Source organism: Rhagoletis pomonella, unplaced genomic scaffold, assembly GCF_013731165.1.
Source record: "Rhagoletis pomonella isolate Grant_MI unplaced genomic scaffold, Rhpom_1.0 Rhpom_scaffold_00449, whole genome shotgun sequence".
Classification (NCBI taxonomy): Eukaryota; Metazoa; Arthropoda; class Insecta; order Diptera; family Tephritidae; genus Rhagoletis; species Rhagoletis pomonella.
Genome location: NW_023459003.1, coordinates 396 through 72484, shown reverse-complemented (window position 1 = coordinate 72484; position 72089 = coordinate 396). Strand labels below are relative to the sequence as shown.

At 35.4% G+C, this 72089-nt stretch overlaps 4 protein-coding genes across 7 annotated transcripts in view; 1 reads left to right on the top strand and 3 right to left on the bottom strand.

Annotated features, from left to right (window-relative positions):
• Nucleotides 1-138, top strand: part of LOC118750915 (dnaJ homolog subfamily A member 4-like) — a 3405-nt gene extending 3267 nt beyond the window's left edge. For both annotated transcript variants that reach the window (XM_036485659.1, XM_036485660.1), the window contains exon 3: nucleotides 1-138. This exon is cut by the window's left edge and continues 533 nt beyond it. The gene's annotated coding sequence lies outside the window, so the exon portion shown is untranslated.
• A 5099-nt stretch (nucleotides 139-5237) lies between these two features.
• Nucleotides 5238-8743, bottom strand: LOC118750914 (WD repeat-containing protein 36-like). 2 transcript variants are annotated; one of them, XM_036485658.1, is made up of 6 exons: nucleotides 8577-8743; nucleotides 7682-8529; nucleotides 7288-7609; nucleotides 6968-7222; nucleotides 6730-6906; nucleotides 5238-6663 (listed from the first exon to the last, which is right to left on the bottom strand). In XM_036485658.1, the coding sequence occupies exons 2-6, from the start codon at nucleotides 8510-8512 to the stop codon at nucleotides 5462-5464; spliced, it is 2787 nt and encodes a 928-aa protein (XP_036341551.1). In that variant the 5' UTR covers nucleotides 8513-8529; nucleotides 8577-8743; the 3' UTR covers nucleotides 5238-5461. The 2 variants fall into 2 exon arrangements, with proteins under 2 accessions (XP_036341551.1, XP_036341550.1); XM_036485657.1 differs by having other exon boundaries at nucleotides 7682-8743.
• Nucleotides 8744-21483: 12740 nt separating this feature from the next.
• LOC118750913 (neuropeptide CCHamide-2-like) lies at nucleotides 21484-54310 on the bottom strand. Of its 2 annotated transcripts, none has more exons than XM_036485656.1 (4): nucleotides 53927-54310; nucleotides 29665-29745; nucleotides 22550-22776; nucleotides 21484-21801 (listed from the first exon to the last, which is right to left on the bottom strand). In XM_036485656.1, the coding sequence occupies exons 2-4, from the start codon at nucleotides 29738-29740 to the stop codon at nucleotides 21712-21714; spliced, it is 393 nt and encodes a 130-aa protein (XP_036341549.1). In that variant the 5' UTR covers nucleotides 29741-29745; nucleotides 53927-54310; the 3' UTR covers nucleotides 21484-21711. The 2 variants fall into 2 exon arrangements, with proteins under 2 accessions (XP_036341549.1, XP_036341548.1); XM_036485655.1 differs by lacking the exon at nucleotides 53927-54310 and adding an exon at nucleotides 34836-35301.
• A 3918-nt stretch (nucleotides 54311-58228) lies between these two features.
• Nucleotides 58229-69478, bottom strand: LOC118750912 (GILT-like protein 1). Its single transcript, XM_036485654.1, has 5 exons — nucleotides 69115-69478; nucleotides 60187-60321; nucleotides 59433-59644; nucleotides 58645-58792; nucleotides 58229-58577 (listed from the first exon to the last, which is right to left on the bottom strand). The coding sequence occupies exons 1-5, from the start codon at nucleotides 69172-69174 to the stop codon at nucleotides 58407-58409; spliced, it is 726 nt and encodes a 241-aa protein (XP_036341547.1). The 5' UTR covers nucleotides 69175-69478; the 3' UTR covers nucleotides 58229-58406.
• Nucleotides 69479-72089: the final 2611 nt, after the last annotated feature.

Sequence of the window (72089 nt, the reverse complement as noted above, 5' to 3'; positions counted from 1 at the left end):
ATTTCGACGTAATGTACTAAGTAAAGCGCATTCATTAAGGCTATTAAATTTCACTCTATAGACTAAAAATTAGAAATTCAAAGGAAACTAATGATTTAAATGGTTACTTTAACGGCAAATATACTATAATAATACATACATTTGTAGTTTTCTTGGATATGAAGCATTAAAATGAGAGTATGAGTCTACTCCAGTAATACGCGCTATCAGAAAATATAAGGATTTTGTGTATATATTTTATGAGTTCGGGGTGGGGAACTAAAGACAAGTATTTCTAAACCGCATTAGAAAAAAAGTCGCAACATGCGCAACCTAAAACTAGCAAATTTCGCTATCCACGACCCACGACAGTCGGGTCTACGTAACCGGAACGACCCAGATTTATATCTGGCCAAGGACTGTCACTCCAGCAACACTCCCCAAAATCTCTTTGGGGAATTTGTATGCTGTTACAACAACAACAACAAAACTAGCATCTAACCGTGGTTGTTCCCATGTGGCTCTACAATCGAATGAGGTTTAGAAGTAAAAGAGACTGCTGCTTTGGGGCTATTCGGATATGCAGCAAAACAAGGCATCAGTCTTTTTGGCTGTGCGATTAATTGTTTATTCAAACTCTTAGTTAATCATAAAGTGAATAACTCAATTATTTGATTAATTGGAAGTATTGTTTACTGAAAAGTTCAATTAATCGAGTAGTGAAGACATTGATGAACTAAAAACTACCGCCCTTATTGGCACCCCTATTGCGAGTGTTGACTAGTAGTAGATAAACGACTCTTATTCGAATATCGCTTTCCCATGGTATTGTGCATGTCGATTTCTCGTTCAATAAGCGACTGTAAATCGTTTTTTATCGGTAATTTTTCTGTTTGTAGAAGGATGAGCGACTATAAACTATCCACACGCACTTATTGAACGAGAAAACGACTTTGAAAATACCACGCATAATCTATAATCGACTAACAGTCGTTTATGTACTACTAGTCGACACTCGCAATAGGGGTATACGAGTGACGACTGGTAGTAGACAAACGTCTATTATTCGATTATCGCATTTCCATGGTATTTTACGAGCAAAATTAATTTTTCTTAATAATCATATTTTAAAACTCTTAATTAGTAATTGAATAAGCGAACGACTGCTCGAAAAATCGTATAATCGCACAGCCCTAGTCTCTTATTTCTAAACCAGATACAATTTTAGGAACACCTTCTGTATACGCTCAATTCTGCTGTTTGAAAGCTGATTATAAGGTCTCCAAACAAATACGGCATATTCAAGGTTGGGAACGAACAAATGCCAGAGACGACTACACCACAACTTCACCTCGGTCAATTGTAATGTATGCTACGGGTGGAGTCACCTTAGAGTCTGCTCAGGCCTACGGACAGATCGAAAGTGGACCACATCATTTGTGGCCCGCTGCTACTCAAACAGAGCAGCCTTCATACTAACCCCAGTCCACTCGAGCAGCTCAACACAAACACAACAGCACCACAACACAACAACACAATAGACCACATCACAACCACGACAGACCACACAACAGACACAATCGCTCTAAGCACAGCCGCCGCCAAGAACTCCTGGTTCCTTCTACAATCTGCACGGTGTGTCAAGTCAAGTGCATCACCTGCCTTGGTCATGTTCAGGTCTGCGCACCACGCGAGATTGGACGACACAGCAGCGCACATAGCCAATGGCGGCACGGCCCAACAAATCCCTCACACAAACACGTCTCCCTAACCACACAAAGCTACAATTCAACTGTAACGGACTTCACAGCAAGATCGAGGAGATAACGATCTTTATGGGAAGGCATGGTATATTGATAGCTGCGGTCCAAGAGACGAAGTTGCACAGCAATTCAACATTGTTGAATTACGCCGGACACATCGTGCACCGCCGAGATCGCGGGCGAGATAATGGTGGTGGCTTAGCGTTCATCACGCACCACACCGTGCAGTATCGTCTTATCGGAGCAGACATCTACCGCAGGGATACCACCCTAGAATGTCAGGGTGTTGCTATCCGGTCAGGCGATGTAGAGCTCGAAATATTTAACGTGTATATACCCCCTGTCACTAGCTGCCCGGCAGGATATCACCCTGATATAGGTGCGCTCCTCAGAAGTGAAAACAGTATGATATTTGGTGACTTTAATGCGCAACACGATCTTTGGTATTTAAGCCTGTCAAACGATCGTAGAACATTCTTCACAATGAACTACGACACACCCACCAGGATTATGGGCAGCTGCTGCAGTTCGCCAGAATAACAATAGTCAGCGCTGGTCTGATAAACAGCATATCATGGCGACCTATGCTGATTTTGGCATCAGACCATCTGCCCATTATCATGTCGATCGATAAACCAACCGAATTTGTTTCCGTGGTACACCGGACCTGCTATCAACTTTTCTAAAGCTGATTAGAAAGGCTTCGTGGAATTTACTGAGAGCACTTTCGCTGCACTCCACACACCAATCGACGTCCACCTTGGTGAACGTAAGTTCCGCAAGGTTGTCACTGCTGCTGCAGCTCGCTTCGTACCAGAAGGATGCATTACGGATTCCCGTCCAAACTTCCCTGCTGAAGCGGCTGTTCTGGCCGAAGAGCGTGACAACCTTCAACAGGCCGATCCCAGAAATCCAGATTGAAAAAGTGGCAAGAGTATCTGAAGACTTATAACTTCGCCGCTGGTGTGAGTAAGCTTTGGTCAACCGTGAGGTCACTGCCCGATCCGACGAAGTACGACGACAGGGTCGAAATTTCTTTCGGCGACCATGCTTCGTCGGACCCGGAGCGATGCGTGAGCTATTTTAGCCGGCAATTCATATTGCAGCCTCCGGTGGACAAAGCCAAGCGTCGAGTGACTAGAAGACTGCACAAACTACCAACAACCTGTGCCTCTCTGGCTTTCATTAGCGGCGAAGTTCGGGTGGCCATGGAATATGTATATTGATGCTGAAAAATTTGGGTCCTGCGGGAGTAGCATACCTAATGGAGGTCCTCAATATGTCAATCGCCACTCATCATCCCAGACGTCCGTAAGATGGAAAGAGTGGTCCCACTGCTCAAATCGGGAAAACCAGCCACCAAAGGAGAGTCTTATCGTCCGATAACACTCATTTCCCCGGTAGCGAAGACACTAGAGGCTTTGCTACTCCCGTATTTCACGGACCACTTGACCCCAGCTAAGCATCAGCATGGTTTCCGTAAAGTGCACAGAATAATAACGGCACTTAACGCTATAAACACGCAGATAACACGTGGCCTAAACCGCAACCGTCATTGTGAGAGAACTATTCTAGTAGCTTTGGACCTGTCAATGGCGTTTGACACCGTCAGCCACTATACGCCGCTAGAACACATAGAGGCCTCCTCTCTCCCACGGAGGCTCAAGCGGTGGTCGGCGAATTATCTAAATGGTCGATACTCGTCAGTAATGTTTAGAGACGAATCGAGCAAACCTCGAAAAATAAAACAGGGGGTTCCATAGGGTTGTGTCCTTTCCCCATTACTGTTTAACTACTACATGCTGACGATTGTTCGATAATGGCGTCTGGGAATGGAATTGTTGACTTGTGTTCGAAAGTAAACGGGTTCTCTCCGAGCTTTATCGCTTCTCCACTGCTAGGTGCCTAACCCTCTCCCCTAAAAGTCCTCTGCGACCTTGGTCAACTCCTGGACGAAGGAGAAGACGTGGGAATTCACGTCGATGATACACCGATTCCGACGGTGAATAACCCCAAAATACTCGGAGTAACCTTCGACAGTATGCTCTTCTTCTCTATGCACGCAACCGCTATTGTCAACAAAGTACAGAGCCGCAACAAGGTCCTCAAGTCGCTAGCCGGCAGTACTTGGGGGGGGCAGACGACGCAAAACACTGCACTTCGGACAGCGAATGGATGTATTCTGATGTCGTCAGAACATCACCTGCATAATGAGGCGAAAATGCTGCCCATAAATGCAAGCAGTTTCTAGTCGGGAGCCACAGACGTGGTGATCCGAATAGAAAATTGCTTGCAGAAGAGTCTAGTCCCAGGCACGTCAGGAGGCATCTATACGAACTGACGGACAAAGTCCAGAGGTTCATTAAACAACCTCTGGATCCGTCAGCTTATCGCGAGAACCTGAGCGGCATTAGCAGGGAGTCAGTCTCGAGTTTACATAACTCCAGACCTGTGAATGCCGTTATAGGCACACAACCAGCGGACGTCGACGAGACGGAGCTTCATCTGCCTCGGAAGACTAGAACCACAATAGCCCAACTTCGCTCTGGCTACTGCAGTAGGTTAAACTTATACCTGAGCAGATTAGACGCAGATGTGACAAATGAGTGTCCGGCATGCGGAGAGACACCCCACGACTCGAAACATCTCTTCGTATGCCCGGTAAACCCGACAACACTAACGCCTCTGTCCCTGTGAGCCGACCCCATTGAGGCTGCTCGCTTCTTAGGGCTTCCGTTAGTGGAGCTTGACGACAACGACTGAAATATTAACCGATATGGGCCGCCACAACAACAACAACATCGACATAACGTTGCAGATTTATCTTATCAGAAGAATCTCTAATTGTGGCGAATACTTTAAGGTCGTCTGTATAATGTAGAAAATTTGCAAATGAAGAACAGCTGCTTATGTCGTTGATAAAAAGGACAAATAATAGTGATCCCTTTTGCAACCGCAGATGAAGCAACAAAAGAATCGGAAGACATTCCGTCTATGTCAACAACTCATACTCTGTTACACAAGTAGGGTTTAATCCATTCAAGAAAACAATACAGTATTCTATGAAGACAGCCAAGCTCGAGACTGTGGAGCGTCCAGAAACAAAACCATGCTGATTTAGGCAAATAAATGAATTGATAGCAAAGTACAATTTCTTCTACAACGCACTCGAAGAGCTTAGAAACGTTGAGAGCGTAGAGATGGGCCTATAGTCGCGAATATCGTTTTTCTTGCCGCTTTTTAGAATTGGAGTAATGGTAGTTATTTTCCGCCCATCAATAAATGTACCCGAGGTTAAAGACTTATTAAAAACAATTTTTAAGGATTGGACAAGAGCAGGACAATATTTAATTAGAAGCGCAGACAGCCCGTCAGCGTCAGTATGAGTAGAAGGCTTAAGAACTACTATCCCCTTGACAATGTCTTTAGAAGAGTTAAGGAACAAAAATTCCAATACGAATCAACATCATTGAAGAATTCGGGTGAGGTATCACATATTTTATAAAGTTTATCAAACAGTTTCTGCAATTCACTTCCGAGTGATTTTCGACCCCAGCCAATTTGAACACAAAGCGCATTTTATGAAATTCACTCGGCATTTAATATTTTAAAACAACTGAATATAAAGTCCGCTACATTTTTTTCGTACAATTTAACTCTGCAATATATGTATTGTACATCAATACATTTTCCTAAATATATGTATGTACGTATAATGTCTACACGAAGTTTCTTAATGCAGTCACCACGCCCAAACCAAATAGCAGCTTATCTTCCACTACCTTCCAACTATTCTCTTGTGCTTTAGAAACCCGTTCCAAGGCTTGAATAACTTCAACGGAGTCCAATAAATCGATGCCATAAACACGTAGAAAAACACTCAGATACGCTTGTGCCAACTCAAAGTTAAGGCGTGTTCCAAACATTTGTTCAATAGTACTTAAAAATGCGACCATAATACGATAGGAACCACCGCTAGTTGGGTGCAATGATTTGATTTCGAAATCAATCATGGATGGCCCAAGTTGTTTAAGATGATCAATACAATTGCTATAATTTTTACTATCCCCTGCACCGTGAAGCATTTTGCCGAAGTTTGTTAGTGTGCTGAGCCCGCCAGCACCTGGTTGCAGCAAGCGAGAACCATCAGTCTCTTCCATAGCTTCAGCTGCTTGGCTAGTATCGAATTTCACCTCTAAGCCTGCTACTGTAGGAAGGAAAAATGGCGCTTGTTTTGGTGTTTTCGGTGGAGCTTTTGGCTTATTACGTTTCTTTATAATTTCCAGGTCCAGAAGATTTTGCCAACGTGACGCGGCAACTCCGGAAAGAGTGATTAAATCACCATCAAGTTGTGAAGGCGAATCATAAGTTGCATTAATATCGGGGCCTACTTCGCTGTCACTCATATCGTCGTCAGCTTCGTTTAGTTTAGCATTTTCCATAAGATCTGCTACATCCATCTCATCACTGGCGCTGATTGGCAAACCAACGTATGGAGCTACACTATAAGGATTTTTGGAACGCAATGTGATCTGGTTGAAGAGCATCTTATTAGCCCATAAATATATTCCCAAATGATTTACGTGTGCAGTTGCCAGAAAATCACCGTTCGGGGACATGCTAAGCGATATACACGGCCTGTCTACTTTGAAGTGATCTATCATGTATGAGGATGGTATATCCCAAACTTTAATGGTGGAATCCATGCTTGCGGTAATAAGCCAGCGACTATCTGGACTGAATACCATATCGTTCAGTTTGGCGATATGTCCTTCGAATTTACGCACCACCACGCGTGTATCCACATCTATGATGTGTACAGTGAAGTTCACTAATGCAACAGCGAGCATTGCGCTTTCACGGTGTATACGCATCAGAGAAATTCCGTCTGTAAATTTAAGGCACTTGATATGGTTGGTTACTGCAAGTATAAATAAGCGACAAAAGTTTATAACTTACATAAAATGTCAAATTACATTAAATATACCTTTTTCTTTGAATGGCCAGAATTTTAGTAGACCTTCACCACATCCAGAGATAACAAACTGATTTAATATATCAGACACTACACCACGAACCGCTGTTTTATGTGCTGGCGAGCCATAACTAGCACGATGGAGCCCACTCTGAATGTTAAAACGTTCAACATCTCCGCTAGAGTATCCTATGGTAATGAATGTAAAAGTTGTAAAATGTAAATGTATAGTAGTTTTGTCTTGTCTTACCAATGATCGCAAAGTTGCAACAGTGTGTTAAGGTTACGGACGTTGTAATAGTTTCGTAGTCAACTCTTTCCTTGTTTTGGAATTTTCGTGGTATCAAGCGATGTTCTCCCATACGATTTTTGTGGAATGACCAGGTGGTAGTTTGTATAATACCATCGTGAATAGCTGCAATGTTATCCCATTCACGCTCTCTTGTCGTCTCGCTTGTAAACTCAATTATTGGAGGCATACGTAAAGCGTCTCCATCGAATCGATCTACAAAGGTCAAAAACTTGTTAATTAAAAATAGTTTGTAAAACACTAAACACTTTTTAACATACTTCGCTTTTTAGACTGCTTTCTATTATAACTAGCCTTGCCCATACTCTTATTTAATGACTCAGAAATGGTGCTGAATACACGTAGAGCACTGTCTTCTCCGGCAGAGAGTATCGAAGTGCCATTACTACCATGAAAACGGATACACAATGGCGGCCCAGTATGACCTTCCCTAATTCGAAGCAATCTTGCTCCATTGTCGGGCATGTCGAATATCCACAATTTCATTGAATTATCGGGAGAAGTGGTAAAAAGTAAAGGTTCGTTATGGAAGCATATTGCGGTGCTAACTAAATCTTCATGTGCCTGCAATTGACCTGCAATCTATGACAAAACATGGTTTAATATGTACATATAATTTTGATTTAATATAGAAGTGTTTAAAAAATATTTCACCTTACGATCCTCAAGATTCCAAAGGGCCATATGACCGTTGGAGCATGCGGTTATCATTATTGGCGGCCCGTCAGTTCTGAATGAAATTTGCGACACCTGTCCCCAATCTTGCTTAAATTTCATAAGCACTTCGTCAAATTTAAGATTAACCAACACAATGGTACCATCCTGGTGACCTACGGCCACTACATCTAGCGCCGGTGACGGCTGAATACAAGTCACTTTGCTACCAAAGCCAGCAAAAGTGTACACCAAGCGATTCTCTTTAATATTCCATATTTTAAGCATACCTTGCTTTGAGCCCAATACAATTTTGTTTAGGTAAGCAGGTGGATGAGTTATTGCAGAGATTAAAAATTCTTCGGGATTAAACTGCAGTTCTAAATAGACCTCCTCTTTGGCTATGTCCCAAACACGCAACACATTTGCCTCATCCACAGCTATCAAGTGAGCGCCGAAGGGTAGTAGTAAATGTACGTTACGTGTATGACCCCGATACACGTGTCGCTGATGTTTACCAGCGCGCCATGCGTAAATGCAACGATTGCTGGCAGTGAATGTATGCGCGCGGTCCATAGCTAGTGCTGTTATTTCATCGGGATGAACAGGTCCCACATGCAACAAGCGAAAGTGGCTGGAGGTGTACACTTGAAAGGAACGTCCAATGCAGGTGGTAATCAAAGTATCTTTACGTCGGCGGACATATCTGATGGCGGCTGGAACGCTGTTGCTAACATAACCAAGTGCTCGATTTCGGCGAAAGATAACGCTGCTATTTGCTAAAGTCTCACTTATTGTGTCTTTTGGCACCGTCTCGCTTGCGTTGGTCATTTTTTGGCCCACTGCAACTAAATTCACAAATGAAATGTTTACTATATTTCGATTGCTCTTGTACCAGCATGTGCTCCGATATATTTGTTTCAACATGTGCTCCGATAAAAAGTCGATTAAAAAGAAGAAATAGTTGTCGATAGTTTTGCAGTTGATAAAAGAACTTTGAAAGCGAATTAACACCTTGTAGCGCTAGAATTGTCCTTGGTGAATGAAACACAAACCTAATTACAAAGCTTTTATCAACTTGCAATATTTTGTAATTTTTCCCGATTTTCATTAGATACAAATTTTGGTTCCACTGAATAACGAATAAAAATCGAATGTAGAGGTGGGTAACTCAACCCAGAGTTAAGTTATTAAGTTAATCGGTAACTCAGCTCCCTGTCAAAAAAAATGTCACTCAGTAACCCAGTTGATGCGCTAGGGCTCACATGATTCAATTGAATCATAGTGGCTCATATTTGTTCGTATAACTCTCTCACTTCCCCACAGTGTTTAGCATGGCAAAGTCTTGCATTCTGTTCGAGGCGAATTTATACAAGGTGGTGGCAAGAATACAACAACAACATCCACATGTATTTTGTATTGCGGGTGTTTTGTCAAATCTCAAAAATTCTTATAATTTCGTTTTTTTTTTTAGTTTTTCACGAAATATGTATATATGTAAGATTTATAGATAATGCATATCAAATCAATTGCCTTTCCAACCATATCCACATTTTGAAATTCGGTACAATAGTTTTCGAAATATAAGCTTTTGAAAATATTGAAAATTCCACCTTTACCCTCCCCCTAGCACCGCCCCTATTTGCAAAATTTGCATTTATGCCTCAAAACGAGTTTACGATACCAATGAGTGTAATGCTTGAAATACAATACCGGCGAACGGCAAACTTCGCCGAATTGGGCGATGCTGTCGTTCACCGTTCGCCCAACTATTTCGCCTACTTAAACAGAATTAGAGCGGTAGCGAAAACAGCTGATCCCATTTGGTCGCCTTTATAATTTGGGTGACCTTATTTAGAAAAAACTGAACCATATTTAGAAATGAGGAAATGATAACAAATATAAATGTAAAACAAAGAAAGATTATTATAAATAATTTGTTTCAAGCCAGATTTAACGAATCCACAACTATATTTTTCAAACAACAAAAAAAAATCGTGTTTAGGTTGTTTTCTTTTTAAACTTTGAAAGCACAAAACAAATACGGCCACCTTTGGCACGCACAGCTGTCATCGCCCAGCAGAGCGATAGAAATAAATCTATCGCCATGAAACGCCGCCAAGCGAACTTCGCATTTCGCTTTGGCTGTGTTCAATTTCATATGCTTGCGGGTGTTCTAATTTTGACAGCGCGAATTTCGCTGTGGTGAGTTCGCCGTTCGCCGGCATTGTATTTCAGCTATAACATACAAAGAGTCAAATGAGTTAGTTGAATGAGTGAGTTGGGCTCATTGAGTCAACTCTTATAAATTTACTGAGTTACCCACCCTTAAAATAGGGTCGGTGTTATGCAGACAAACTTTTGTTTGCCAAATTAAATGGCGGCTGCTTAGTTTGCTCGGAGGTGGTTATGTCGAGTTTGGCACAGGGTTGCACGTTCTTTATGGTTTTCATGGCTATTGCCAACACGAAATGAGAATTTCAGATGTACATAACGCGCACAATTTAAAATTTTTGTATATGACAACACCGAATTTGCTGCAGTTTGACCAAACAAAATTAGTTTGCTGTGAGAGTCGCCAAACTCGCTCTCTCCGAGTTTGCTACAACAACAATTGCACGCAGTTTGCCAAACAAAATTTCTGCATAACACCAACCTAACAAACAAGTTTCATGCGGATAAGGTGGCCATGTGTATCATGTTTTATTTTTTTAAATTAGTAATGAAACACTTTGGAACCGATCGGCTGATGTGGCAGCACTGATTTTACAAGAATCTACAAATTGAAATGCACTAAAATACAACCATAATTGATAAAAAGCTGAAGTTGTAAACCCACCTTGTTGAAGGCTGATTCACATACAACTTTCTTCGCTTTGCTTGATAGTTCTTTGCTTTGACATATAAGATTGATGTAGGCATATGCATGAGTATGCTCACATAAAAAACGTTTGAAGCAAAGCAAAGCAAAACGAAGCAAAATCTTGGGCAACTCTCAACTTTTGCCCGCTTTGGCAATCAGCTGTCTACATGTATCTTTTCTCGTGCGCTTGCATTTGCATTTAATGACAAAAATAGGGCAAATAGGGATTTTTATTGCATATTATTATATTGGTATCTATTTCACAGGTAAAATATATGGAGGAAAAGGAGAACGCGAAAGCTGTCAAAGCGTTTATTGTAGCATACCTTCTGCGTTTCATGCTTTGTTGTCAAAGTATGAACTGTCAAGCAAAGCGAGGAGAGTTGTATGTGAATGGCCCTTGAATTCTATTCGTGTTGAAAATGCTAGTAGTGAGGCCAGACATTCTCTGTTAAAAATCCCATGAAAATGGGGAAAAAATCCCTCAATTACCCACATCTTAAAAACTTATTCCACAAAATTCCCACCGAATTTAAAACATATACATATTTCAGTAGAAAAGAAGTAAAATTCCTGCGATCGTGGCGTGCGCCTTGATGTTGTCACACAAAGGGGAGGGACCTACATTCGGAGGTTTGCCATTGCCTGCCGATGGGCGACCGCTGTTAAGAAAAAACATTTTTTCTACTTTTTTTTGCGATGTTGATTAAACCAGGGCTTGAGCCCAGGCCCTGCGGAGTGGAAGCGCGCACTGCTTAACACTACGCCTCACATATAATAATCTTTCGAAATTCAAATTTCGGTAGATTACTCACTAATGGCCTGTATGCAGGAAATTTGACTCAAGAAAATTTCTTAGCCATTTCTTGTACTTTGATTTATATGGAGTTTTTGCTTTTCTTGAGGGCCGGATACAGGCCTTAAGGGCCTAAAATAATTTAAAAACATTTACTACATTCATAAAGTAGCTTCAGTGTTTATTAAAACCCAAGATTTCGAAGAAACTTTTTTATATATTAAGGTAGCTAGTGCATACATACATTTGTGTTTTTTTATTGATGTATACTTACTGGCAATCCTTAAAACTGCCACTGTTACAAATTATTTGCATTGTGTAAGCGAATATAATACTTTTGTGACTTTAAAGGTAAAGCACATACATGTGGTACTTAACATTTCATCAGATACAATTGAAATGATTCTTCTTACTCAGCGCTTGAATTGGTTAACGTGAGAAAAATTTCAAAATTGTCCTTAAACTTTTTAATAATTATATATCATTTCACTCCGCATCACATCTTCAGGACTATTAATTACGTAAGAGTGTCGAATATTCTTGAATTTTGATCAATTTTGCATCGATACCTGTGTCAAAAGAAAATCCCTTTTTTAATTGAAATGTCCTTTTTTCCCCTTTTAATAATTTTTGTTGACAAATATCCCTAAAATAGGGAAATTACCCATTGTCTGGCATCACTGAATGCTAGTAGTATTCTTGTCGTAGCAGTCACAGTGAGCGGTTCTCGGATTAATATCAGCGGATTTCATCGGAGGAGTTCAGAGTGCAGCCTACTACAGCGTGCAAGCCACAGTATAGAGTGCCAGCGGTGATTTTGTTATTTTACTTATCTTTTAATTTTTAGTAGTTGTGCTATTAATATCTTATTACCAAATTATTATTGTGTCAGAAGTTTGCGGAAAGGAAAAAAATGTCTGATTTATACATTGGATTATTTTCGGTAAGTCTGGTGGCTGAAGGCTTTATCGTAGAGTAGCTTTTAATTTAAGAGCAAAAGGGCGGACGCTTCGGCGCCATTATGGCGGGTGATGGGCATATGCATATGCCCACCATGACTAGCAAGATTGGTAAAGTGAAAAAAAGAGAAATTGAAAGCTGCAAAAAATAAGGTTAGGAAAGTGAAGTGTTTGAATTGTGCGGAGAATCAGGTGGGTCAATTAGGTTTGCCATGCTTGCGAGGAGGCTCTTCCACTGCTTCCTAATACGCAGAATAAAGTACGAAATCCGCAAGTTGCTACTAATAAAGTTTTTACGAAGACGAAGTATAATGATGTGTCTAAGATCAAGGTTGTTAAAAAAACAGTGTTAATACCGTAAGGGAAAGGGATTCTAAGCGAAATAGATAAACTCTTAAGTCAGCTTATGAAAAAGTTCAGTATAAACGCTGAAGAACCAATAATAAAAGTCTTATTTAATCTTGTGAGAGTTAAGGCGGATGATCGCCTCATTTTAAAAACAATTACTGATGACCAGGGAACGGATTTTTAGGACCTAAAAACCTATAAAAAAGGCAAAATAAAATAACGAAATAGGCTGGAAAAGGCAAAATAAAATAGTGAAAAAGGCAGGAAAAGGCACTAGGTGTTGAAAAAAAGGCAAAAAAAGGCAAAACAAAATAGCGAAAAAGGCACTAAAAAAAGACAGAAAATACGAAGAACAATCAAAAAATACATTTATTTTAGAAATGTTTATATTACAAGTAAAAAGAGAAAAACTGTGAACTAGTTTTATTATATGGAAAATTTGTACTTTGAATCTTTGACTATTTTATCCTTTCTAGTTTCTAACTCATAAAACTTTAATCTGAATAGTTGTAGTAACATTGAACCACAAGATGCATTTTGAAGTTTTCTGGCATCATTTTCATTCGATTTTCGCGAAGAAAAGCCTTGAATGTACTAAATGTGCGCTCGACGTAAGTTGATAGAAGTGGAGCCCAATTTAAATATGGAACGTTTGAAACGTTCATATTATCAGGAATAAGGGCGTTTTCCTCGCCCTTTATAATTTTATCTACACCCCTTATTGTCTCCAAGCCTTCGTTAGCTAAGAAAACGGCATTGAATTTTTCCAACACCAATTTGGCAAGAGGTCTCTGCGCTTCTATAAGCCGCATGGGCAATGTGTATATTTTTTAATCTTAAAAAAAAAATTGTAAATGCTATAATCATTTTTTTAAAGGTAGAAAAGGCAAAAAAAGTCAAATATCTTAAAAAAGGCAAAAAAAGGCAACATCAAATGTGTATATATGGAATCAGAGAAAGCTAAATCATGGACATTCTTAATCGAATATGCTCTATCTCGTTAGCAGAAAAAAAGGCAATTTCCATAAAATCCGTTCCCTGCTGATGACCATACAAATTTTTCAACTGAATGTACAGAGTCTTAAGTCTAATCGTGACTATATTGATTTTTTTATAAGCAATAATAACATACACATTGTTCCCTCCAGGAAGTTTTTTCGCTTAGAGATATAAAGTTTGGACATAAAATAACTAATTTCAATTTAATAACTAAAAAAAGATCGGATGGTTACGGGGGGTGTGGTTATCGGGTGTAGGAAAGGTGTACGATTTCAGAAAATCAGATATAATTTATGCAGGGCATTTTGATTGTTAAAACTTCAAATTTAAAAAAATGTTTATAAAGTTTCGGTATATTTCCCGCCAAGTATGAACAGGTTTGTGTTTGATTATGAAATCAACAGACTTTTAAATTTTTTGGGGACAATGGAAAATATTCTCTTGTTGGAAGATTTTAACGCTAAGATGCAAGCATGGGGTGGAGTTAAAAATTGCCCAAAGGGTAAGCTCCAACATCATGACGTAACTAAAATAGGGTTTAAATGTTTAAATGATGGCAGTGCTACCTTGGTCGTTAACAGGAATACTGGGGCTGGGTTACTTCTGCAGATGTCTCTCTCTCTAACTCAGCTCGTAAAATGGTTTGGCAGGTAAATGATGGGTACGTAGGAGGGAGTCATCATAGACCGATTATTATTTCAATTGATGAGGTTGAAAAACAACCTAATCGGTTCATTCAAAAAAGAAAGCTTGAGACTGCACTTTCGGTCTGCAAAGTAAATGGCAAGTAGATGAGCTGCAAAATGCGATTCGTAGTGAAATCCAAAACGTTACTATCGACCTAAATAAGGTTCATTTTACTCTTAAAATGTGGTGGAATGACAACCTAAATAGTATAGATTTTTGTGTATTGCGAGGAAAAAAGCGAGGAGATCTTGTCGGGTTAGTGATTTTTTTAAAGTATGCGAGGAAGAGGAAAGGTGGAAAAAAGCGGTTAAAGATTCGAAAAGAGAATGCTACAAAATCAGGATTATGGAGCTGAATGAAAGCCCGAACACAACGGAAGCGTGGAGATTCATTAACAACGTTAAGGGCAGCAAAAAGTCTGAGTCAAATTGGGATAGTGAAAGTAGTGAAGCATTCTTAGCACTTATAAAGGAAAAAGATGGTAGCCAGGTCAACGGACATGCTGATTTTGAAGCTAGCCTAGGTTATAACAGTAACAGTGACAGTAACAACACTCCCTGTGTTATCAATTTCTCCCTGGAAGAGCTCAACACATGTCTGGATAGGAAAAAAGTCTGCAGGAGGCTTAGATAATATTACTTTTGATATGCTGAAGAAGTTACCTATTGAGACTAAAAGCGCAGTTAGTCAACGACGTAGTGTAAACGTAGGTTGACGTATGTAGCAGCATATCAAATTTACTGTTGATAGAGAGAGAGAAGCAACGGAAACGTCACCGCCATGCGGTGGTGAGTTTTCATTAACACGCGAATCCCATAAGGTAGATCGTGTCTGCGTCAGCCTACGTCTACGCTAAGTCGTTGAATGTTTGAGCTTTAAGAGTTTATCTGTTCAAGAACTTCAAAAATAGTTTGATGATAATATTGTACCTGATGAGTAGAGGGCAGTGAAAATAGTGCCGATCCCCAAACCGAATAAAGACATAAATAGCCTAAACAACTATAGGCGAATTTATCTATTGTCTGTTATAGCAAACAGTTTAAACATGCTGATTGAAGACAAACTAATGACTTGGGCTGAGAGTAACAAAAAATTTCCAGAAAGCTGTTTCGCCTATCGCAAAGGGAAATCAGCATCGATGTGTATTAACGAATGCTTGTACTGGCCAAGCAGGTTTAAGAAAGAGGGTTATAAGGTCGTCATGTGTTGTGCTTGATATCACAAATGCATATGACTGAGCTGGGAAACAATTGCTGTATAATGATAGATTAAGGGAAAGTCTAGCCCTTGGTAGAACTAGTAAATCAAGTTACAATTTTGTTTACGACAAGTTTAAAAATATTTTTGATAAAATCATCCCAAAAGATTCATTTAAAAAGCACTCAAATCTGAGATTTGAAATGTCGAGCCTGGTTGGGTCAAAGAGAAACTTCAATAAAGAACAACTAAAATCGATTTATGTCGAAAAGATCAATGGATTGAAAAGCGAAGGGTTTTATCTGATGGTGACTGGTGATGCCGTTGGAGCGGCGATACATGATCCTCAAAAACAAAAAGGTCGTATATGTACAAACTGAATGAGTCTTTTTCGTCCACATTCGGAAAACTTGTGGCAATAAGTAAGGCGGTGGCAATCCTTACAAGACTAAAGGTTACAAAATTTGCTGTTATCACTGACAGCATAGCGGCTATAAGACTACATTGAAAATAAAATTTCGTAAAAGGGCTACGAAAAACTTTCGTAGTCTTGGTGTTTGTACAATGTACGAAACTTTCGTTCATAATACGAACACATTTTTCATAACGAAACAAGTTTTTACGAACCATTCGTATAACGAAAGGACTTTCGTAAGGCATTTTTTCAGTGCAATTTACGAAATCTTACGTTCATTTTACGAAACACATTCGTAAATCACTTAACAAGTCTCTCTACGAATAATTTTGTATATTGGTGGAAGGCATTCGTAATATTTACGTAAGGTTTTAAATTAAGGCGATTAATTAATTTCTCAGAAACTATCACTGCTATCGAAAAGTGATATATATACAGTTTATGGAGAATTTCATTTTCTTTCATTGCCCGTATCTCGTGTTACCATTATTCAATTGGTTCGTAAGATATACGTGATAAAGTGAAACCACTATTTTTTAAAGCTGAGTAACGGTAAATTGCAAATTTCTCGAAAAGTTATCCATAAAAAAAAGATCTGGATTTTTGGAATCACCGAGGAATTCTACATGGGAATTGGATAGTGGCATCGATAGCACATATTTGCTGTAAACGAGTGTTATTTTGTGCTTGTGGCCAGGCTAGATCTATTTCTATTTTTCTGGTGACAGAAAAGATTCTTCCTCTTCTTTTATGTCAAAAAATTCATGTTGCTATATAGGCACAGTAAAAGAAAATTGACCGGAGGCACGACGATGGAGATGTTGAAATAAAAGGAGAGGTGCATGGAGAAGTAATTTAAATGTGGTTTAAATAAAGTCCCCATATAATGAAGTGAAATAAAAAACTTAAATGCTTATATCGTCGTTTAAATTACAAAACCGCGTATTACGCTGTGTTTTCTTGGACAATGATCGGGATCCGGATAAAAAATTTGCACACAAGTGTTTAACTGGATATTAGTGTTAACCGGAGATGGTGAAAACTCCCTGTTATATGTTAAGGAGTCGATGACGTCGATAACGATGTTTAACCTGCAGTAAGTGGTAACAAGACATTGAGAAACTGGCCCTAAATAATCTGAATTTAACCTTTTAAACAAATGGCAACCCTATTCAAATACCTCGAAAATGTTCTAAGGGCTGGTTGTTCAATGTCTAGTTATAACTACCTCCCGTTAAACATCGTTATCGACGTTTTCGACATGATGCACATAACATGTGATCGATAAAGCAGTCGTTGTATTTAACCGCAGCTTCTACTTTCGATTTGTGCTAACCAGACATTGAACAACCGGCCCTAAATGGTAAAACTAAAAATTTCTTACCATTCATTCCATTCATACCATTATTAATATTATGGCTGCGTTTCTTTATACATTCCGGATAATCCCATTTCACAGCCGGAATAAACAGAATGCGTTTGAAATATACGTTAACATATCACCAGGAGCGTTCTAAAGAATAAGTAAACAAAAAAGTTTATTCCAAACGTTCAGAATGAATAAAGAAATTCAGCCTATATATAGCTTGCGGATAATTTAATTGAATTTGGCCTTTCAAACAGGTGGCAACCCTCTTCAAAATATTTTCAAACTATGTAACACCTTTTGAAATCGCTTTCGTCTGACACCCAAATTAAGGCACCAATCTCAATTACTTAATTGCCTCAGTTTAAATTGAATTAAATTTTTTAAACAGGTGGAAATTCTCCTAGATGTAGTTAAAAGTGAAAGTACATAACGTGCATTGCGTCGCCGTCACCGTCACCGTCACCGTCACCGTCACCGGCAGTTGTCAAAAAAGCTGATTCGGTGTATTTGTATGAAGTAAGTTACATGAACAAGCTGACGTTGACGGTGCCGCACAAATTAGCTCAACTCTCAATTTTGCGTATGCGATTGCGTCAAATGACAACTATTCAGTGTTTTGTTTACATGTTTCAACGTAAATTTTTCCAGTTTGTGAAAGTTTTAATATTTATAGAAAAACGAAATGTAAAAAATAATGGAGGAAACCCTAATAGAAGAAGTTAAAAAAGTAAAATACAAATTTTGCAAAGAGTGTCAGCGAGTTAATGATGTGTAACTTGACGCATAAGCATAGTTGACGGTGATGGTGACGGGTGGCGGTGACGCTGTCGCAATGAATGGTAGGTACTTTCACTTTAAAAAATGTATAAAGCCTTTTTAAAAATATGACGACTGATACCTATACTTCAATAATTGATTTAAGTTATTAAATAATTTGAATTTAATTTTTTGACAAGTGGCAATTCTTTCCGAAAAAATAAAACCTTGCACGTTTATTAACCAAACCCTATAATTTGAGTCTTTATTTTTGAAAATCGAATGAATCTTAAGAAAAAATGCCTTCGCGCATTATAAGAGTATTTTTCCACATAATAATGAACAGTTATTTTAATCTTAATTTCAATCCCAATCTCGATCTTAATCTTAATCGTGATGGCGGGGGTGCCATCCTCTATATTCTTCTGTCACTTTTTCCCGTTCGTCACACAGCGATCGTTCTTTGAAATTTGGCAAACACATTTCCCAAGCTACTGATTGAATGTCTTGCCCACCACACACACAACATAGAGGTGTAAGTCCGCAGGATTCCCATAGACCCCAATGTGCTGTTAGCCTTTGGAGGTCTTTGACTAAACGTGGGACTTCCATAAAAGTTGATTATCAAGGATTACACCTAAATATTTTACTTCGGAAAACTGTGAATAGCGACTTCTTTAGGAGCGGGGGGAACAAGGCCGTCCTTACTTCCTTTTCCAGTGAAGAGCACAGCGCTAGTTGTTTGGTTACGTAATCTTCTTCTATGGTTTTGAAACTGCATGGATCCATTGATATACATAAAAACCTTCTTTCCTTGCTAATCCGTCACTTTTACAATTTCTCCCAATATCCACGTGTTTGTCTGTTTTAGGTATGCGAGCGAGAATTCATGCCGCCTCATGGATGGCAAATACTTCTTTATGACACACCCGAGAACCATTGGTATGCCTAAAATATCCAAATGGCCGGAGATTCCTTTAATCCATGAACTGGCTTCTTTGAGTATTACTTCTGCACTAACAGCCGACCAAGCGGTGGTAGATCCATGAAAGCATTTAAGGTGTGAAAAGGAGGCACTTACACAATGGTGAAACAAAGAGGTACTTTCTGGTTTTCGAACAGGCAAACTAAATTCATAGACCACTCCAACACTATTAACACGAAGTAGGCCATGATATGATTAAGCAGTTCGGGACTAGCTGGAAAGAGTTAACCACCTGCAAAATGCAAAAAAAATATGCTCGGAAACAGCGAAACTAACTATGTATACATACTCGCTTTTAGTTAAAGCTATCAAGGAAGGATTGCACACTTGCCACCGGGCCGCTTACGGGCATATTCTGCTGGCTCAAGCACGCGGCCACGGAAACCTTAGAGCATCTTGTATGCCATTGTTCTCAAATTGGCAGCGCTATGAACCTATCGGGATATGTGTGGCTCAGCGTCGGTCAGTTTCAGTCAGGAATCTGCTGAAGAGGAACAGAGTTTTCTGATCGAAAAATATTGATTTTCAAGAATTCTATTCCATTTCCACGAAAAGTACTTTTTTCCCATATAAAATACATGAAAAACTTTAAGCACTTTGGGCGACCTATAAATATTTTTTGATTTAAAAATAAAAAGTAGGGATATATTTTTTTCGGTATGGAACAATCCTAGGGTGTGAGAGCATAAAAATTCCGACTTTACTTTTTCACATGCAATTTTGGACCACCCTAATGAACATAAATTTCAGGCGATTTCATACTCGGCGCATTCAAGTATTTCAGTTCCCTATGTCGATGTCACATGCAAATTTTTTAAGCTTAAACCGTTTTACCATTTGAGGGTATTGTTTCAAAAAAATCTTTAAGACACTATTTTTATTCATAAAAACCTTGGTGAAAGATTTAAAAAATAATATATTTTATAATTCCAATGGAAACATTTTTTTCTATAGTGAGTGACGCAGTCTAATGTATATATATCCTAGGGTGGTTGATTCGGTTTTTCCAAACCGAATAACCCGTATTTTTTTATCTAACAAACCGGGTTTTTTCATTTCAAGCACATCCTGACCTCAATAAAAGTTTTGAGCTTTTCGAAGTTTTCAAGCTTTTTTCCAGTTTAAGGGAACACCTAAATACTTTTATAATTGTATCCTAGGTTATTTGGGGTTGAACATACTGTTCATATTTGGTTAAAGAAATGAATGATTGGCACTGAAACGATTTCTAAGTGTTTTGCCTCCTATTCGGGTTCTGATAATTGATGTTGTGACACAAATGGAGATCTCTACGTTTTTACTCCATTTCCGGAGAAGATTTTTTATGGCAGAAGTACACTTGGACCAGAAACTGAACCATGGGCATTCCGAGTGGCAGTAGGCAGATCTAAGCACTCGGCTATGGCGCCAAGAGCTTATGATCTAAAAAAAAAAAAAAACTTTGAACTTATTTTGTTTTGTTCTTTTTTAAATAAAAGCTATCTTACCTTTTATTGGTTTTATTGTAATTTTTGGTCATGACATCATACAAACATAGCATTTTGTAAAATAAAACCGATTTCCGATTAATCGAACACCCTAATACATACCCACATTGCTCACGTTGGGTACGATTTCATCATGTCCCTTTTGCCTGCATCATTTTTTTCACTGAATTGGCGTGATCTTACGTACATACATAACTTACGTATGTATGTACATATGTATAAATATAAAAAATTGGATTCATTGATTTATTCCCTGGCAGCTAATGTTTTTATATACCCCCCCCAATTCTTTTTATCTTGTACTTTATTTACCGATTCCACTTACCTTATAAATATTTTTCTACTTTACGAATAAAGAATTTTCTATAAATTTCAAGCTTTAAAATAATTTATTAACATTTACATGTGTACATAGTCATGGGTGGTATATAATTATATCCTATAGTCTTTGAATTTCTTTATTTTTTATTTTTGATTTTTAGAACATTTTTAGAGCTCTGCTACGATTTCACTTGCCTTATACTAAATAGAATTTTATGTCAGAATATTTTATAACTAAAATCCTTAGAATATTTCGTCAGCTGTTGTGTATGTACATATGAAATGCAAGTGTCATTTATGTATTTTAGATGGCTTTTACTGAAATTTTCCAGCCCTTGAAATTTCAGCTGTAGCTGTGAATAAGATATGTGTTTATACATACAGACATAAAGACGTCTCTATAGATTTATTAGCCGTCATCGATTCGCCAACGGTTAACGAGTGGCGAAACGAACGAACTCAATGAGGTACAACCAAACTCGCTATCGTCTATCCGTGCTAGCTAACTTTGTTGTTGCTTTCACATAGAAAATTCTTCTTTAAGCGACCGGAACTCAAACATAGCGAGCGAGAAGTGGCGAATCGAAGACGGCTATTGAAAAAAAAAGAAATCTATAAGATATTTTTTATACCTGTATTTGCTATCTTTGTTAACATTCTTACATATTTTTTAGTTACATTTTCATCCTTGATAAAATAAAAATAAATTTCCATTGTTAATTGTGAGTTAAATTTTTATTGCAGTCAAATGCAATTTGTTTTTCGTTCCCATTTGTGTGTGTCTGTGGCTAGGTAAATTAAATAGGCTATATGGTTCGCTGGGGGGTAGTTGAAATTTGTTTGGCATCTCAGTTGAAGTCGTTGCTGTTGTCCCGGCTGAATGCCTCAGCTGAAATGGGGTAGTCGATTTCGTTAGGTCGTTTCAGGTGTCCGCTCAACTGCAGTGAAAATTAAAAAAATTATAATTTTAGTGCACTTGCATACACAAATATATGCACATACATATATACTATGTACATAGGTAGTATGTGCATAGCAGCATAGGCCTACTTTGCAATAAGTGTACATTAGGGTGGTTCTTAAAAATATCAACATTATTTGAACTTAGAACTAAATTCCAAAATTAAAAAGAAAATTTGGGATCACTATCGGGGTTTAAAAAAATTTTATATATTTTTTTTTTAATTTAAAAGTTCGTGAAAATACTGACTTTGACCAGCTATGACCCAGCGAGTTAAAGAATTAATATACATAAGTTTCAAGGAAATGTCAAATTTATCAGGTTTCAAGTACAAATCAAGGCGAATTCATATAAAGTGGTATCGATTCTACAAATACAAAAATAACTTCTATTTTGTTGTCGCTTTTAGCGGATCATTGTCCAATTTCAGCTTTTCTTCCCCGAAGGAAAAAGGGCGATATAAAATACCAACACTCCTACGTTTTCATTCACTCACCAGCGAAATTCAAAGCTGATAAAACAACACCACCTAATATGAATTTACCTTGGTACAAATTTTGTAGAATTTTTGAGATTTAAAACAAAATTTAAATTTTTTGCAAATGCTGCCAGCGACTCCCATTTTTTAAGGTATAACAAAATAAAGGGATGCCTCATAAAAAATTTTGATGTTGATATATTTGAGGGACCACCCTAGTATGCATGCAACATTTTCCTCAACTTACCAATGACCTCATAATCTTGATGAGTCGATATCTGGGAAACGTTTCAATTTCCCCTTCTGGCAATAGTGCTGTCGCTTCGTTGGGCATCACCTGCAGTAACTCGTCTGGACTTAATAACTCTCTCTCGTTTCTGTACGCATTATTCACCCGCATCTCATCCTTCAATGAGCCCAGTGAACGTTTTCCATGTCCACCGTAACAAGCATGGCCATAAGCGTTGCAGCCCTCTGTAAGTAATAGAAAAGTTCATAATACATACATACATATTTGTATTACTTGATAGATAGAAAACCACATCTTTTAATAAACATACATTACATATGTATGTTAAAATTATAATTTTTTTTTTAATCGCGGTTACCATTAACTTTTTAATAAAGATAAAATTAATCACGATGAACTGTAATCGGATTGAATTTAATCGAATTAGCTAATTGATTAAAAAATCAATCGACTGGTACATATGTACATATAAATATAAATAAATAAATATAAATGGTATATAAATCGCTTAAGTCGAAAAACCTGAATTTGAGAACCTTATGGGGAAACCAAAATACACATGGAGTTTCATATACACATGGAATAGTAGTTGCAGAAAACGATAGCATATATGTATAACTCAATTCTTTCTTAAGTCGACTTAGGCGCAGGACAATAAAATGCGCACGGTTGCCATGGCAGCAAGGAAAAAATTTTCAAATGTAATTCCAACTGCAAATCCAAGACAATTTCCATAACATTCTGAATAGCCCTACTGTATTTTGGAGTTTTTCCCAACTTTGGATATTCAAATAATTCAGGCAAAGTTATTTTGCTAATCAGAACTTTGAGGGCCGTTTACACCATGTCTAGTTAACGCTAACTGTAGGTACAACCAAAGTGTCGTTATAGTGTCTGGTAAACCATTTACAGTGACGTACGAAATTTTTGAGGTCCGATATTTTCACTTTTGTTATATCGGCCAAGCTGGTGAAAGAGTGTGAACCCAAGTGATTCAGTATCTATCTGGAGAGCTGGATATTGACCAAGGAAATGGTGAATCGATTTCTTTTCCCTCTCATTCCAACAGCTTTTGCGGAACGAGTTTGTTGGTATTCACCACCCTAGGAGCATTTCTGCAATAACACAGTGTTCTGTAATGTCGCGTGCCTTGAGACCTTGAGAGTTCATTTCTTTCCTTTCGATACTCCTATGTCCAGGAACCCAACAGAAAGACCAGTTGACGTGACTTAGTAGGCCATCATCGCATTATAGCATAGTTGAAAATTGTATACGAATCTGACGTAATGTAGTCGGTGCCGGTCTCTAAAGGCAGATTCATCGTTCTAGTTCAGAATTTCTTCAATATCGTTGTTGTGAACTAGAGCTATAAATCCGTCTTGAGTCGGTCCTGATCCCGATATGTAGGCCTATGTCAAAAATTTTGATTATATTACTCTAAAGGCCTTTGCGGCTGCATCATTTACGAATGCTTGAGCACTTTCTACCAGACTAGAGCTCCATAAGTTATAAGCGGTGCGATTGTCGTGCAAAAGTATGTACTTATTCTCATATATAAAAAAATCTATATTTGTAATAAATGATCGTTTTTAGCTTTGGAAGGATCTTTGAAGGATACAAATTCAAAGGGGCATTTTTCTATTAGCTATGAATGGTTAATTGCGTTCAAAAACCTCAATTCATGGTCGTTGGGTGCTTTTTTAGTTTCCTTAAATGACGATTTCATCGTCTGTTTGGTAGACCTTGATCTTTCCGAAGGCATAATTAACTTGGTTGACACCTTTTCTCCGTATTGATCACTTTCCAGGTTTGCGTCAGTATGGGCGAGTTTTCTGCCTATGGCGTTTACCTAAGTCGGGACCTGCGCCTTTTCGTGCGGTTCGGTGTCGAGATCTAGTGGGTAGCTTTAGAGAGGTGCGTTGTAGTCCATTTATTTACCGCAGGCCTCCAAGCTAGCCAGTGGTGAGCTAAATGGCTGGTAGCATTATCAATGATGAACTATTTATTTTCCAGGATAATCAATATTCATACACATCGGCGTAGCCAGAATGAAATTTAGGGGGGGAGGTTGCTCGACCCTATTAAGCTTGCATTTCAGGGTACTATTTTATATATATATAAGGAAAATTTGAAAGTTAGGGGGGGGCTCGAGCCGCCCCCTTCCCCTACCTGCCTACGCCCATGTTCATACAGTATATATGTAAGTACATATTAAGGTACCCAATTCATTTTTCAGTTCAAATAATCAAAACATGTACTTTGAGTTAGAGGCAAAATAATTCCCAGATGATTAAATGCGTAAGTAAAAGGATACATATGCATGTATGTAGATACATACATACGTCTGTGACCTTAAGATAATAATAATAGTTTGACGCTTACACATATTATAGTTCTTGGCCGAGCTTCTCCTCCGATTTGTGGCGTGCGCTTTGATGTTGTCACACAAAGAGAAGGGACCTACAGTTTTACGCCGATTCCGAACGGCGATTGCATTTTTATGAGAAGCTATTTTTCTTGTCAGAAGTACATTCGGAGGTATGCCATTGCCTGCCTGGGGGTGACCGCTGTTAAGAAGAAATCTTTTTTTCTAATTTTTTTTGCGTTGTTGCTTTGACCAGGGCATGAACTCCGGCCCTGCGGAATGGAAGCGGCCGCCTAAAGATAAATTACTTAAAAAATTGAAATAGTCTGGGTATGGGAAGCTATAATCGAAAGCTAATTCATGCACAAGTTATCATTGGCCCTTAATTTGTTTTATACATCATTTGAAAGAGTAAACTACTTTTTATTCATATGTATATACTAGGGCATTCAATCCCGGGTTACCGGGATCCCGGACATTTTTCCATGTCTCGAAATTCTGGGAATACAGCTCCGTGATCCCGAGATTTTTACTGCTTCATTTACAGAATGAAAGAGATGTTGAAAACGAAAAAATGAATTCATTTGAACAGAACACCAAAATTTGACGTCAAAGTAAACTTGAGCCATTTGCACTTGGAGGTGAATTTCAGGACTTGACTGAATAACTGTACTTGTTCAAATATTTTGTGCAAGAACTGTGTAATAACGAAAAATCTGGTAGCAATTGAAAACACAAGAAGCTTTTACAGTGTGGCCAAGTTGTTCTTCATTTTACTTTGTTGGCGTTTGTTGGAAAAGGATTTCCGCAAATATGAGTAAATGTTTTTGACAAGTAATACAGATATTTTATTATGTACTCTTTTACTAAGGGGCATTATGCTCCTCTAAGGCCAAATGTGGTGACAATGAATATCTGTGTGGTTTGAAAAAGGTGAACCTACTGTAAAATGCAAAAATTGGTAATGAAGTCGAAATCTCGCGATCCCGGAATTGGAATTTTTGCTTCCCGTCATCCCGGGATTGTTAAAATGATTCGGGATTGAATGTATAAACATTTGTACGAGCATTAGGAAATAAATATCATTGCCTACATATGTCTTGCGTAGCTGACTCGTCATTGCCTCTGTGCATTGTTTAAATCCTTATCATGAGTTTGTACTCACTTTATAATTGAGGTGAGGGTGACTCTAATATGCTTTGATGATTTTGATTTGTTTGCGGATACATGCAAACATACATACATAAATACATGTTCACTTGACTTAAATATATAAGTCAATATTGTATGTTTGGGGGTATGTAGATGTAAACAATATACATACATATCGTCGTTTAAAGTACAAAACCCCGTATCGTCATTCTACAAAACCGCGTAACTGATATTTGCTGCCAAAAATTAGTTTTGCGCACACAAGCTCTTGGCTCAATCCTTATCCAAACGTCCTGGCCAGAAATGCGATTGTTTTAAAGAGAATCCTAAAATACCAGTGTCTAGAAAGTAATTTATACAACCTCACATACGCGGTTTTGTATTTTGTTGATACGCGGTTTTGTACTCTAAACGACGATATGCATAAACAAATCTTTTTATAACAAAAAAAAAAAAAATGTTTACTCTTCTTATCTCGTTTATGCCGCGCTGCCTAGAGGCCACATTAAATAGACCGAAAATAAAGATTTAATTAATAGATTTAATATAACATTTTTATTTTTAAAATAAACAATTTACATAACAAATTTAATTGAAATGTATGAAGTAAAGATGTTTGAAAAGAAAAAAATTATAGCCATGAGAGGTATACGCGTTTACGAGATCAAAGCTCGTTGAACTTTGTTGCGTATAAATAGAACAAATATACATATATAACATATTTATGCACAATGGCTAGAAACAATAGCATAAATAAATATGTTGCCAGTTAGTGAATAAGTATTAAGGTGGTCTAAAAATGCATGTGAAAAAGTAATGTCGGAAATTTTTAGGGTTCCTATAAAAAATAGTTAATATTAAAAAAATGGTTAAATAAACTATTGGGTATTATTATTGAAAATATCTTGAAGAGAAACAAAGTTTTCCAATCGAAAAATATTGATTTTCAAGAATCCTATACCATTTCAACGAAAAATCAGGGGCATACTAGGGGTGAGAGCATTTAAATTCTGAATTTTTTTTTATTGCACGACCCTAATGTATGTACAGTGCCCATACTACATAATATTGTTTGTATTACTTGTTGGAAAATACCTATCTCCCATCTACATACCTATGCTCAAATGAGTGCATACCACTATGTCATTTAAGTTACTACATAGTTTTTTTGGCCGAACTTAAGGGTATCATTTTTACATTTTTAGGTATATCTTCGGCATTTACAGTCGGAGGCAATTGTGTTTGTTACACAGTTCATTGGCCTCAAGTACCCCGAACTAGTATATACTTACCAGATGTCAGTTGCTACGACACGAACGTACCACCCTAATATGAGTAAATTCAATCTCGCCAAAAATTATTAAACTTTTGCTAAGAAAGTAGGGGGTCGCTTTCGGCTATTTACAGTTGGATTCTAAAGTACGATATATGGATGTTTTGTTTCTGGAACGTTTTGAAACGCAAATTTTTGTTTGGCCTATCGTCGCTCGGGCAAATTTTTTTTTTTTTTTTTAAGTTGCCTAGCAAAAATATTTTAGACTCAGGTGCAAACATCGACTTTTTTTTTGTGGTTGTTTGGAAGGTGGTGTGGTATAATGTACATAATACGTACATACATATGTACATATGCTGGATGAAAACAATACCCGTCGAAACGGTGCTGATAAACAAACAAAAGGCAACATTTTAACGCCAATATGGTATGTGTCAACTACTTCCTTTCAGCAATTGTCATATGTAAGTATTTCGAATGGTGTCACAATAATATGAATGCACTAGGAGAACTGCATACGGTTTTATTGCATTGCTTGTTATAGAAATAAGGGGATTGTCATTTTTATAATCGGGCGCACTTGCGTACAAGTTCGCGCCTTGGTGTCACCACACCTCTAAAACTCTGAATAAATTGTTGAAAATTTGTTTACATACTTTTACAAAAAACTAATAAACATTAAACAAAAAAAAGATAAATAGAAAAACTGGTCAAAATATAGCGCTCCTCTTATTTTGTGAACAAATATATAAATGCCTGCTGTTGCCCACCCCTTCTAAACTGGAGGGTAATGTTTTTTATTGAAACCAGCAAAAATTTTACCTACTAAATCGGGGATGCTCTATGTTTCAGGTGGTATTATCGACTTCCGGTTTCGACCAGAAATGAATTATACAGCCGGAAGTTAATTTTTTAAATAGGATTACATATTTTTAACACTAATTCGGATTCTGCGCATAAAAATACATACATACCTCTTGTCTGAGACTTTTTTCCGGTTTAGACCGGAAGCAATTTTTTTTTAATTATACATGTATGCTCTTACTACAGATTCGAATTCCGTGGACAAAAATACGCAACTTTTGTTTAATTTTTTTTTTTTCGGAAGTCATTATAGTTTAATAAGTCACTTACAAAAATTAGAGATCTGGTCTAACGATTCAAGCCGTTTTTGGGATCAAGCAGTCGATACTTCTGAGCACCTGCTCCCCGAATGCAATGCAGTGTCGAGAAGATGCGTTATTAAGCATTAATAGAGGTCGGACTGAAGTAGGCGTTGTGAGTAGCAAAAGGGCTCAATGGATCTCCTGGTCGCAGAGAATACCTCAAAAAATATCTATCCATTTACTCATGATAAATTGACAAACATTTATATTCATATTGAGTAACCCCTAGCAAGATATGGGAACTAGTTATTTAAAATTTTCGAAATTTGTTGTGCAGATACGTATCAGTGCCTCTCCGAAACTTTGTACACACAATTGCAAGACGTTAAAGGTTTCTGTTTTCAGACAATAGCCACGAGAGAAGACCATATACAGATGAGTTAAACTGCATAGAATTATAATATGTAGATCTCTGAGGACAAGAACTATTTTCCTATTCTGTACTCTTTAAAATGTCGCATACAATTTTGAAGGTAAGCAAGTAGTATTTTGCTCATTTCAGAAATTGTTAGCAACATTTTATCTATGGACATATATGTACACTGTCTAAGCTCTATTGCTGTATTGTTACCTACAAACATATAATATGCTTCCTTTTTATAGTTTTGTTTTCTTCTTTCGTCCTTACAAATGCATTCAATTTTACGGCAGCTGCTTATGATTACCTACTCGTTGTGCTGTATTGTTTTAGCCTTCCATACAGAACGCGCGACTTTTACGTCCACAAACCTAATGCAACAAACAGCAAGTCAGCCATTTGCGGGTTATCGCCTAAATTGCAATGTTGCAAGCAATGAACGTCTCCTCGAGATACGTACATACATATTGAGAATGAATTTCGAGTTCTTATTAGATGTGTACCACACTTATTAATTTGCCTAATTGTGACACAATACACGACTTTACGACGCTTTAGTAAGCGTGAAATGCCCAAATAAATGTATTTGTTAAAGTACAAAATTTAAATCGGACGATAGCGAAGATATTCGAATCTCAGCTAAGAGTGAAGGAAATCTTGTCGGTTCCTTTCGCTGCGTACGTTGGTTCGCTGAATTGTTAAAGGCAGTAAACTTGCTTTAATCGCAGTAAAGCAAGTTACATAAACGCAAAACAGATATAATACACTACTACTTTAAATTCCGTATTAAATACTCACTCTTTGCTTGACCTTGTTGTGCCGCTAAAACGACCGCACAGATCATCACTAAAAGGAAGGATACTGAAGAATTCATTTTCTCTGAAAGTAAATAAATTAAATAAGAAATTTTATTCACTTTGTTAATTACCATAAAAGTGGTTTATGTTTATTATTTATTTAATTTTTAGTAAGCAAATTTTTCTAAATAATATTTTTGATTTTTTTAATGTTGCTTTTTAGGTAATACTAATTATTTAAAAATTTCAAGCCTTGTAGATTCGGTTGCTAACAAAGACTGTAAAAGTAAGTAAACGTAAACATTTTAGTATTTTTTTTTTTCGAACCATTAGATTCCTTTCTGATTGCGGAATATTATTTCCTAATGACTAGAAAAATCTTCGCTTTTTAATTTTTTTAGGACAAAAATAAAATTCTAAGCTTGCATTATTTTCACGGTGACGTTTTGACTTTCCGCTATTCTTCGTGTTGTGCCTTTCGGGCTTTTAGACCAAAATTTTTGGAACTCGTCGGACGATTTCGGGATGTTTTTTTGGGATTTCTCAGGGGAATTTTCGGAGGTTCAAAAGTACAAGGTACGCCTTTTTGAAAACTAAAAATCAATAATACATTAATGTAATATGATTTTGAAGAAAAGAAAATAGTTTTACAACAAAGTTCATTCCCTGGGAATTTATTTACTAAAAACCATATTGCCAAAATTTGTCCCGTTGTTTTTCTGGCGCAATTCCTAACGGAAAGCAAGATGGCTGAATATTGGCCGGAATGAAATCTATGTGACCCTTAGCAGCGTCAGTGAGTGGAACTTTTTAGAATATTAAAGACATTTTCGGGAATCTCGGTTATTGGATGACTTAAAAAGTTAGAAAGTTGTTCCAGAAGACGCTCCGCCAATATGGATAAAAATTACATTAAAATTTATTTAAATTCATTACGGATTTTTTGCTATTCTTTGTGCTTTACTTTTCCAAAATTTTTAAGCAAGTTTCTTGGACTCCTTCGAAACGCTTCTGGATTTTTTTCGGGACCTTTCGGGATTTTTTGTAATTTACTTCTTGGAACTTTTCTGGACATTTTGATGCTTTTTTCGGCACTTTTCATATTTTACCGGGCCTATCGGAATTTTTAGGAAACTTTCATTTCCAAAAGTATGTGAATACAATGACGGTTTTGAGAAAAATTCGAACAAATATAGTTAGCTAGTAATGCCAATTGATTCGAAAATAAATGAATCAACACCTAGTTAGGAGCAGGATTTTTTGAAGCCCAAATAAAGAGCATGTGAAAGCTACTGCAAAAGTCACTAGACCTAGACCATGACAGAATTTAAGAAATTGCTGTCTTAAATTAATGCATTACGAAACTTGAATTCAATTGAACTTAAATTATGGTTGCCAGACGTACTGAATTCAATGGGGGGACCAATAAAAAATCGTTAGTATTAAAAAATTGTTAAATAAACAATTGGGTATTATAACTGAAAGTCTCTTGAAGATAACCCGAGTTTTCCGATCGAAAATAATTGATTTTCAAGAATTCTATACCATTTATACGAAAAGTTGTTTTTTCCCATATAAAAGTACATGGAAAACTTTGAGCGCTTTGAGTGACCCTAAATATGTTTTGATATCAAAATAAAAAATAGGGGTATACTTTTTACGATATAGAACAATCCTAGGGGGTGAGAGCATTACAATTCCGACTTTACTGTTTTTGGACCACCCTAATGTACATACTAATGGCTTATTCTAATAAAGAAAAGAAAAGAATCATATGACTTTAGGCATATTTCGTAATATTTGTGTTTTCGTGTAAACTCTTTAATATCCACTTATATGTGTGCGTATAGCTACATACATACATACATATATGGGTTAATCAAAATAACCTAAAATCTTTAACAACAATGTTTGGACAAACTTTTTAAGCTGTAAGACGTGCGATGAATTTGAGAGCACCGATATGTGGTATATACATATATCGTAAATACATATGTACATATGTATGTAGGTGTACAGTACATTCATATGTAAGTGCATTTATGGATGTGTTACGCATTTGCTTTAAGATTTATCACGAAGTAATATACGAAATTTGATTTAGTCAGTGGCTAATTATGGTTTATGTGTACAGTAGCCGCTGTTTACACCACGACAAGCAACTAATTTTAGGGAAGCCAATCTTACAAACGAGATATTTATTCAAGGTTAAAACTGCCGAAGTAGAATTGCTACCTAAAGCCATATTAGTGTCAAATTAGAGTCCAAAATTGGTTATCTGTTGCACCCAAATGGGATTTTCACTGGGCTGGAAAAAACTTGGACCACCCTTTAGTCCCGCAATTCGAGTTTAGCTTTTCTTACGAATAGCTTCACATTGTTCGCAAAGAGTTGAAAATTCATTGATTTTTTATCAGTAAGGTAGCTTTTTATAGCTATAAGTTATAATGGACTACTATGTATGATTGACATATTATAAAAATACACTCGCTTACCAAATTTCAGTCGGATATCTCGAAAACTGGGGCACTAAATTGCGTTGAAACAGACAGACAGATGGGCTTGGCTAAATCGACTCAGCTCGACGTTCTGATAATTTTGGCAAACATTTATGTCGGACCAAATTTATAATACCATTTCATGTTCATGAAAGGCATAAAAAATGATGGAATAATCGCATGTTCGCGATCGGTAGTTAAGCTTATAAATAAAAAATCCAGCTTATTCTCGAAGTGAAATATAAGATAATCACTCACTCGCATTAAAATTTCAATTCAGTAATGAGCTGGATTTCGAATTCATAACGAAGGGAACATACATTCGATACCGAAGGTTCCCTGTCGCTGGAGAATGGCTTAGTTTTCGAATCGAATTCTTACCTATTCCACTTTTATATCGAATGTGATACTTGAAAAAAGATTTGTGTTCCAATCATTTTCGAAGTCCGACCGATTGCCAATTTGTGGCCCATGCCGATGTCGATGCCGATTAATCGGCCGGGGGCAAAAAATGGTAGAATTTTTGTTAATGTTCTATAAAGTTTGAAATTTTGATTTACGGGGTTTTTAGATAGTAAGCTACACTTTCATGACAAAAATAAACAAAGAAAAATAGCCAAAACCTGCTGAAATGTGTCTTCCCTACTTACATTCTCGCCACCGTACATCATAGAAACGAAACATGAAAACATATTTATGACGGGAACTCAGATGCATTAATACTTTAAACTTTAAAGGAATTAAAAAAAATAAATTACACGGAATGAAGTGCAAAAAAAGTAAAAAGAAAGAATCGGATAAGAATCCGATTTGGCCGATACTAGTCGATACCGTTGCTTATATATATTTCTCTTCGAGAATAAGTTGGATTTCACTTTCTCTCTTGTTACTATGGTTTTAATTTTTTTCGAGCCCATCTCGAGTGTATTTCCAATATACTATGAACGTTGGAAAACTAAGGTTGGTTATGAGTTTGTTCTCAGTTAGATATTGGATAGCGAAGGGCATTTCCGAACGTTCGCCACAATTTTTATTTGGTATGTACGATTTTTGTGGTAAATTTACTTTTTAATTTATTTAAAGGATCCTCGTTTCTACATAGATTGCCCTAATGAAATGAGGAGCATAGCAAAGTGCGGAAAGTCGGAAGTTGTATGCTCTCACCCTCACTAGGATAGTTTTCTCCCGAAAAAAATATATCCCTATTTTTTATTTTGAAATCAAAAAATATTTACCAATTTTCCATGGTAATTTTGGAAATGCGAAAAATTCGACATGTTTCTCATCGAAGGAATTTCTAGTCAATCTACATATTTAAATTTTTAATAGGAGGGAAGGATTTCCCCTAAGGACATCGAAAAAATTAATAAATGGAAAAAGTACAGCGGCTGTGTCAGGATATATTACAAGGTTGCAAAACGATATCGCTAGCTTAAAGTGAAAAGTGTCTAAGTCCAATTTTACTATATTTACAGGAGAGGAAAAAACTACTTATACTCAATTTGTTCAAGTATTTCGCAAAACTTTGAATACAATATTTTACGTATTTAAAGCAAAGCAAAACTCCATAAGAATCAGAATGATTCGATATTTATTATAAGATTTCGTGTGATTTTGGACTCAACCAATTTTTCTTTTATTAAATATAAACGGGGAAAAAATAAAATAAGTACCTTTATCCTTTTCGGAACCATACATTTTAAATTTCTCTAGCCTTCTATATTAAAGTATTAGTTTTCATAAAAAGTGGACGTAACAACTTTTCACTCTAAGCTAGCGATATTTTTTCAAGTCGAATAATTTGTTTATGTCCTGAAAATTGGCAATTGTAGAACATTCTTTAATTGGGATGACGAACATTAAATTATCAAATTCAACTTTTATAACAAACTCTTTTCCTCCCTTAAAAAAATGCGTTTCATAATATTAAATAAAGAAAATAAAGTATTTGACATATCCTCTCGGCTTGATTAAGAAACCAATATGTAAGTGTTAATTAAAAAATTTTAAAAATATCCTTTGACATATCCTTTACATACTTACTATGAATATCATTGAAAAGTAAGGATATTTGAGAATTTTGTGGAGTCTTTCCGCGGGAATGTCTTTTAAAGGGAAGGAGTTCGACAGAATCTTGTAAAATATTCGATTGCGAGTATAAAAATGCTTTTCTCAGTATCAGATCTGACTATGACAAATTTCAATTATTTCATTCAAGTTTTGCCTAAATAGAATAGGCGATACTACATAGCAAGGTGTCATATTTTTAGTTTTTTTTTTAAATTGTGGTACATATTAAAAACCAAGCTCATTTGAAAGAGCGATCCATCCGCTACAATAGAGTTGTTTTTATTTATTTCACTTAATACTCTGTTAAGAGATATAAATATTCATATGGAAGGACCCCGAGAAAATGTCTGAAATTCAGATTTCCTTTGCAAATAAATAAACACATTTATAGGAACTTTTTTTCAATAGCAACCTACGTAAATCATGATTCATAAGACTCAATATTATTGATGTTTTTGAAAAGCGAATTAAATGCGAAGCTTGTAAACACATTTTTAAACCTGAAGGAGCTACACACAGGGTGGAACTTCAAATAAATAAATAAGTACATATGTGCACAAGAAGCAAAGTAAAATTGCAGCATTATTTTCCTTCAACTACTCACCTTTAAAGTATGTATGTATGTATGTATATTTTGTAAGCTTCGCGTTTCCGTGTGAGTTAATAACCTTCACGGTTTGAGTTGAACGTGCAATCTAAACTTATTTAATCTCTTCTAATTCTATGTAGGTATGTGTAAGTCAGTTGGCTTTATCGTTTGAAAATATGTAATTTGTTGTTTTGTTAAATAGGTACACAAAAATCACAGATATTTTTTTATTATAATAAGTTGAGAATCGCGTTTCCAGTTTTGTTTGTATAATTTTCTTCTTTTTGTTTTTAATCTTTTGCAATATTTTCCTGTTCTATTTTTTTTTTAGTAAGGTGTTAACACTTGTGGCACTATTCTCATCATTACCGCAGCAAAAATATGTACATACGATATTTCGCGTTAATTTATGATCAAGCGCTACAACTTGTGCAACTGTACGACTTACATCTTCGAAAGCTTCCGATGAAGTGTCAGCGAAATCATCTTTGAGTATAGGTTAAAATCAGGCGTTGAGCCTGCCTAACTCATTGAACATGTACACAGTTATGTATATACATATGTATGTAGTACTTTTTCGCATGCAAAATGCAAAAAGCAAAAATATGGTCTCGGCAATACTGATAACGAAGTAACACTATAGACATGTGCTAAATAAACGGAGTCTGATTCAAGTGAGTCTATGTGCTACAGACAATATTTATGTACGTTTGCCCAATTTCTTTTTCTTTAATACAAAATATCTTGCCTTAGTCAAATGAGCCAAGAAAGGACTCATTTAAACATTAATCAGAGTAGTTTATTGTTGTGTGTTGCTTACAGTATGGAAATGGCTAATATATGTACTCAACCTCCGATTGCAGACCACCCTTTTGTCTTCTAAATAAGTCCATATCTATGCAACAGTAAATATCTGAAGTTATAGCTTACAGTTCTCGGTTAAAATTACTATTAGTATTAGGGCTTGTAGCAGGGAAGGAAAATGAAAATTTCTAATTACACTTAATTTGAGGAAAACATTTTACCTAAAAAAGTTATGGCCTTATTCATAGAAAATAAAATAGATTTAAAAAGCTCTATGAAGTCCACAATTTGGCAGCCACTTTATATAAAATATGACACAATTGAGTGATTCACAACGGTGTCGTAAGTGTCGTATTTTTGTATGTCGTAAACTTTAAAATAAATGTTTAGAGAACTTGAAACGACAACCAACTATTTTTAACACTGCAACAATTCATAAAAGGACTCTGATGGTACTTTGCGAACCCCCCCCTTAATATATTTGTTAGGCTTTTAAAGTTTACGACATACAACAATACGACATCTACGATACCGTTGTGATTACCCCAATAGTGATCAAAATTTCTACCAAATTAACGACACTTTTCACTCAATATCTCGGAAAGTAAAGGAGATATATATTAATTAGTTTAATATGACTGCATCACTAACAAAATTTTTACTAAACTATCGAAAAAATTGTAGTCAATATCTCGGAAACTAAAGGAGATATCCAAAAACTGATAACACCAATCGAAAGACCTTTTTTCAAAATATATAACTGCATCTAGAACTAAAAATCGTCAAAATGGCGCTTACGAAAATCTTTTACCCAGGCGACGTATTGAAGCGATTTCAAAGATAAAAGTGGCGTCTCAAAGATAAAATTCTACACGTACCAACGGATTAATTTTTGTAAGTAACCAATCCGTCGTAGAAACAGCTGTAAATACTGGCTTATTTTGGGGTCAATTTTGAGCCTTTGAAGTGTTGTAGCAACTTATGATTTGCAGATACAACTTTTATGTATTTTCAGGATATAGGTTCTTCGGAGCAATAGAAGTATAATCGTGCACACATTTTTATATAAATTTAACAAATATTGAGCATTTTAAGACAAACAATTTTTGAAAAAACCATTATTACCAAAACGTTTGAAAACAGCTCGAATGTTTTTGTTTGTGTTTCCTTTAATCAAAAGTTCAAGCTTTTTCCTTTCGTTTGGTATATGGGAAGTATTGGTGGATATCTTCTAAATTTGATGACTTTTTTCATATATATGGGCCTAAATGTTTTCCATACAAAATCACTTCGTCATCATTTTGCAAAGTGAGAGAAGGAGACAACAAGTATGTGTGTTTGGGTACTTCGGCTTTTGAGTAGCAGGTGGCGCAATATTTAGAACCTAACCGCAGCGTATGAATGTAAATTTAGTAGTATGAATGCATAATACGTGAAACCTTTTTCGTCATATCGGATCTGTACTGTTCGTCCGATTTTACAAAATGAGGTATCGGTTTGGCCTGTGGATGTGCAATAACTTCAAATTTTTTCAAAAACAGTTGCCACCTGATAAAAAAAATAAATTAAAATTAGTTTTAGGTTAAATCAATTACATATTACACTATGAGTATCGATCGAAAAGGTTTTGAAAAGGCTTTATTCCTTAATTATTTGTGGGAGGATTGCTACCTATTTCAAAAAGAAATTTCGACTTAAATAAAGGTTGTAGTTTGAAAATATTTTGTAGAGCGTTGCCCCCTTGTTACAAACTTAGATTCAATATAAGCAATAATTTAAATAAATTACTTCCATGTGAATATAAATCAAAATTTGCTTTGAAGAAACTTTATTTCCAAGCTGCATGTAGGAGGGTTACTACCTATTTTGTAATTAAACTTAATTTGAATTAAGAGTATTAGATAATTTAAATATGTATCACAATACAAGTGTCAGACGAAAAAGGTTTATCGGGGTTTTGGTTTAAAATTAATTTGATCAGGTTTGCCATCTGTTTGAAAAGTCGAATTAAATTAAATTATATGGAATGTTAATATGCTGGCGTCAAACGAAGGAGTGTTGAGAAATATTTATTTATTTTTACATTTATAACATTAAAGAGGGTTTCCACCTGTGTAAAAGTTAAACTGAAATTATTAATTAAGTTAAAGGAATTATTAAAGTGTGGGTATGAATTGACATGGGTTAAAAATAGTTTCTTCTGAACTCTAACTAAGAGGGTTGCCATATGTTTTAGAAATTAAATTGAACTTGAACCAAGGGAATTAGATACACAATTTAAATATGTATCGCAATATGTGTGTCAGTCGAAAAAGGTTTAACAAGAATTTGGTTTTAAAATAATGTGAATAGGGTCGCCACCTGTTTTAAAATTAGAATTTAATTAAAGTGTGCATAAGTTAAATAAATATTAAAGTATGACGTGACGAAGGTGCTAAGATGTTCTTAGTTTGAATAGTTGGAATATTTAAGAGAGTTACCACGTGTTTAAAAAGGTAAACTATTTAATAGAATAAAATTAAATTAAATTATTTAATAATTTAAAGCAATTATGAAAAATATGGGTATCCAATGAAATGGGTTCAAAAAGGCTTTATTTCTGAACTGTATTTAGGAGCGTTGTCCCGTATTTAAAAAATAAAATTTAACTTAATTCATCAGGCACATGAAATATGTACATAGGTATTACAATATCAGACGCAAGAGATTTATTTATTTCTTAACTATATTTAATAATAATTTCTCCCAAACTTGGAAAATCTAAGAAATACCATATAAATAAAATTTTCCGACTTTGTACAAAAATTCCATGAACTTTTCTTCCCAATTCCAAGCGTTTTAATTTTGATTTCCAGTAAATACTACTTATGGATTTTTATAGCTTATTATATTCTAGTATAATAAAATGCAAGTTTGAAGTTGCTAAAAAATCGCGTTGATTTTTGATCATTTTTTTTTTGCTGACGGTGTTATGCTCCTTTTTCCATATAAAAAACTACTTTGTACGAAAGAAAATCGAAGCGATTTGAACTTTAAAAAAAGCAAAAGAAAAGTAGGCACAACTAATAAAAATGTTGATGTGCTATCTTTTGTTGTGGGGTAGTTTTTTCGCAACAAGCACTGAAAATTGCACGATAGTTGGCGCTGTGGTTCAGATATTCCTAAAAAATTTATACAATGGGAGAGGCATTACATATGGGCCATTCCATTTTGACTGGCGGGACATTTTACTACAGAATATTATCAATTATGTCGTCGGAACTTATACAAAAGTGAAATATATTTGTTAACCTAGAACAATAACTACTATATATAAAATTCCTTTAAAAAAAATTGCACCACAACTCACTTCAACTTGCTTTAACCTCGCCTCACCTTACTTCACTTCACCTCTCTTGTTATTGTTAAAAAAAGAAATACCGATTATGATAAGGACTGAAAAACTTCATACTCCAATCCTTTCTTGAACATTTTTTTTTTAATTTTTCACAAAGTTTGGGGCAGCAGATTCAAATCGGGAAACATCAGTGGTGAAATTGTTTTGTCATCAACTGTTTTAATTGATTTGAATTACTTTCCATCGTTTCCTAATAAAACCGGAAGCATATATGTAATACTTCTATATTGCTAGTACAATATGATCACAATGTGTTTTCAATTCGAAATCAAAGAAAGACAGCCTATGCAAATTTTTGTGATTGTAGAAGAAGTATACGTGTATATTTGTAAACTACTACATAGAATGAAGTGCCATATCATAACAGGGGCGGTTCAGAGAATTAAACAAACAAATTAAAATTTTACGGTCTCATGTTTCCTTCAAACCGCAGTTAGCTCAAACGAATTTTGTTCAAAATTAAATTTTGATGCATAAACGCTCTTAGACGGTCTTTGCACCTGTGCGGAGTTGACTTGACAACTTGAAGAACGCATGGACGGGCCATAATTCGAAATTTTTTACAGCGGATATGATGTGTATTTACTGCTATCACCGCTAAAAGTGTAAATAAATTCTCGACATACACCCTAAAGTGCAAACATACGCCACAAAAGAAAATTAAATGACCAATTTCTCATTTGCGGGGCGCTTCGGAATTGAAGCATTAAACTTTGCCCCTATTTTCTTATTCTGAATCGGCATTTCGGCGAAAATTTGCTTTAATTTTCTAAATATTTACTTTCCGTCAGATTTTTGTTCATCTAGACTCTAGGTCCTAGAGTATTTCTGCTTCAAGAAGTAAGTTTTGAAAAGAAATCCTAAATTTTTTGTGGTTAGGGCTTGATATGTCGACTTTTTTCGAAGCTCTTCGTTTTTTCGATATCCGAAAAATTTGAAAATAGGAGGTGTTTTTCCTAACTAATGGCGTTTTCTTTTCTACCGAAATATGTTGCCTTCTCAGTGCCCTCTACGCACAAATACTAAGGAGAGGGCATTGAAAAGGCAACAGTTTTTGTAGAAAAGAAATCGCCATAAGACAAAACTTGTGGCATAGTTGGCCGAATTTGTTCGTTTCTGTTCTGGGCTTATTGGCGCCAACTGATGCCAAGTCCTTTAGTAGCTGGTACCTTTGTCCTCTTCCACCGCAGCGGCTGCAGTGTTTCTCATACATATATACAAATATTGTATTTTTTGTTAATATTTCATGTGAATTATTTTTCAATAAGAATTTGTTAAACCGCTCCTGAATTTTGAAAAGTGAAAATGTCAGTTTGAGTACATTCTCTTATCGGATCTCTCTTTCTTTTTTTGAATATATCGACACTCTGATGTTGGGAATGTACTTTGAATTTACTAGCAATATAAAAGTACTACATATGTATATGACCGGAAGGCAAAATTTAAAAAGGTTTTGTAGAAATGTTGGATCTCGAAAATCTCATAGATATTTATAGGTACATCTCAACCTTCAAAGTTGGTAAATTATTCCAATAACAGTTCTAAGTCGTAGAGTATTTCTAACAAGACCATAGCTAAAGTTTTTTATTATTACTTATGGTATTACATATTTATTATTTATATTATATTATTTTCTTTATTCTGCCATCAGTTGATTGTGTAGGGCGCACAATTGAAAGCAAAGCGATTACAATAAAAAAATTACCAACTAGAATAGAGAAAGCCTCCAATAGGCTGGCCAAGCGTACATCTCGGTGTTTTTTATTGGCTGATTAATAAAAGATTGTATGCATAAATATATGTACATACACATGCGCTAATAAGCAATTTTATATGCATAAGTATATGTATATATATGTACATATATATATTATTTTTAAATAAGAACATGCAAAAGTAACACACCCGAGTGCAAATAAATCAAAATAACTACAGTATTATGTAAATAAAAATAAAAATTAACATGTTTTCAACTCGAAATTTGTACTCTTTAATTACGAGTACTATCTACACTTGTCACACGCCGCGATGGGATTGTTACTTTCCGTATGTATAAGCGGTTACTGTTCTCCATGGCACTTTTAAAATTCATTGGCCTCAAAAAGTATAAGCACGAGTCTATTTCTGGTACATGGTTGAAGACATTACTCCGTCTTGTTTACTGTCTCGCAAAGTAACGCTGTCAACCATGACTCACAGCAAAAATAAGAATTAGGCTCGTGCTTTTCCTGCTTAACTGGCTTAAGCGTTGAACTCTTTGTGGTATTTACTAAATATATGGACGATAATATTGTGAGACGTCTTAATAAAATGAATAAAAAAAGGATCATGATATACATGTAAATATGTTTGTATGCATAGGCGTCAACTGCTTATATGTATGTATGTATGTTGAGAGATCCATAAATAGCCACTCCAAGTGCTATTTTAAGCACCGCAGACTTGTTATTAAATTTACGCGCCGCTGATAAAGTGATGTATTGATGTATGTACATATGTATAAGTATATACATATGTACATATTTGCAGACTAGGTGATCCATTAATAATGTGAAAATAAATATTTATGTATAGTGATAAAAATTTGTTTATGCACTTGCTTATGAACTATGTTTGTACTTGTTTAATCTATTAAACAGTAGCTGTAATTGATTTAGTTGTTTATACTGGTTTTATCGAAGGTTCGTGGACATCGATGTAATATGTACATATACATACATATATGTATGTACGTACATATGTATGTGTATATGTAATTTAGATTGTATGTATGTAATAATCTGTGATAAACTGCTATGAAATATCCCTTGTTGTACACGCTGGCTTTTTAAAGACAGACAAATATTTATTGATGGCAAATCAAGTGCTTTATTGGACGATTTTGGTTTAGCTGAAGTGGCCAATAACAATAAACACCATAAAATGAGACTGGAAGTAACGAGCTGATATGATAGCAAAATGTTAAAATGGATCATGCTGTGCCATACATTAAATAAAAAAAAAACAAAGTAAACATTTGGCGGCTATACATTTGACAAAATGTTTGGCGGAGCTTCTGCTTCAATGTGATTAGGGTTACAACCCGGGTCCTACCGTGGAGTGCTACACCATTCCTATCATTCGGCTATGGCGGCTGCCTGCATATACATAAATGTACATACATATGTAGACACAAAGTGTGTATTTAATAATATTGTTTTATATTAATATCTTATGCTGCGTTTGTTGATGTTCACACACACACAGGCAAATAAGTAGCTCGAATTGATTTTGAAGTGATTTATATATCGTTATTATCAATGAAAAAGGCCCATTTAATATTACCTCTTTTCATTATTTTGGGTTAGATACAGTCTCATATCAACTAGAAAGCCACGTGGTCAATATTTTTTCGGGTTGGTTTCGTGATCAGGGTTGCCACTGAAAAACTTTCCTACCAAGAGGTGGTTCAAAAACCTACCACCTCTTTTACCTCTACCTCTTTTAATGAAGAAAACGGCTTTTGACAGCATTAAATACTTTTATTTTTGCTGGTTTTTATACTTAAAATAAGATTTTCAGGTAAACAAAAAGATCAGAATAATAGCTATTATATATGTATGTACATACATATAGCACACAAAAACATGGTGTGTGATTTTAAGCAGATCCACCTAACGACATTTACTTCGACCCACTGAATCCGAATCCGTTTGACTTCTGTACCACCAAAACTTCGAGTAAATTGCGAAAACCCGAAGAAAGTTCAAAAAATTCGCATAATTTATGGTTTTAATGAAGTCTTCGTAGTAAATGTGAAAAATCGTTGCTGAAAATATAATTCTGTCGTAGATTTTTTATAAATCGCTCTTTTGCATAGATATGTTATGAAGTATATATATAAGCTTAGGCTTGCCAAATGTCCTTTTAATTTTCGTTTATGTTAAAAATTAACAGATTTTGTAAAAACGTACATTTGCTATGTACTTAATATGCATTTGAATCGCTCTGCTAGTTTCACTTAAAATATTTTAACAACCTTGTCATTGTAGGAACCATTATCGATTCGCAACTGCATTTCAAAGAAAAAGATCCGATTTAACAACCTGCCTTTACATCCATTAATGCAATCACTTGATATTATCCCTTTAGATACGCATTGGATACAACTTTTTATAGCTTATAGGAGTTCAGAGAAGTGCGTAGGGTAATTGGTAAAATTCTGCCTATACCAGGAATAAAAGAGTTTTTTTTTTTTAAAGGTATTTGATATAATGGCGAACAGTTGGACCCATCTAAGATACAGAATGAGGGTAAAACTGATATTGTCCCAATTTCGCAAGCCTACTCTGTTTTATGAGCAAAGAAACCTACCAATATTTTAAGCGTCCTACCATCCTACCAACTAGTGATCGGACTCCTACCACATTGTGTAGATCTGCTACTTTTTTGAGCATCTACTACATGTACCGCACAAGGTGATGAAAAGAAAAGCTGGCAGCACTCCGCAAGGTTGCAGAAATCTTTCAAAATATGTTTGAAAAATATCTTGATATGGAAGGAGCTGCTTTACACTGTCAACGAAAAAAAAAAAAGCCAAAACTCAACGCAATTTTTAGCAACTTCAATCTTGCAATTTAGTATACTAAAATTAATTTTGCTTTAGATTCTAATTAAAATGTTTGCAATTTAGGTGAAACCTTGCAGATTTTTTTAAATTTTTGTACAAAGTTTGATACAAATCCTGAGATCTACCACATTTTTTGGAAATATACCACATTTTTTGGAAATTACCACATTTTTTGGAAATCTACCAAATTTTTTTTCCAGATTCGAACACACAAATTTTTTTCAGTCCGTTCAGTGCTACCAACGAGAAAAGGGCCTACAAATTTTGGTAGGAAAAGCCCAAAACGGCCACTCTGTTCGTGGTAACTAAATGAAAAAAAAAACAGCAAAAGCCGCAAACAAAAAAAAAAAAAAAAAAAAAAAAACTAACGCGATTTTTTAGCCGTTTAAAACATACACTCGTTTCATTAGAATTTTATAAGCCATGTAATTGTATACCCGAAATTAATTTAGAAATTCAGAATAAAAACTTCAAATTTTTTATCAAAATTTGTTGAATTTTTCTAAGCTTCTAACGTAACTTAACGTTTGTAAGAAATCGTTAATGATTACTGAACACGTCAACTTATCCAGAAGCGAAAATATTTTTTTAATTTCCTTTTCGGCTGATTGTCACTTTGCCGCTTACTAGCCACATCAAAAAATTCCTGAACAAAATTATATTGCCAAACACTAACATATGTGTAAGAGCCAATATATTATTATTGTCACCGAAAAATGAAAAAATTCGATTTTTTTTTTACAGTCAGAAAAGTCCTCGAATTTTGACTTGTATACCTCATTACAAACTAAAAAAAAAGTCAGAAAGAGCATATTTCCCTTCTTAGAGGGGCACGCCAATATTAGACCAAGTTATGAGGTATATTAGAGTCTGTAATATGACGATTTTCTAAGTCTTAAAAACAAATATTCTTTATAATTCTTATTATTGATAAACTTTTACTTTTACGTGAAATAAAAAAATAACATAATTTAATTTTATATGGAGAAAATTTAGGGGATGATGCAATTAGAAGTTTTTATAAAAAAATTGTAGGTCAAACTCCGAAATAAGCGAAATGTTGGTTCATTGTACCTACTAGAGATATTAATTTTTAAAAAACATTGATGCATTGAGTGCAAAATTTTCGATTCATCGATGCAAAACATCGATATTTTTCCGAAATCCCTAATTTAAACGATTCATATCCGACTGCCATGTGCGCACAAATAAAATGTCACTCATACGACATGTAGGCCTAAGCTACATATGTACATACTAATGCATCCAATCCCGGACCATTTTGTGAATCCCGGGATTTCGGGATATTATTGCCATTAATTAAAATATGCTAAAAAACTAGTTTTGTAGTCTTGCTTTAGTGCGAATACTAGAAATTAAAATAAATTTGTGTTTTTAAGCAAAGAAATACAAAAGTCTTGATTTTATATCAGTTTACAAAGCTAATTACAAACTGAATAAACTAAAAACTATGCAATTGAAATTCATTCATATTGCAGTCGCAGGCATTTTTCCAAAAAGTAAAAAATAAGTGATCATATTTGTGTAGTAATATTAGTATGCCACAACAAATGTACATATATGTGTATACTCATGTACATATACAAGTCGTACGGTTATCGTAAAAAAAATGACGTCATGTCTCCCTTCGCTTTTCGTTTTTTCTTCGGAGATATGATCTGTCACAGTTCGAATTTTTTCGTGATTCTGACCATTCATGTCTTCTTCAAATCGATATATCTCGGGCTCTACTCATCAACAGACTTCTACATAATTAATGCTGTGCTTTCGGTAACTGCTTACGCGCCAAGTTCATTTAACAGGTTGCTTATGTGACAATTCTCATGCAATGCCAAGTATGCATAACTGAGCCTTTGGCATGTGGTTTTCGTACGTCGGGAGAGAAATTTGCTTCCGAATGCCTACTCAGTCCAAAATATAACTTCTTGACAAGAGTGATTCTGCGTTGAATTTCGATGCTGGCGTTAATATCGGTGTTAATAGTGGTTCTCCTCTTTGTCGAAATTATAGCTGTCCACAGTGACGTGAGTGCCTGCCAAGACGCTGACACTTTGTTTGATGACAGAAGATATTTCGTCTTGTCATCGTTTCCCACCAGACCCACTTGCTTTGCTGCCTTATTCAACTGGGAAAGGCAGAACAGTCTTCGCGGCTTTTATTACCGATGATGTCGATGTCATCGGCATAAGCCAGCAATTGCACGCTCTTGTAGTAAATTGTTTGGCCGCCAAATGTATCAATACACTATTTTAAATTCAACAGAAATTCATAAGTAAAATTATGTATATGTTTTAGAATTCACATATGTATATATGTAAGTATGCCAATTAAAAATAAAAACTGTTATTAATTACAGCATCATTACCTACTCAAGCTGCATTCGCCGATAAGAAACTGGAAAATTATTATCATTTAGAATGCATCAATTAAAAAAAAAAAATAAAACATTTACGAAATACAAACAAAATTATGCATCTGGAGCGTTGTAAACAAATTAAATTTGCTATTATTTGAATTAGTGATAGAATACAAATAAAATTCCCCAACCAGTTTAAATGCACTGAAGCAGCAGCAGGCGTAAAGATTAAGTCAAAGTGATTTTGCCTGTAAACTAAAAGAGGCCGAAGTGAGATGACAATTTGACCTAATCGCATGACATCGGTGATAAATGACGGGAATAGTGATTAGTTTTGTGATTTTTTCGCATAAACAACAATACAATGGAATCTATGTATATATGCCGATAAGTGTAAATACGTACAAACGAACATACATAGGTACATATATATATGTGTGTGTATATACTTAAGAAGAATATGCCTCTATGTGTTGTTTCTAAGAGCTAAGTAAAAAATATAAAACTGTTTAAGTTGCTTCAATAAATTGTTTTCCTCATTTCACTTTAAACATATTAGCAAATTTATTTCAACATTGCAGATTTTATGTATGTACAACAAACAGTAAACTCTATTGGACATATTGATTGACGAAATAAATTTGTTTCTGAGCTTTTGCCGTATGTTGAACTTTGCGGCTGCGCTTAGATCGTTTAAAAATCCGTTGCTCAAAAATGTTTGCCGTCGACATAACTAGTGCAGGCAATTCGCACAGTAATGGCCTGATAGTCTCAGGTTATTCTTCATCACAGCAGCTTCTGCAGAAGTCGTTGTGGGGCACTCACTCCTAACCAGGCCTGCCAACTATACTTAGCTATGAAGTGCCATAATGAGGATAAAACAGTGCCAAAATGTGTCAAATAGAAAAATAAAAGTGCCAAAATGCTGCCATTCTCAGTGTTGCCGTTGTGCGACTAAAGGGGAATTTTGACCCTTTTTAAGCGCCAATACCCTTTGACCCGACTTTTTGAAAATTTTGAGTTTTTGACCATTTTCAAAAATTATGTGCGACTTTTGTCCCTTTTCAGAGATTTTTTTTTGGAAATATTAACAGAACCTATTAAAACAGCAGCTATTAAAAAATATTTCTTCCTGTAAGTACGAAAAAAATGCATCACTTTAAACTTTTAAGGCAAATGTAATTCTTCTCGATTTATGTGTATGTTTGCAACCCTGATTTGTGAAAAGCTTGTCCCGCTATTTTCTTTTTAAATTCTACAGATTTATTCTTTTACTAGTGAAGAAAAGCAAAAATAATATGGTGAACCTGGTTTTCGTCAATGATCCCTTTTTTGCGACTTTCTTCCCATTTAGCATTAAAATTTGAAGCATATTTCTAAAACAAGCGGAAGTGCCCTTTCCTGCAGTATAGTACGCTTTCTCGTTTAAATGTATGTTAAAATGTCCATGGCGAACTGATCTATTCCGCCGCCTACCCTCTCTTCAAGCTTGGATCCATTAGTATACATAGAATCGAATCTCTGTTTGATACCTCTGACAGTTTCGCGATAGTCTGTTGTGAAGACAGCAGCGATACATACATATGTATACATATATTTGTATGCAACTGCATAATTCATTATAAAATTTATTTTAACAAAGAAAACTCGGTCAAGACAAAACTGAAAGCAAACAGCCCTAGTATTCATTCTTATGAGTCAATATCCATCAAAAAGAATATTTAAGAAAACTCACCGGATGTGCGAGACGCAACATCTTACACACGTACATACATATATAAAGCGGCAGTTCATTTATGTATGTATGTATATCGATATTAAGTAATGGCGTACGGTCATACAAATATATATTTAAATGCAATTAATAATGAAATTAATAATAAAGTAGTCTACAAAGTTGAAGTGCACAACTTCCATAGCCGTAGGCCAAATATTCTCTTTGTAGGAGTAAGCAAGTAAAAAAGTCTAGGTTCGGGCGGAGCTGAACATTAAATACCCGGCGCAAGTTTTAAATGTATGTTTTTCACCTTTTCGAAAACTACCTTTCCAACATGGTAAGCAGGGATGGTTTTATCCATATTTTAAACATCTTCGATAGAACGTTCCGTTAGACATAATGAGATAAACTTATATAGTCTACATGGGCGGTAGCACGCCCATTTTCCATAATTTCAAAAAATGTTACTTATTTTCAAGGGATTGTTGTTAGTATCAATTTTGAGTAAATTAGCGTCGTTAAATTTCGAAATATAAAAGTTTCAAGCATTTCTGAAATTTACCGTTATATGAAGGCTGGCCGTAATTTAACTCCGATTTCAATATCTTTCAACGTTTTGCTTTTATGTGGCAAGCCCAATAACCTTACCGTACCGTTTGGTACAAATTGATAGAACGGTTACCGAGATGCACATATGTGATCATAAGTGGGCGGTGCCACGCCCATTTTCCAAAATTTTATCATAAACGTAGTTCTTGGTAAAGAATTATTGCAAGTATAAATTTTGAATAAATTACCTTTATAATTTACTGATTTATCGAAGATTTCATATTTCTCTAAATTACCGTTATAAGGCATGTGGCACACTGCGGCCGCTGTGGTGTAGTGGTACGGACGGACAGACAGTTACCGCTTAATCGTTTTCTCTTTCCATTCTGATCATTTATGTATGCATTTGTCTATATCTATCTCGATTCGTTTTGCCTGTTACAAACAACCGTTTTGTGAACAAAGTTATAATACCCTTGTGCACAAGTGGGCTCGGGTATAAAAAGTATGACTAACTAATACATAAAGAATTTATTTATTTTTTAACGGATTCTAGGAAAAGTGAACGCCGCGCAACTTGCAACTTCCTGTCCTACACACATACACATTTCCTATGCTAACACACTTTTTTTACGGCCAAAGCTTTTATATTCATTTGCTTTTAAATATCCTTATTATTACTTTTTTTGCGCGCATTCACGCTTTTAAATAAAGAAAATGTTACGCGCTAGCTTTCAGTATACGACCACATATATGTACATACATACATATGTTCATAGGATTACACCATTCATATTTGGCGTTTAGCATTTAGCAATTAAAATTATCGCAAATAAAAATAAATATCTAAAGATACACTTGCTTGCGCATAGCATATATGTATGTTCTATGGTTCAGCTTAGATAGCAGAAATAAAGAAACTCATGAACAGTGTTGCCACAAAATTTATATATTTTTTACCAAAATCATCGTAAAAAGTTACCAGATTCAACAATAAATGACCAAACTTATTTCATGTGCAGAACTGTACAAACATATACATCTTAGGGCTTGATAACGTGAGTGACTTTTTTTCAAAATTTTCTTTTTGATGCAGAATAATCCTAGAGCATCTAGATGCCTTTCTGCATCAAAAAGAAAATTTCGAAAAAATGTCGCTTACGTTACGTTACGCTTATGTGGCGGTTAGGGCTCGATATATCTGTACATATGTATATCCGAAGATACCAAGCTTTTCAGGCAATCAGAGCTCCATTCACCTAAAATTTTTCGGAAAGTTTGTTGATTTTTTTTTAAATATGTAACAAAGTTTTAAATTTGAATTTTTGTGGGTTCTGTTAAAGAAAGAACAATATTTAAAAAAAGAAATAAAAAATTTAATTACAAATACAAATAATATGTTCAAACTTGTCAAAATATCAAATCGCCAATCTATTATTATTATTATATAATATTTTCGACCACTGTATTTAAAGTCCCTCGCTGAATGCCGTAGCTTTTTGAACGAGAACATACATATTTATGAAGAATTATACTCATATATATGGTTGCCGGGTGCACCGGAAAACCGATGGTAATTGAAGCTGACGAACTGACAGGGAAAGGTAGGACCACCCAATCCCTTCCAGGAAAGGACTCGGTGGATATACTTAGCAATAGCCACTTTCAAGCAGTTTGTAAAACATTACACCATTTTAGTAGCCAATGAACGGTGGAACACTTTCGCCTTGCGAAATTTTCAGGATTACTTGGTATTTCTATAAAAATAAATTACCAAATTACCGAACTTGATAAATAAAGAAAAAAAAAATACCAATTTTGGTTAAGAATTATCAAAGCGGCAACGCTGCTTATGAATGATGTTGAATTTAACAACATACATACATACATATCGTCGTTTAAAGTAGAAAACCGCGTACCAACAAAATGCAAAACCGCGTATGTGAGGTTGCATAAATTATTTTCTAGAGAGTGAAAACACTGATATTTAAAAATGGCTCGTTTTTTTATAAAGCAATCGCATTTCTGGCTAGTATATATCAGGACGAATGGATAAGGATTAAGCCCTCTGTGAGCTTGTGCTTGTGTGAGCAAATCCAATTTTTGACAGCAAATGTCAGTTACGCGGTTTTGCAGAATGACGTTACGCGGTTTTGTACTTTAAGCGACGATATGTGTATGCATACATATTTACAGGCGCAAGTGAAGAGGGTGCGTGGGGGTTTAAATCCCTTTTCAAATATTTGTCTATTTAAGTAAACTCTCGCTGTGAATGCGTTCAACATTTTTTTCTTCTTGACCGTTTTTAATGAAATGTGTGATTTATATACATATAAGCTATGTGTAGCTGCACTGCGTAGGTGGTATCGGAGCCCTATGGTACTTAGCTGATTTTCAGAGAATATATTCTCAAATAGAGTAGATTTATTTCAAGGCAATCATTCCATTTTAACAGTTTATTTGTTTGAAAAAAACACAAAGTTTTAATTTTTCGTAAAAACTTCAATAAATCGTAGAGATTATTCGATTAAAAAATAAGACAGTATATTTAAAAATTATCTAATTATAAGCGTTCATATGTATGTAAACTGAAACTACACACACGTACATAGTTTCATAGTAATTTTTTAATGACCATGTGAACCCCCCCCCAAAAATGTTCCCAGGAATGCAAATACATGTATTTATGTACATACATACATATGTACTCTTTTTGCGAAAGGAGCTTAAAATAAATTATTAGATTATATATAAATTATAAATATGTATATAACTAAGTATGCAAATTATGAAAATAAAATCTGAAAATGTCCTTGGTCCAGTTTTAGATGCTGTTGAGCTAGTTACATGCTGACATAATTACATATGTACATACATATGTACATCCGTGAGAAAAGGCCAATTGAAATTTAATATTACAATTCAATTTTGCAATTAAGAACATTCGTTCTAATGCGATTTGATTCCACTTAAGTACTCCTATCAGCATATGCCGGGGGTCCTACTCCCCATTTAGTGCAGTCAAATTAGGAAGATCTGATGATTTTGATGTAGAATACGTCTTACGCTTCGATATGAAGGCTATGCTTCAATGTTGTAGTTGTAATTTTTAGAGCTTCACGATAACGCTTATTGCACGAGAACTAGTGAAGCAATTGCAAGGAAAAGTATGGCGTTTCAAAGACAAAATTGCAAATCTATTGACAGATTCATTTTTGTAAGTCCCTATTTCGGTGTCTGTCGTAGAAATAACGGTAAATATTGGCCTATTTTGGGGTCAATTTGAACAGAAAATTGAAATGTATATCCTGATATGGTTGCCAGAGGAAAGAGGTTGTGGTTTGAAAATATTTTGCAGAGGGTTGCCACCTTGTTACAAAGTTGGATCCGATATAAGCAATAGGCTAAATAAATTACTTCAATATGAATATAAATTAAAATTGCTTTGACGTAACTTTATTTCCAAACTGCTTATAGGAGTGTTGCCACCTGAGTTTATAATTAAATTCAAATTGAATTAAGAGTATTAGATAATTTAAAAATGTATCACAATACAAGTGTCAGACGAAAAAGGGTTAACGGGGTTACAGTTCAAAAATAATTTGATTGCCATCTGTTTGAGAAGTCGAATTAAATTAAATTATATGAAATATTGAAAATTGGCGTCAAACAAAGGAGTATTAAGAAAAATTTAGAACTTTTTGTAAAACACAGTCGTTCACATGTAACATTTGGAGTTAATTTTGCCGGTTGTTTGATTTCGAAAAAAAAAAAAAAATAAATAAACAAATATTTAAAATCGAGGTTTTGTGTTTCAATTATCAAATTAAAAAATTTTGTTTGAATTTCCACACACACTCTTACAGATTTTGACAGTTTATGTCGTCAAAGCAAAAACAAAGTACACGTAAATTTTCGTTTTTGTACTCCTGTTACCACCTTATATTAATTCGCCTTGGTTGGTAGTATTAAAAATGACAACACTGTGCTAGTTCAAAAAATCAACTAGCCCAGTAAAATTAGACTTTTTCTCAAAAAAAAAAAAAAAAAAACATTTGTAACAGCGGTTTTTTGATGCAGTTCACTTCTATTTGACACGTAGCTCATGTAACCACAGTCTTGCCCCTAAATTTTATATTGCAATATTTCGCCATCTTGGATTTTAGGTTTTTTGGATTTTTTGGCGATTTGCCAGCTAATTTTGCATTTTTAGTAAAAAATGGTTGAACACAAATCTGGAGAGAATTTACTTTTCCATTCAAAATTTTAAAGGACGGATTTCAAAGATTATGGTCTTAAAATGTTGGCTCCGCTATTTTGAATTTTTTCAATCGGACTTCAAATTCTTAATCATCTCAACCCCAGTTTGTTGTACTTTTCTATTCAAGTACGAGGTATATATACTATAAACGTTCATACTTGTCCCAAGAACGAGCAGAAAAAATTGAAATTTTCTCTGGGCACACCAAATTCTAGGTCTGCATTCATTCATCAAGAAAATTAAAATTTTTCTGCTCTTTGTTGCGACAAGTATGAACGTTTATAGTATACAATGCAGACAGGATCTCGTATTTGTATAGAAAAGTACATACCCAGCAAACATTTGGAGTCACAAATAAGTCACTTAAGGTCAAAGTATTTAATAAGCAAAATGAATTATTAAAATTTGGGTATCAATTAATATGGGATTTTAAAGATTATTTATTTCTGAAATATATTCAGGAGGGTTGCCACATATTTAAGAATTCATATTCAACCTAATCCATTAGGTAATTTAATTCAATTGAACGAATATTTCATGTACAGTTTTAAACTTTAATGTACTCTTAATAATATTTCGAATGCTACTTTTGAGTTTAGCGGATGTGGCTCCGCAGGTCGAGACGATAGTACTGGACTAATTCTTTTTTAAACCAGTTTCGCATTTTATCTTTAGAGAAGACTTTTTCGTGCAAAAGAAGTAAAGCAAGAAATCTTTAGCGCGACTGATATTAAGAAATCGATACGATGGCGATATTACCGGCAATAAATTTGTTTCCGAGGGCGACATGTTTTCTTATTGCCGGCAACAAAAATTGTCTGGTGGGACGATTTTGGATATATTTCTTAGGATTGTATTACGCCTATTCCATAAAAGAAAAAAAATTGTGGAATATACTTCGTTTCGAAGGAAATGCGTAAAAAAGTGTCGCAAATCAAGGCGATTTTTTAGCAACTTCAAACTTGCACTTTATTTTACTAGAATTTTACTAGCTATAAAATTGCATACTCAAAAAATGTTTGATTTAGAAGTGGAAAATCCAGATGCAACTTTGCAATTAAAAAAATCAGCATCTAAAAGATTTACTATGTTTGGTCACTATGTTACATTTTTAGTAGGAGTATTCTCGAAGTCTTGCAAAGCCCTTGCCCGGTGCACAGATTTCATGGTTAAAACCGGTTTTCCCATGTGACAGCGTTGCAAACCGTACACCGTGCAAGGGTTTTGCAAGACTTCGAGAATACCGCTAGTAAGTGCCGCAGTGTGACTTTTCCGAGCAACGGAGTGATATGACCTAAATGTTCAGTCTACAAAAAAACGAAAATATAATGGATCTATTTAATAGAAATATTTAATTAATAGGTAAACAAATAAATCGCAGACACTACTTACCGTTCTTTCTCGAATTTGCTTGGGCCTTGAGTTTTTAAGAAACCTTACTGCTGCGAACACTTTATGGTCGCGAACACTATACACTATTTTTATATAAAAGCTTTTCAGACTTTTATCACGATTAAATTTTTATGAAATTTCTTTATTTTTCCAAACTCTATTTTTTTCTTCTTTACATCGATTGTAAGCTACCTCTTCTTAGTATTCAGTAATATGAGCGCGTAAATAAATATGCAATAACTGTATAATGTTTACTTTTATACGAATTTATATAGACCAATAACACTTGTTTGCTGCGTTTGCCAATGTGTATGTGTAGCACGAGTTTGAATTGTACCGGTCACAATTTGCTGCTAAAACATGCAAGCGCCAAAATTTGAATGGGACCTATGCGTTGCGCGTCGGCATTTTATACTCGGCTAAGAACGATAGGGTCCGACCGAGCAACAGGATTCTGTCATTCAACCAATCACAAGCCACAATCATGGCCGAGTGTTGCCGAGTGTGGTTGGTGGAGTGCGCCCGCCCACCGCCCACCGCCCACCGCCTAGCACTTCGACACCTACTTAGTGCTTGGCAATAAGGCAACAAGGCAATAAGACATTCAGGTAGAGTGGCAAGTGCGGCGGCGTTGAGGGAGGTGCTTGGCTAAAAGCGTAGGCTCAACGAATCCGCTGCTCTTTCATCTCTTCGCGTATGGTTGCTTACTTTTTGACTTTTTCCACGGAATTGCTGTTTGTATTTTAGTTTCCCTTGGGTAAATGTGATGTTCTGTAAGCAACTTTCTATTTTGATAGCCGCTCATTTTCCTAAAAGCGGGCCATTTGAATGCACGTTTGGTAGCTTATTTGAATACGCCTTTTCTTATGAGATATATTAGAGAAATATAGCAATTATTTGTTTAAGCTCATAATCTAATCATGCCATCACTGATGACGCATACGTGGTCAGTAAAAGTTAAGAGTGTGCATGTTTGTAGGTACATAAGCCGCATAAATAGAACTTAAACTGCAAAGGTCAGCAGATTTCCTAAATAATTACTTATATGGATATATAATCGGTAATGCAAAGCACAAAGACGTGCTTTACTTTGCGCGAATTTATATTTCAACAAACCTACGTACTCACCTCCTCATCCAATTACCTTGAACAGCTTCGCTTTACAAGCAATTTGATAGCCAAGCGAATTGTCTCTTACACCCGTCTTGCCACCCCCCTTGCCACCCGCTTCACCCCGTACACTTTCCTGCTGTTGCTGCCCTATATCATCTTTTGCAGTTTGCTGCCATTTGCACTTTTTACTTTGTAACCGCAATGTATTTGTTATGATCAGCTGCCGAGCTACTGTTACTACCGTCTCTGCATACTCGTTGTTATCAGCTTGTTTACCACAAATAGGTAATTTATCGGTAGGAAAGAACTTTTTTCGAATCATCCATCGTTAAGTTTTTTGTTTTTGTTTTTTGTTTTAATCATATCCGTAAGTAATAATACTAATAATCATACCAATAATGGCAGCAAGGTGCCACAATCATAACAAAATTGATCGCAATTATGACGCGATTTTCTAATCCAGGTAGGTACTTAACTGTCTTGTTGCCTTGTTGTGCCAATGAAGTCAGGTGGACCCCTTGTTTATTTTTAGCGCAGATTTACTTTATCATACGAGAAAAACTGAACGATAAGCAGCTGTATTTTTTCAATAACACTCTTGTCGCGGTAATGAACTCGACTCCCCTATTCAATTGTGGTATGAACACGAGGATTTGGGATTCCAAAACGAATCGAGATAGATATAGACAAATGTATACATAAGTGATCAGAATGAAAAATGGAGTCGATCCCTTAGACTGTCTCCCCGTCCGTCAGTCCGTCAGTCCGTCTGTACACACGATAACTCGAGTAAAAATTGAGATATCTTAACGAAACTTGGTATGTGTACTTCTTTTCAGCGGAGGGCGGATGGTATTAAAAATGAAAAAAAAAAAATCAGACAATAACCACGCCCACCCCCCATATAACGGTAGTTTTTAGGAATACGAAAACTGCGACATTTCAGTAACCACTGCAGCTTATTCACTCAAAATGGATATTTACAATCATTTTTAGACGAAAAGCTGAAATTGCATAACTTCTTGACAACTTCTATGCAATTGCATTAGGAGAGGTCCCAATTTATTCGAAAGTAAATGTTCTTTTGAGTAAATGCTACATATTTGGTCACTTTCAATAGAAATTTTTGAAATCAGCGACGGGGAAAGTTCACGAAAAACAGGGGCTAATTAAAATTTTACCGATGAAAACTTCCAACAAGCTAAGTCTAACAATCGGATGAAAAATAGTCAATCTGTTAATAGATAAGTACATCAAGTACGAACAAAACCGTAATTTTGAGTTTTTTCGAAAAAACGATCAGGTAGGATTTCAAGAAATGGAGTTTGTATTTATTTAAATACTGATGAAAAAATTGTTTGGATCCATTTTAATCAAACCTATGCATTCTTGAGGATCACTGTGCCATATAGTCGAGATCTAGCTATGTAGAGCATGATTTGAAGTTTTACAATGTTAGTGCCTTAGCTTGCAGTGTCCTGAAGGCATCCATTAATAATTTTCAGGCGCTCTCGACTAATGTTAAATACTCGTTCAGAGACTCCACGAGATGGAGTTATTAACCGCTTGGATTACCTTATGACCTTTTACGAGAGAATGATTTTGCGGAAAATTTATGGGTCTTTACGCTTTGCCGACGGCGAGTATCGCAGACAGATGGAAGGAGGTCGCTGATTTCGCATCTGATACAGATATTTAGAATTTAAAAAGGCGGATCCAATATGGTGGCCAAATTATATAATTTTCAATATAATAGCTTATTTTCTTCACTGATTTGCCCTACTCTTCGAAAGGAGTTCAGCGAAACGTAGGGCAAAGCAGTGAAGAAAAAACATTTGTTTTACTTGCACTAATCACCAATTAGGTCAAAGAAGCCCATAAAAGAATATACCATTAAAATTGGCCAAAAAATAAGATATTATAATTGAAAATTTTAAAATTTGGTCACCATATTGGCGATGTCAGATTTTTTTAATTCAAAATGCGGGTTCAATGAGGGATTAGTGGATTCGGAGCGAAAAAATTTAAGTTCAAAATAGTAGTACAGTAAAACTCGCTTAAGTATCTCACAAAAAATGTCAGCTTTTTGAGGTATTTAGGCGGGTTGGGTACTTGAAAGAACCCGCTTAAATACCTCGATGTACTTAAGCGAACAACATTCAAAAATTAACATTGCCCAAAAATTTTGGTTACTTAAGCGGATTAGGTATTTAAGCGGGGTGTACTTAAGCGGGTTTCACTGTAGAATATTTGAAGTATGCACAAATATATAAATTAGAAGTGCTGATATCAAAGACACATTTAAATATTACAGTAAATAAAGGGATTGGTGTAGGATTTATGCGCTCAACATAATATTATTTAGGGAGTTCATAAGGTGCTGTAAGCTGTCGTATAGTTGTATGTCGTAAACTTTAAATGGTTCAAAATATGTGAAGAATACCATAAAAATAATATTATGATTTTTCACAATTTTCACAGTATTAAAAGATAGTAGGTTGTAGTTTCGAGTCCTCTAGACATAAATTTAAGCTTTCAAAGGTTACGCCATACAACAATGTGACAGTATACAACGCCTTGTGAACTCCCTAAATGATTTAAAGGGAATCAAAAACCTTAATAACTGCTGGAGTCAATCGCTACTATTGAAACAATACTGCACCGACTTCTAGGTAAGTAGCTACTCTATTAACCCGTGGTAGTGCACCCGTTAGTGCAGAGTCGAACCAGTCGGAAGAAGAATAGAGAAGAACTACGAAAGAGGGCGCCCATAAATCACGCAAGTGACTACTTTAGTAACTCCCGGTAGTGCAGAGAGAGTTCGATGGTGACTACCGCCTAGAACATTGCCTTGTAATTGACGGTGTTTACTTGGTAGCCGATTCATCAGTCCTTTAGTCGCTCCCCCGTACTCGAGGGTATGCTTGTACTGCACCGACTTCTAGGTAAGTAGCTACTCTATTAACCCGTGGTAGTGCACCCGTTAATCACGCAAAAGACTACTTTAGTAACTCCCGGTAGTGCAGAGAGAGTTCGATGGTGACTACCGCCTAGAACATTGCCTTGTAATTGACGATGTTTACTTGGTAGCTACCGATTCATCAGTCCTTTAGTCGCTCCCCCGTACTCTCGAGGGTATGCTTGTATGTATGTGTGTAAGAAATGCTTTAAAATACAAAAGTCGTACCCACAATGTATGGACGGAAGATTATCACTTTAATAAACAAAAAAGATAAAAATAAAAATTATATAAACATCGATTCTTAAATTTCATTTCAACGCCACTTCCGTTGAATTTTTAAATGTGCACTGAAGTTAGAGATGCACGCTTCCAGCGGCATTATCAGCTACGATAAGCTTTTCCAGCTTAGAACAGTCGCACCAACATGTAGGCCAACAAACCCAAAATGGGCGTGACAGTTGTGCCAACGGCGGAGTTGAGCGCCATACACACTTTGGGCTGCGGTTGTTGAATGTACTTGCAGGCAACGCTCAGGAAATTGGACATGGCGCGATCGTTCTCCTTGGCATCAAATTGCTGTGGAAATCAAGTGGAACATATTAGTTACCAAGTCTACTTCGTTGGCCATTTGAATAACACTTGCCTGTTTGAAAACAATTGTTGGCACGCTGGTCAATGGATTTTGGAATTGATTTGTGGCCTCGCCCTGTTTCTTCAGCAAATGGCTGCCTTCAGTTGAGTTGGCACATGTCTGAATATTTTCCCAGCCGCTAATATGATTGTCACGTGCACTTGAATGTGAGAAAATGAGAAGAACAGACGTTAAACAAAGGTGTAAATGGAGAAATATACATATCCATAGAGTCCGCGTAACAACATATTAACATAAAACATGCACGAATGTATGTATGTACAAAAGACCATACCAGAAAAAACAGTTCGTCGTAGACCTTCGAATCTGTAGTTTTTGTAGTAAGGCTGTTTCGAAAACTTTTTTTGCCCTAACGTTGGGGTGACCTTTTAACAGTTTTCTTCGCATCTTCGGCGTTACAGTCGGGTCTAAAAATCACAAACTTTTGCCAAGGAAATGTTTTTATTCCAAGGTGATTTAGATTGCAGTATTTCGCCACCAAATCGCAGTTCTTATCACCCTATGTACCATCCTAATGACAGTAAATTAAAGCTCATCAAAAATAAGTAGAACTATTTTTTTATTGCCACATGTAGGTGCCACCGAAATATGTAGATTTTTCCCCCAATTGCCTTGCAAAAATACTTTAGACTCAGAGCTGTAAGGCGAATTTTTTGTTTGATTCTAAGGTGGTACGGTCTAATGTGCATTAAATATGTTTGAATATATGAACGATGGTACAAATTTGGCATAAACACGTAATCACAACACATCGCTGTGAAATACTGTTGGTCACTTACCAGCGTCCACCTGGATAAACGTTGTCATCAAAGTTCTTGCCCGCCTTCATCATACAGTTGATGAAGTCCAACGTTAGTGATTCTCTAGTGAATTCAATTTGATAGGAGTTGGCCTGTATATGTTCGATGGCACAGGCATGCACTTTGTTGCCGTAGCATTCATTTGGACCGTGATGACAATCGAAGAGCACATCAGCACCTTGCGTTGTAAACTGCATAAGCATACAAATAAAAAACACACACCAGTCGCATATGTAAATTAATATATGTATGAACATTAGGGTGGTCCAAAACTGCATGAGAAAAAGTAAATTCGGAATTTTTATGCTCTTCCCCCTAGGATTGTTATATACCGAAAAAATATTTCCCTGTTTTTTAATTTTCCATGTACATATTTCATACAGAAAAATTGTTTTTTTAACTATTTTTTCATAGTAACTATAATTTAAACGTCCGCCAAAAACAACAAAAAATGCAATGGGCGCACCAATAAAAAATCGTTATTATTAAAAAATGGTTAAATAAACAATTTGATATTATTATTGGAAGTCTCCTGGAGAGAACCAGAGTTTTCCCTTCGAAAAATATTTTTTCAAGAATTCCATACCATATATAATACATGGAACACTTTGAGCGATGTATGTATTATTTTTCGGCAGCCTTACTTTATTTGGGCCGCCCTAATGTACATACATAAAAATTTATGTGTGTATGTATGTACGTTTCATGAAAGTGAAAATAGTGTGATACATACGTGTGACTTGCCAAAAGGCACCCATGTGATGTCTATGTAGTCTTTCAGTTCACCCTTAACGGCTGGATAGACTTGCTCGGTAATGAACTTAGCGCTGTCCGGGCAGAGTGATTCATAATAGATGGTTATAGGCACCTGTAAGGAAAAAGTGTAAATTAAAAAGTAAATAATGAAAACATACGTAAGTACATGTAAATTGCACATCAAAATATGTATACTATTATGTATTGAATTGGGCCGGTCGCCATACGAAACATAAAATTTTTAAACCCTCCCTTGATTGAAAATTCCCTTCGAGGGGATTTCGGCGTGATATATAATTACTACTTTCTTCACCACATTTTTTAAATACGATCTTAAAGGGTTATAAAGAACTCAAATAAATCGACATGCATGAAGCATTCTTCGTCAGCTGAAGAACCCTCTTTTCAAAATTGGTTCAGGTAGAAAAAGCTGTTGTAATCTTGTAAATTCGGTAAAAATTTTTACTTTTAAATACTGGGCGTTTTTAAGGTCGCTAATTACGAACATAATCATGATTTTTTTAAATTCCAAATGGCGAATCCAATATAGCGAATTCAATAATTTGTCTTTCCCGTCATATTGGAAACGCTATTTCGAATTTTAGAAATTTTTGCGGTCAAAAATTTTCCGTCGTATTGGATTTTAAAGAACATCACTCATAATTTAAAAGTAAACTTTTTATCGAATTTATAATATAATAAATAATATACACATATCTTTGGCCAAAAGCAAAGACAGATTTGAGTTGTCGGTTGTTGTTCCATTAAGCCAGTAGCCTCCTAACGTAGTATGTTTACAAAAATGTATTATTTAAAAATTGAAAAATGATCGATGAAAAATTAACCTATTTTAAAAGCTTCTTAAAATTTCATCATTTAGAGGCCATGGAAAAAAAGAAGGAGCTTTGAATAGAGATTTTTGCGCAAGAAGAAGACAACGTTGAAATATTGAAATTAATTTACAAAATGTTAGATGCTTATTAGCGTGGACCGAAAATACGCATTTTTAGAATGTTGATTGGTTACAGCAAAAATATGTTTCATTATGCTCTAAAAACAATCTGTGTGAGAGATGAAATAAAAAAAAATAAAAATAAATTAATTATTTCTTTTTTACTTAAATTGCAATTATCTTCGAAAGTATTAGTTGGTATATGGACCTTTTTTTTACAGAGAATCGAAGTAAGCTAAGAAAAACTTTTTTTACCACCTGAACTTTGATGGACTTGGGCGAGCCTAAGGTATTGGCCAAAGTTTTAATCTTAGACACAGATTTTATTTTAGAGCATAATTAACCAAATTTTTGCTATTACCAAATAAAACTCTAAAAAAAAAAACGGATTTTCGGCCCACGATAATGCTTATGTCATCTATTCCTTACACTATCCCTTAAATGAGCTCTAGATTTTTTCGGCCCCGCTCGATTTGTTGTGTCTATCGTACGAATTAAGAGAAACGCTTCTGCCCTAAAAACCTTAACGCATACGCGTTGGTGGCAGCATAGGATGGCGATGGAAAGAATTTGTTTGCTTTTGAATATACATTTCATTATTTCCCATTGACATTTGTTTTGAATACCAGTAAACATACCATTCATTTAAATGAAAGGTATGCAAACCAGCATAGCGTAAAATGTTCGTAATCCACCGAAACAGGAAGTCGCTGATTGTTAAAAGATACGCCGCGATAGAAAGGAAAATAACTATATACGTATCTACTACATTTTTATTTTAACATATTTAATATGCTTTGATGCGCAAACAAATTCAATTTAGTTTGCATTAGTTTTAATGAAATTATTAAACTCTACTTTGCAACGCATACATAGGTAAATGGAACTAAAATTGCATTGAATAACAAAGTGGTTTAAAGATAAGATTCTTCTAATTGAGTTGCATGCAAATTTATTATTCGATGACTTAGCCATCAATTTCCAATACATACATATATCTTTAAGATTAAGACCGTCAAACCAACCCTCTTCGCTTTCCTCTCAGCATATCTTGGAGAAGATATTAATTTGTTCCCATCAGAAGTCCGCCATAACGAAATTTGTATAGCGAGGCCTGATTGTTCCCAACCAGGGAGCACTTCTTTTTAATTCTTAGAACAACTTTATGTATGCAGTTTTATAACCAAAGCAAGGCATATTGAACATGTAGTATCATTAGATCAGATGGTGTTTTTTTTTTAGTTATTTGGAACATTCGCTTAACTCAAAGGCACATATGCTGAAAATTTAGCCTTGCAAAGGATGGATCGATGTTCCTGGAGGCAAAAAAAAATACCCAGAAAGAAAATTGCTAAAGTGTAATTTATAAATATTTTCTATTTGATGTTTTTCTTTTTTATTTAACATGCCATACCTCTGAGACCACTTAGAGATCGCGCTAATTTTCATTTTTATTATGAAATTTTTTATATTGCAAGTTCTTTTATTTAATTTTTTCGTTTTATTACCAGGAACAAGAGAATCGATTTTCTTCCAAATTGCTACTTTCTCCGCACTTTGCACTTAAAAATTTAATATAAGCAAATACAAAATCAAAAAATCGGGGCCCAAAAATTTTTTCTAAATCTGTTCAGCTTACATAATTGTAGGCTTTAGACCCTTATAAAGCGTGATTTCTTGATTCGCACCACTGTTCGAGGAAGCGCACAGAGCTCTCCAGAGGCAAAGTCTGTTTCTCTCGGTAAGCTGGAGTGTTCGTGAAAAATTAAAGCTTCCAGCCCGCTTTTTCCAAGAGGAAAAAGGAGACTCTAATGGGGGATCCCGGAGTCTCCTCCTTGAGACGAACCTGCAGGAAGCTATTTAATCTAGCAAATACGGAAAGTCTAGAACTCTAGTTGCCCCAAGCTATATCCAAAAGCATGATGGTGAATGAACCTCCTCTTCCAGCGAAATGCTAGATGTTCTCATGGGCACCCACTTCCCGGGGTATACTTTACAGTGCAGTAACACTTCCTCAAAAGTAGTTGCCGAATGCAGAAGTAACGAGCTCACCATTAAAGTGGTTTGGGTACCCGGGCATAGTGGAATACCGGGAAACTGCGCGGCATACGAGCTTGCGGGGGGGGCAGGGGGGCACATGAACCACGCTCAGTAAACTCTGCGCTCGACGCAGGCGTTCCCTGTCTTCGAGTAAGCATCGACTGAAATGCATTCATTGAATTGACCAACAAACGAGTTACCCTGCTAACAATTTCTGCCGTGCTTGTAGACACGAGGAGGAGGTGGAGAGTGTAGAACATTATCTTTCCGCTCTGGAAAGGCCAAGACTTGCTATTTTTAATGAAATAGCTTTTCGGTGTTTAGCTGATCTCGACTCTATGGACATCCGCGACCTTCAACGATACATTGAGGTTGCACGATGGTTCTATCATTTGGTAAACTAAGGGAAAGGAATAAGAGCTCGTTTATAGTGGCATTACAATAGGTCGATCTGGCCTAAGTGTGTCTCTCCGCAGGTATGTGCAGAGTGGCAATCACCGTAACCTAACCTAACCTAACCTACATAACTACATAAGTATGTACACTAGACCGTACAGTAGATGTAGGCCTTTTAATACCTTTATTACAACAGTATACAAGTAATAATAATTATACAATTTTATACTCCTGAAATACTCTGATAGTGAGTGTTCACATTGAGCTTTTTTTGGTGATACGGTCTAATGTACATATCTCGATTTGCTAAATATGATTATGATGTCAGTTGTTTTGCAGGTAAAATTACAATTTAGATAATTTGTATTCAAACTATATTTAAGCGGAGCAAAGAGGTAAAGACTTAAGTGTTATTGGATATTACCAAAACCGGTTCTTTTTTAGAAATATTAAAAGAATAAAGAGTGAAAAAATGCTGGTAAGTAAAATGTGTGTATGTATGTAGGTATGGTGTGACCTGAATTTGCGTACATAAGTAACGACATACATATATACAGTATATTCCGTATAGCTGCCTATTCGCTTAGGTGAATATTCTGCTTACCAAAATACTGCTTCTTGAAATGGATTTTGTACGAAATTTTCACTTTTAGCAGCATTTCCGCTTTGCAATCCTTTTCTGTTTAGCATCCCTGTTTTTGAGTAAGTTTTTTTTTTGATTTGTAGGAAAAATATTTCGCTTACCAGCACTAACAGTTTTTCAAAGGATCATTTTGCTAACAACATAACCCTCTGTTTGCGAACCTGTGCCATATCTGAAATCAGTAGTGGCAATGAAGACCCAGAAAAAGTAATAATGCCTCTATAGTGACTAGTGTTACATTAAGTACTTTTAAAAAAGATTTCATAAAAAACAGTATTGCAACAAATTTTAAAATTTAAAACAAGACAACCAAAGAAAAAACAGTTTTTGTTTTTCCGCTTTGCTGCACGTCTCCCTTAAGTGCATGAAATCATTTGTATTGGAAGTAAATGCAGCTAAAAGGAATATACTGTACATACAAACATGTTTGCATAACTATAAACATAAATATATAAGTACATTCATACATACATACAGTGGCTCAAACAAGTGACCATGTGTCCTTTTATATAAATATTCAAAATGTTTTTCAAGCTATTTTTTTGTTAATTTTCTATAAAAATATTGTCCAACCAAACTTATGTAGATCGAAGTTTCAAACTTTATAGAAAATTTAGGAAAATTTAACAGATTTTCACCGAAATTTCAAATTTTTTAATAATAATCTTTTGAACATTTTGCATGGCGTTGCTTTTAATAATTTTTTTACTGGCGGTTTATGCATTTTTTCCATATATGTAAGCATTCATTTCTTATAGCCTATTTCCACCAAAGGCTTAACTGCAGTTAAGAGTTCAGTTAGGTTCAATTAATTTTAACATGGGGTGATCGGCAAGGTTTGCTTCTTAATTTTTGTTTTTTCCTTTCGTTTGCTTCTACTTAATAGATGGGATTAGACCCTTCGAGTTGTAATCTCCTTTTTGCAATAAGCAGTTAAGACTTGGTGGAAATCAGCTATTAGGAAATAAAATGCGGGACACAAAGTTTGAAAAAAAATCAACACGTGGCTGCTTATTTGAGTCACTGTATGTAAGTGACTATCCTACAATAAATCCAACTGTTCGAGGCTGGCTCAGAACTGGTAAATTTTGAAGTAGCGCTTACCTCAGTTAGTCGAGTGCCACGAACTACATATGTACCTCCAACTGTAGCTTAAACGGCATTGCTTACATCTGTTTTGCACCAGTATGTATACAGTCAACAAATGCATAGAAGAGCGCTTATTATTTTTTATGTTGCGTGAATTTTATTTACTACAGTTTTTTTTAAATATTTATGCTTGGACCACAACAAGTTGTTGCACATGAAGCATACATGAAAAATAATAATAAACAGTACATACATACATATCGCACCCTAAATAAAAAACCTGCACAACTCAAAATTTGTCAAAATTTATTTTTTTCCATAAAACAGTTCACAGACCGTATACCCAACGTCCGCGAAAATTTCTTCTTCATCACTATCTTCTTTAACTGGAAAAATACTACTAAAACTTTTTAGTTTTGCTTGCGTCGATTGCGCAGCGTCAACAGTTTTTTGCCTCCCCTGAACATTTAGGATTTTTTGAGTTGTGCCGGTTTTTGATTTAGTGTGCGATATGTGCATAGCTGCAGCGTCAAAGGCATGATCGGGAGGAAGAAGTGCATACAAGCCACTTCAAGCAAACGCAGCTTGGCATCGGTATATACAGAACCGGTATACTCGCACAGAATACGAGTGGCGTACAATGGTCATGTATGCTTGTTAGTTGGAAACAAAATCTACTACTACTATGCTCGTAAACTATTGCATTTCAATGTACAGCATAAAATTCTGTGGGTTTCGTAATTAAGAAACTTACAAAATTATGCCACGAATTCTATTACCCATTTGAGTCAGTGAGTTTTCGAATCTTTCGTTTGGAAACTGGACATGCAACACTGCTCCTGTCAACTTATGAGATTACTATTAAAATTTGACGGCCATTGAAAACAGTCACAGTGGAAAAAGTAAATTTTGTATGCTGATCAAGCATTGTTTTTTGCGTAGAAAAAATATCCAACGCTTTCAATTTCATTAACTAAGAAACGGTTTATTGAGCTCCGTTGTGAGCGTACTGGCAAAGGTCACGTCAAATTTTCAATCGTCGATAAAATCCATGGAATGATGTGCGGTTATATCATCTCCTTCTGTTGAACGTGCACCAAAAAGAAGGCAAAGTTGGGTCTGTCCGCAAAACAAGGTTAGGGCGACTGGTTTTCGGATTGTGCGCTGTGACATTTACATTAATTGCCTTGAAGAGCTTAAAACTATCACCAGCGAATATTATTCTGAGCTAAATATTGGACTCTTCCGGTTTTGGTTTGGAATATGTACATATATGGTAGATGATGCGAAACAAATTCACACCGACGGTTCCATAATGGACGAAAGTGTACTGCCCATTTCACAGGGCCTGGGTTCAAGTTGAATTCCCGACCAACATCAATAACAAAAGAAAAGAAAATGTATTTTTTTTCTAATAGCGGTCGCCCCTCGGCAGACAATGGCAAACCTTCCAGTTTATTTCTGTCATGAAAAACAGCTTTGCACAAAAATAAAATCGCGGTTCGGAGTCGGCGTATAACTGTAGGTCCCTATCCGCTGTGTGACCTTATCGAAGCGCACGCAAAAAATCGGAGGAGAAGCACGGCCAAACACTAACATACTATGAGTTTGGGTTGGGACTAAAAAAACTTCGCCAATTGTATCTCTCCTTTACGAATTTGCGAAGGTTATTCATTCCGAGTGCATTGTTTTTTACAAACATATAAAAATGTACTACGTACGCAATTGTTATTAAAACATTGGTTAAGCTCATCATCCCATCTTCTTTTCGCGAACAGAGCTATAGCCCTTTAAGTCTTCTTATCTTCATCCAAAATCCTCCCGTTTCTGTGCTACATAAAAGGCCAGAAATTCTCTATAAAACATTTGTACAGCGTGACTTATGTTCATCGAGAGAGGTGGCTTTTCAATTGCTTTGTCTTGTCCTCGTTCAACGCTAGACTAAACCTTAAGTTCGTTTCACAAGTACTTAGCTTTTAAAATTAATTTGCCCTTTAAACACAAATTTGTTCTCAAAAAATGTATTTGGGAAACAACTCTAAATTGAATAAAAAAAAATTGTTTTTTACTACATTTTCTGTACCATTTACATACTTTGTGCGCTACACTGTACCCCGCAAGATTGCGAAAATGTTTATCAAAACGTGTATTGGCGGCTAAACGACGACCAAAGCAGAAAGCTAACATGACTATTGCATCAAAACAAAATCTTGAATTTAAATTTTTGTTTGTGTTACTACTTTTTAAGTGGCTTTTATAACTGGTTATTTTTTTTTTGTTTTTAAACAAATTTTGCTACTTTTGTATGCAATAAAAGCGATTAGAAACGGCGATTGAGCAAATCAAACGAGTGAATATTAAATAAACTGTATTGTTGTGCATATCTAGAAATATATGTATCTATGTATATATGTATGTATGTATATGAACGTACAATATTCAAACTAGTAATTTACAAAATTGTGTAATATATTTGTTCATATAGAAACATGAATATTTATTTAAATACATACAATAACGTTATCATAATATGTACGCAAATACAAAACAAAATTATGCCAATTTGCTCACGAATTCACTGTTTGTAATCAATTACTTTTCTGTTCATAAAACTGGTTGTTTTTATTTCAAGTATTAAAATATGTACATACATGTGTACGTATGTACATACATTAAAGCGTATCACGAAAAAAAGTTTAGTATGTGCCAGTTTTATTTGACTACTTATGTATATCGGGAAAAAATGTTGGGTGTATTTTTTTTATGCTCCCGCTAAATTGCGTTTTTGCTACAACTTCCTTATTTGCATTCCGATTTTTAAAAGTTTTCTCTCACCGAAAAGGCCTCATTCAGGACTATGATTGAGTAAAGCCTAACCCTTTTTGGCAAGGTCGTCACCGTTTTTTGGGAGCTTTAGATTATAGTATAAAAATCTAGTAATAGTTATTCCAAAATTAGTCAAGGTAAAAATTAAAACAGTTTCGAAGGCCTAAACTTAGTTATGGCCAATTATAGTTCTGGGCGAGACATTTTTAAAAGTCGGATATTAAATAAGAAAGCTATAGCAAAAAACGCGATTTAGCGGTTTTCAGCAGGAGCCTAAAAAAATATTTTTTTACACCGAAAACTTTTTCTCGGCATAACGGTTTAAATAAAACTGACACCCGCTAAACTTATTTCTTTCATATGACGTGGCACGGCTTAATGTACATTGCACATATGTATGTATGTATGTATGCATGTCTAAATAATATAAAATTAATAAATACAAATTGGCTTTAAGAAATGGTTACATATATATATTTACATATATGTATATGTAAGTATGAATAAATACATTGTATAATCAATTGTACGATCACGATCATTGTTCATGAATCCATTTGGTTGACACGAAATCTATAGTTGACAGCAATGCAGACTTATTTACATACATATGTACATGTGCATGTATGTATGTATGTGCATGACCTGCATAAGCCATTAGTTTAATTATACCAACTACGCTTCAACGCTTTTTCGCACTTTTGAACAAGAAGAATTCATTATTTTAAAATTGACACAACCACTTTGGCTGGCACCCTGTATGTACATACATATATAGAATTAGCATGTGAACGTTAATATTTTTCACTGTGCATACAAATCAAAATAATGGCATACATAGTGAATTAAAACTACAGTACACTACGAATGCATATATATACATACCTACATTCAAAATTGCATACATATATATGTATGTATGAACATCCATAAATGCTTTATCACATGATCTTAGTTACCTTAAGTGCATTGGTTGCGGCAATCAATACCAAGAACAATCCAATTATGCTGTGACTCATGGTAAAACGGTGCTACTTTCCGCTATTTAAAGCTGATTGCGCCTCTTTTATATATTCCTTCCAAAGATACACTGCTGATGCAGCACAGTTAAAGTCGAAAGCTTAACCAAACCAAACCGGGGTCAATGCAATTCAAATGAAATTTATGTATGTATGCTGCAAATTAATGCACTTTGCTGATGCTGACAAAAAAAAAAAGAAGAAACAATAGCTTTGATGTATTTTGAATAATAAAAACCGCGATCGGAGTAGATCTGTACGTTCGAATCGGGCAACGCCTAAAATTGAACTGCCAACAGTTGCTCATAGTCAAGAGTCGGCTTAAGTCGACAAGGGCTCGAACTGCAGTTTTTTTGTTTGTTTGAGTGCTACGCGGCTAGCTAACCGGTGACTTGGCTTGGTGATTTAACTTGACTCGGTCGGTTGGCTTGGTTGGCTCTCAGTTGCGGCTTTGCTGAGTTTTTTGAGACTCACTAATTAATTTATTGTATGTATATTAGGGCGGGTTGATTATTATTTTTTAAATCGTATAGCAAAAACGTGAACTACATAAGATTCTAAGAAAATTCTGAGAAGAAACCATGTATCTAATCCGCGCCTCTCGACTTGAAAATTTATATGGCCGCCTTTGCCAAAAATATAAATGTTAGAAAAAAAAAGGTTTTTCCAAAAAGAAATCGAATTTTCTGAATAAAATTGTTTAGTAAGGTAGTTCTTTTGCACTTTATATTTTTTTAACACTCAACATTTTTTTTTCATTAAAAAAAATATTCATCCAAGTACGCAAATCAGAGGAGATGCAAATTGGGGTTCAACTGCTTTTTTGATAATTGAATATTTTGATTAGTCTCAAAACAAAACCTGTATTGCATAAACTATAATTAATATAATAAAACATAATATATTTCAAAAAAAGAAAATAATTTTAGCGAAAGAAGAGGAAAAAAATGTTCAAGTCGAGAGGCGCGGATTAGGGTTTGATTTTAGACCCATGGTTTCTTCAGAGAATTTAATGTAAATTATGTTTTTGCTATACGATTTTTAATTTTTTTTCATCCATACAAATCAACCCACCCTAATGTATATGCTTTGATGCGATATGCACATAAATACATACAATACATATGTACGTGTAGCGAGGGTTAATGGCGATCGTTAGTATCATAAAAAAACATACATGTGTACATATTCATCTATTGTTTACTCTTATGTATTATGTTGGAGAGCACAGGTAAAAATTGCTCCTAACTTCAAACCGGCGGTCAGTGTGTGTATGTGAATTTAAAAAATAAGCTTCAATTAATTACCTGAAGAGTTACATATCGGCGTTTAAAGTACAAAACCGTGTATCGTTATTCTGCCAAGCCGCGTAACTGACATTTGCTGCCAGAAATAGGATTTGCTCACATAAGCACTTGGCTTAATCCTTATCCATTCGTCCGGATAAATACTACCCAGAAATGCGATTGCTTTATAAAAAAGGTAACCATTTTTAAATATCAGTGTTTTCACTCTCTAGAAAATAATTTATGCAACCGCACATACGCGGCTTTGTACTTTATGTACATACGACAGGGAGGGGAGGGAGGGGCGCAAGGGGTGAATCCCCCCGGACCCGGGCTTCTTAAGGGGCCCAAGATTATCATATGGCCCAAAACGCGAACTGTCACAATCCGTTTTGGTTCACAGTTGTTTTTCAAATACCGCTGAAACTTGCTAGAATACAACTTTCGGATAGTTTTTCTTCTTGCATCTGAAAGCATAGGTATATGGCAATTAGGGATGTGCTGGCTACCCGGTAGATATCCGGAATCCCTCTGTTATCCGACTAAAACTTTTTAACAGAAGTAACGAACGAAGGTTGCCTTCTTTTTTATTGGCGTTGTAACTGCCTAAGCGATTTTGTAAATATCAAGTGAAGCCAAGTCCTTCTCCACCTGGTCTTTCCAACGCAGAGGAGGCCTTCCTCTTTCTATGTTATCAGCATCGCGGCCCGGGGTGAATACTTTCAGAGCAGGAGTTTCTGTCCATTCGAACGACATGACCAAGCCAGCGGAGCCACTGAATTTTATTTCGCTGCACTATGTCTATATCAGAGGTTCCCACACAGTGCACAGTAGATTTGAATATTTTAATTCACATATAAAACACTCAGCGTTTGGAATTTTGTAAGTTATGAATATATGTACATTTTCTTTTAAATTTTCTACTTGCAAATGGAAGAATGTGAATGAATGAATGGAAAACATTCAAATCATACAAACTCTTTTCGGTTAAAGTTTTTTCTACAATTAAGTTTGTTCGTATTGTAATAAGAGCGCAGCAATATATAAATACATACATTTCGTCACCTGAAATGCAAAAAGACGTAACAACCATCATCTTTGAAATGCAAAAAGTCATAACTAGTAAAAAATTCAAAATTCACTTTTTTATTTATATGATGGATTTCATCGAATAACAGCTCCCCACATCATTTTATGAATAATAAAATTAAAATATTAGTCACGACTTTTTCCATTTCATTTACGATGTTGTTACGTCTTTTTGCATTTCAAGTGACGATATATACACATTTTTGTACAAATGGCACAGAAAAAATATTTTTGGATATTCATAAAAAACATTTTCATTTATTTTGAATTCAATTGATTTTCACTTTGAATATTGTAATGTCGACACATTTATCAGAACAGGTGTTCACTCAAATTCAAAAAATTTTAAGCCAAAATCATTCATTGGTTTTGTATATCAACAATTCATAAGCCGTTTTGAATAAATTCATGCAGCCCTCTAATACGTATTCATAGTGAAAATTAAGTTGGTACTTAAAGTTGGTTGTAACTTTATTGACAGGTAACCCATCCAAAATTATGTCAAGAAGGTACAACTAACTTTAAGTACCAACTAATTTT

Coding starts and splice junctions, on each gene's coding strand:
- LOC118750912 (XM_036485654.1), bottom strand. CDS start 69,174: ATGAGTCACAGCATAATTGGATTGTTCTTGGTATTGATTGCCGCAACC. Junction 59,645..60,186: donor TGCCTTTTGGCAAGTCACAC/GTATGTATCACA, acceptor ATGCTTATGCAG/TTTACAACGCAAGGTGCTGA. Junction 58,793..59,432: donor GTTTATCCAGGTGGACGCTG/GTAAGTGACCAA, acceptor CTCACATTCAAG/TGCACGTGACAATCATATTA.
- LOC118750913 (XM_036485656.1), bottom strand. CDS start 29,740: ATGAATTCTTCAGTATCCTTCCTTTTAGTGATGATCTGTGCGGTCGTT. Junction 22,777..29,664: donor ACAACAAGGTCAAGCAAAGA/GTGAGTATTTAA, acceptor TATTACTTACAG/AGGGCTGCAACGCTTATGGC. Junction 21,802..22,549: donor TCAAGATTATGAGGTCATTG/GTAAGTTGAGGA, acceptor TTTTCACTGCAG/TTGAGCGGACACCTGAAACG.
- LOC118750914 (XM_036485657.1), bottom strand. CDS start 8,608: ATGTTGAAACAAATATATCGGAGCACATGCTGGTACAAGAGCAATCGA. Junction 7,610..7,681: donor GGAATCTTGAGGATCGTAAG/GTGAAATATTTT, acceptor GTTTTGTCATAG/ATTGCAGGTCAATTGCAGGC. Junction 6,907..6,967: donor TTGCAACTTTGCGATCATTG/GTAAGACAAGAC, acceptor TCATTACCATAG/GATACTCTAGCGGAGATGTT.